The following is a 72,089-nucleotide window of genomic DNA, read 5'->3' as shown; positions in this document are numbered from 1 at the left end:
ATATATACCTATGATAAAAGATTAAGTCAAAATGTAAAATAGAGGGCATCTGGGTGGCTCAGTCAGTTGAGCATCTAACTCTTGGTCTTGGCTTAGGTCATGATCTCAGAGTCACGAAATGGTGCCCTACATTGGACTCCACATTCAGCGGGGAGTTTACCTGAGATTCTATCCCTCTCTCTCTCCACCCCATATTCTCTCTCTCTCTCTCTCAATAAATAAATAAGTAGGGATCCCTGGATGGCGCAGCGGTTTAGCGCCTGCCTTTGGCCCAGGGCGCGATCCTGGAGACCCGGGATCAAGTCCCACATCGGGCTCCCGGTGCATGGAGCCTGCTTCTCCCTCTGCCTATGTCTCTGCCTCTCTCTCTCTCTGTGTGTGACTATCATAAATAAATAAGAAATAAAAATTTAAAAATAAATAAATAAAATCTTTATTTTTTTTTAAAGAAACATAAACTAGACCAGCTAAACCCCAGAGTAAAACAGGGGAAGTTTTCTTTAGGAAATTAGGATGTTTAAAATCAACCAAGTGTATGGGAAAATTTAGAAAGCCACATGCATGCCCATGATAAGACATATACTCAGAAAAGGCCAGAGAAGATACTAAATTTTCACACTGATCTCTATGCTCAGTGCAAACCTGGATAAGTGTTGTAAGAGTGCTGCAGCAGGGGCGCCTGAGTGGCTCAGTTGGTTAAGCATCTGATTCTTGGTTTCAGCTCAGGTCATGATCTGGGGATCATGGGATTGAGCCCCAAGTTAGGCTCCACATTCATCATGGAATCTGCCTGTCCCTCTCCCTCTGCTCCTCCCTACCCCCTCCCACTCTCTCTCTCAAATAAATAAGTAAAATCTTTTTAAAAAGAAAGAATACTGCAGCACGGATCCAATCTATGAAGACTGAGAGAGCTGTGTTATTTCTTTGTCTGTGTCACTCCTAGAATTTAAGGAATTCTGTAACAGTACTACCTGAACAAAATAAAGAACAAAGATTTCGATGACCACACACCATAAAAATTACAGTCTGCAAATACATTCTAGGAAAGTCACTAAACAGACTACTACCACCTTGAACAATTTTTAAAATAGTAAATGGTATAATTTCCTAATTTTTTATGGTATATATGCACACATACACCATAACTTCTTAATCCATTTGTCCATCACTGGACACACATGGATGGACCTTGAAGGCACTGTGCTAACTGAAATAAGTCAAAGAAAGACAAATGCTGTATGATCTCACTTATATGTAGAATCTAAAAAACAAAACACCAAACTCACAGAAAAAGAAAACAGATTGATGGTTAAGACAGATGAGAGGTGGGGTAAGGGGAATTAAAGGGAGGACATCTAAAGTATAAATTTCTGGTTATAAGTTAAATAAGTTTTAGGGATATATCAACATGATGACTACAGCTAACACTGCTGTATGATATATAGGAAAGTTATTAGAGTAGATCCTTAGAATTCTCATCACAAGGAGAAAATATTTTTTATTTTCTTTTGATTGTGCCTATATGAGATGATGGATATTAACTAAACCTATTGTGATCATCATCTCACAATATGTGTAGAATAGACCATCATGCTGTTTACCTTAAACTTATATAGTGATATATCTCAATTACTTCTCAATAAAACTGTGTAAAAGAGCAAATGTGGGGGAGATTCTGATACTCAGAGATATTACATTACAATACTGATTCTGAGAACCAGAAGGAAAAAAAGAATGAAGGAAAGTGAGCAGACCCTAAGGGACCTATGGGACACCATCAAGTGAAAAAAGATATATATATGCATTATGGGAGTCCCAGAAAAAGAGAAAGAGAAAATAGTATTTGAAGATAAAATGAATGAAATTCCCCCAAACATGATGCTATACATGAACCTACAAATCTGGGAAACCCTGTGAACTCCAAGGAGAATAACTCAAAGATACTAACACTAAGACTCATCATCCTCAAACTGGCGAAGCCAAAGGGAAAGAATTTTGAAAGGAGCTTATCACATACAAGAACTTAAGAGAAAATTAACTCCACACATACAAGATGTCCTCAATAAGACTAACAACCAATTTCTCATCAGAACCATGAAGGTGAGAGGATAGTAGGATGACATATATAAAGTCCTGAAAGAATATTGGCAAACAAGGATTTTATATTTGATAAAATTTTCCTTCCAAACCTGAGGAAGAAACAAAATATTCCACTGAATAGAAACAAATAAAGAAGAAAGAAACAAATAAAGCTGAAGGAGTTCATTACTACTAAGCCTACTCTATGAAAATATCTAACAGATTCTTTCAAGCTAAAATGAAAAGATACAAAACAGTAATCAGTTCTTCATGGAAAAAAATAAAGATTTCGGAAAAAGATAAATGCATAGGCAAATTAAAAAACAGCATTGTGTTTTTGGTTTATAACTTCACTTTTTATTTCCTACTGGTTTTAAAAACAAATGTAAAAATGTTAAAGTTGTGTTATTGGCAACAATATAAAAATTTAATTTGTGACAGTAACAACATAAAGAAGGACAGAGCAATAGAAGATCAGAGGTTGTGCATGCTATTGAAATAAAAATGGTATAAATTCAAACTAGATTGTTTTAAATTTAGCATGTTAAACATAATGCCCGTGGTAACCTTAAAGACAGTTACCTGGATATATTCCAAAAGAACAAAATCTGGGATCCCTGGGTGGTGCAGCGGTTTAGCGCCTGCCTTTGGCCCAGGGCGCGATCCTGGAGATCCAGGATCGAATCCCACATCGGGCTCCTGGTGCATGGAGCCTACTTCTCTCTCTGCCTGAGTCTCTGCCTCTCTCTCTCTCACTGTGTGCCTATCATAAGTAAATAAAAATTTTTAAAAAAACAAAAAAACAAAAAGAACAAAATCCAAAATGTTCACTACAAAAAATCAACGGGGCCGAAAGGAGGGCAGTGACAGAACATGAGAGACTCCTAACTCTGGGAAACGATCTAGGGGTGGTGGAAGGGGAGGTGGGCGGGGGGGGGGGGGGTGACTGGGTGACGGGCACTGAGGGGGGCACTTGATGGGATGAGCACTGGGTGTTATTCTATATGTTGGCAAATAGAACACCAATAAAAAAATAAATGTATAAAAAAATAAACTGGAAGAAAAAAAGAAAATAAATTTAAAAAATAGCAATGAAACTCTAGGAGGTTCAAATGTTAACTAACTTTAAAAAAATTCAGAATTGGACAAAAGAAGAAGGCTACTCAATCAGGAACCTCAGACATCATCTGGAAGTAGTCAGTCATTCGGAAAGGGCATTGACCCAAGACTTTCAGAACAGGCAAATGATGATAGGTAGTTGGCAGCTTCCACCCAAGATAATGTGCCAAGATACTCATCTAAATCTTTCTTCCGTGGGATCCCTGGGTGGCTCGGTGGTTTAGCACCTGCCTTTGGCCCAGGGCGCGACCCTGGATCCTGGAATCGAGTCTTGCGTCAGGCTCCCGGCGTGGAGCCTCCTTCTCCCTCCTCCTGTGTCTCTGTCTCTGTCTCTGTCTCTCTCTCAGAAATACATAGATAAATAAATAAATAAATAAATAAATAAATAAATAAATAAATCTTAAAAAAAAAAAAAGAAATGGGTAGGAAATATCAGAAAGGGAGACAGAACATGGAAGACTCCTAACTCTGGGAAACGAACTAGGGGTGGTGGAAGGGGAGGAGGGCGGGGGGGCGAGGGGGGGGGGGTGACTAGGTGGCGGGCACTGAGGGGGGCACTTGACGGGATGAGCACTGGGTGTTATTCTGTATGTTGGCAAATTGAACACCAATAAAAAATTAATTTATTAAAAAAAAGAAAGAATAACAAAAATAAAGACATAAATAAATAAAATTTTCAATGGAAGAATTAAGAATCTCCTCATCAGTAAGTACTTTAAAGGTAAATAGATTAAACTGTCCAATCAAAAGGTAGAGATTGGAAGACAAGTAAAGGAAACACCACAGGAATATAGGTTTTTATGAGAGACTTACTATGGATCCACAAACAAACAGCTTTTTAAATGAAAAAATTAAAAATACAGTCCAATCAAATAGTTACCGAAAGAGAGCTAACGTCAGGAGGAAAAAGTAGACTTTAAACCAAAACTGTTGAAATAGACAAAGCAAGCAAGATGGAATATAGGTAAATAGGTACACAGAAATACAGATTTAAAGGTCAATAATCAAGACAGTGTGACAATTACAAACATACAAACACCAAACAACAGAGCCTCAAAATGAGTGAAGCACACATGATAGAAGTGACGTAAGAAATACATGTTTCAAAAAAAAAAAAAAAGAAATACATGTTTCCACAATATTACAAGAGACTTCAATACATCACTTTCAACAATGCTTAGTGCCCCTGGATAGATAAAAAAGAAAGAATGAACTTGGAAAACATAATAAACAAACAAAACCTAACAGTTATCTGTGAACACTCCATCCAACAATGGTAGAAAATGTGCAAAGTAAATTTTAAATTTTAAAATAAATTTAAAAAAAAAATAAAATAAAATAAATTTAAATTTTAAAATATTGAAATCGTGCAAAGTATCTTTTCTGATCACCATGGTGTGAAGATAGAAATCAGTAGCTGAAGGACAAATGGAAAATATACAAATATGTGGAAATTAAACAGCACGTTCCTGAAAAAACAATGGTATCTTACTCATGAGTTTCCTCAAGGCTCCTTTCATGTCCCTGTTCCTCAGGCTGTAGATGAAGGGGTTCATCATTTGGGGGACAATAGTGTACATCACTGAAACCACTGCAGTGTTTCTGGAAGAGCTAGTAAGAGCAGAACTAATGTACACCCCCAAACCAGTCCCATAGAACAAGGACACAACAGAGAGGTGAGACCCACAGGTGGAAAAAACTTTATACTTTCCACCTGCTGATGGCATTCTCAAAACAGAAGACACTATCTGAGTATAGGAGAAAATGATTCCACACACAGGGATACCACCAAATACGCTAGTTGCAAAATATATCAGGATGTTATTGATGAGGGTGTCAGAACATGCAATCTTGATCACCTGAACAACTTCACAGAAGAAGAGAGGGATTTCAAGGTCTGTGCAGAAGGACAGTTGCAACACCATCAGACTGTGCATCAGGGCATCCACAATGTTAATGCACAAAGAGAGTAGAATCAAGAGGCCACAAAGGTGGGAGTTCATGATGACCGTGTACCTCAGTGGATGACAGATGGCCACATAGCGGTCATAGGCCATTAGTGCAAGAAGGAAACTTTCCAAACTAGCAAAAACCAGGATAAAGTAGATCTGTGTGAGGCAGCCTGTGTAAGTGATGCTCTGATCCTCTGCTTGGATGTTCACCAGCATCTTTGGGATGGTGGTTGTGCTTAAACAGATGTCAGTAAAGGACAAGTTGGACAGGAAGAAGTACATGGGGGTGTGGAGGTGGGAGTCACAGATGACAGCCAGGATGATGAGCAGGTTTCCCAGGATGGTGACCAGGTATATGGACAGGAACAGAACAAAGAGGAGGGGCTTCAGTTCTGGATCCTCTGTCACTTCCATTAGAAGGAATTCTGAAACCCCTGTGTTGTTTCTGAGTCCCATGTTGTTGATGGATCTGATGGAGAAGGTGAAGTGACAACACAGTCAAATGTGTGTTTTCTAGGCCAGCAGAAGGAGCATCATCAGAGACAAACACTGTCTTAGGATGGGACAGAGACTAATAGAGAAGGATAAGAAATGAATGCCTTCTGAAGGCATATTATCCTGTTCCATTACCAAAAAACTGAAGCTGATATAGCAGAGCGTCATCCCTTATTAATTTCCACAAGGGTTGCCAGGTGGCCATTTCTTAATACTGTACTATCTATAGTGTTCTGATTATTTGAAACATTTGGTAATTTTATAAAGAAACAGATTGGGGAGGCAGCTGAAGATGCTGTCTGGATGCCCAGAGACCTCAGTGGCTGGCAAGCAACTGAGGTAATACGTAAGTATGTCAGGAGCCAGGAATGGGAAGATAAAGTGAACTTTGCCAAATTTTTTCTGCCCTCTCACCTCCACAAAATTGTAAGTAAATGTCAGAGACTTGTCTAACAGTCATCCTATTTTTTTTTTATTACAGATCTTCTATTTTTAAAGGCTTCAAAATTCCAGAGAGCAAAGAACCCTGTGAGGCGAGCTACAGATCACAAGGTCTCTTCCCCAGTGGAAGAAAGAACAGTTGGAAAAGCTTCCAGCAGTTGCCTGGTTGGAGCAACAGGGTACATACGTGAGGTACCTCAAACATGCATCTGGACGTCTGCTGAGGTCAGGGACGGGGGTCGAGGTAGCTCAGAGCTGGGCCTGAACCTCTTAAACGTTGGAGTGGGGTCTCCTGAAGAAGCCCCGGTCCACTCAGGAAGGGAAAGCCTGCCGGAGGGAACAGGGCCTGCCTCAAGTCTGCAGGTGTGGAGGCTTCTCCAGCTTCCAGGCTGGAGTCAGAGGCCCTGGGAGTCATCCAGGGCTGAGCGCGTGGACCAGAGCAGACCACAGGGAGGCTGAGGCTCCGTTTTTCTTCCTTTGCTTTCAGCCTGTTTGTCTGTATCCAGACTCCATTTCCTCCGCATAGTATGCCTTTGGCCCTTTTATCTAGTCTGATCTGTGTTTTGTCCTGGAACGGTTCATCTGCTGACATCGGCTCTATGGTCAGGCCTAAGTTTGCCACCTTGTCTCCTCATTCATTAATTCACTTTTCTTCCACTTCCAATCTGTTGTGGAGCCCATTCAGTAAATGTCCATCCTATTTTTTTAAAGCAGATTTCTATTCATTAAGAAATGGTCCTGACTAACCTAGAGAGTGGGTACACTACTAAATGGAGGTACTTGAGATTGGTACAAAGTACAAGGATGTGAAGGGGATGACAGACAGGCAGGAGAACCCTGGATGACTTCCTTCTAGTCATCAGTACATGTACTCTCTTCCTGACTTCCCCTCGATGAACCTGGAGTAAAACACCTGCCCTCGTTTCCAAATATCGATGTAGGTTACCTGGCTGGCATCACAGTGGAATGAGGATTGACATTTCCCCCGAATGCACCACCTGGGAAATTTGTACTCAGAAAGGGGCAGAGGAACTGAATGAGATGTAGGCTCCTGAGCAAGCAGGATCATCTATGGGAGGAGGCTCAATTATGCTATACTTTTCATGGGAAGAATTGCTCAAATAAGTGGTCACAGGCAGATTGCAGTCTCTGTATCCCTAGAGGTTCAATTTCCAAAGCTCCTCATTAGTCAAACATTCTCATTGTCACTGAGATCCCAGGCAAATGCAAATCCTTCAAGACCAAGAATCTGGAAGGAAGGAATTCCCTGATCCTGTGAGACCGAGTGTACATCGGGTACTTTTCTCCACCTGTGTCTGCTCATCTTCATTCCAAATTCTTTATTTAAATTCAATTTGCCAACATATAGTACATCATTAGTTTCAGATGTAATTTTCAATAATCCACCAGTTGCATATAACGCCCAAGTGCTCATCACATCCTGTGCCCTCCTTAATGCCCGTCATCCAGTTGCCCCATCCCCCCACATACCTCCCCTCCAGCAACCCTGTTTTCTTTTCCAGAGTTAAGAGTCTCTCATGGTTTGTCTTCCTTTCTGATTTTTTTCCATTCTGTTTTCCTTCCTTCCCTTATGGTCTTCTGCACTATTTCTTATATTCCTACATATGAGTTAAACCATATAATTGTCTTTCTCCAATTGACTTATTTCACTTAGCATAATGCCCTCCAGTTTCACCCATATCGATGTAAAGGGTAGGTATCCATCCATTTCAAATTATTGGTAATTGTGGACACACCATCCTTCTCTAACTTGGTAAGAGTCTTCTTTTCTGGGGCACCTGGGTGGTTCAGTGGTTGAGCGTCTGCCTCTTGCTCAGGTGGTGATCCCAGGGTCCTGGGATCCAGTCAGGCTCCCCAGAAGGAGCCTGCTTCTCCCTCTGCCTATGTCTCTGCCCCTCTCTCTGTGTCTCTCATGAATAAATAAAATCTTTTAAAAATAAAAAATTTAAGTCTTTTTTTCTTAGTTATGGACAAAGATATTGCCATCTAATCAATGTTATAAGGAATTCTGATACCTATTTGGGGTGTGATAATACAGTGTGCATGTTTATATACATGATGTATATTTTAATATATCTTAATATGCTATATTATATGTAATATAAATATTTAAAAATATAACTATGTTATTATAAAAATGCAAACACCCAAAGGTTTATCTCTGAGTCTTTAAATGTTTCCCGAACATTGATCTTCACTGTGTATACACAGAGCATATACAAGATGTTTTATACAATATATTCTAATCTATTCTCTGCAATAATTCTCTGATTAATTCAAACAGAACTGCTACTCCCACCTTAGGTTTTCACAGTCACATTTTCATTTTTTCAAGTTTTTATTCAAATTCCAGTTAGTTAACATACAGTGCAATATTAGTTTCAGGAGTAGAATTCAGTGGTTCATCACTTACATACAACAACTGATGCTCATCATAACAGTACCATCCTTAATACCCATCACCCATCTAGCCAATCCCCCACCCACATCCCTTCATCAACCCCCAGTTTGTTCTCTGTAGTTGAGTCTCATATGGTTTGTTTCCCTCTATTGCTCTTTTTCCCCCTCCCCTATATTCATCTGTTTTGTTTCTTAAATTCCACACATGAGTGAAATCATATGGTATTTGTCTTTCTCTAGCTGACTTATTTTACTTAGCAAAATACCCTCTAGCTCCATCTATGTTGTTGCAAATGGCAAGATTTCATTTTCTTTTTCTGGCTAGGCAGTATTCTATTGTATAGATATAGCACATCTTCTTTATCCATATATTAGTCGATGGACACTTGGGCTCTGTCCATATTTTGACTAATGTTGAAAATGCTGCTATAAACATCAGGTTGTGTGTGGCCCTAGAAATCAGTATCTTTGTATTCTTTGGGTAAATATTGTTTCCTATGTTGTTTATTTTAGCCATTCTGACTGCTATGCAATATTTTGTCACAAGTTAAGGTACAGTGTTCATTACTTAGGGGACTGTGGATTGAAACATTAACATGAACATAAAATTTGCCATCTTAATCATTTTCTTCATCTTTTTTTATAACAAAGATTTTCAAGTTAATTATTTTTTTATTTAAATTCAACTTGCCAACATATAGTATAACACCCAGTGCTCATCCCATCAAGTGCCCTCCTCAGTGCCTGTCACCCAGTTACCCCATCCCCGCACCCACCTCCCCTTCCACAACCCTTTGTTTGTTTCCCAAGAGTTAGGAAGTCTCTCATGGTTTGTCTCCCTCTAATTTTTTTCTACTCAGTTCCTCTCCTCCCCCTTATAATCCCTTTCACTATTTATTATATTCCACATATGAGTGAAACCGTATAATGACTGTCCTTCTCCAAGTGACTGCTTTCACTCAGCATAATACCCTCCAGTTCCAATCACATCAAAGCAAATGGTGGGTATTCACCTTTTCTGATGGCTGAGTAATATTCCATTGTGTGTGTGTATATATATATATATATATATATATATATATATATATATATATACCATCCTCTTTTTTTTTCCATTGGAGTTCAATTTGCCAACATATATATATATATATATATATATAGCATAACACCCAGTGCTCCTCTTTTTTTTATTTTTTTTAATTTGTATTTATTTATGATAGTCACAGAGAGAGAGAGAGAGAGGCAGAGACATAGGCAGAGGGAGAAGCAGGCTCCATGCAGGGAGCCGACGTTGGACTGGATCCCGGGTCTCCAGGATCGCGCCCTGGGCCAAAGGCAGGCGCTAAACCGCTGCGCCACCCAGGGATCCTCCCAGTGCTCCTCTTTATCCATTCATCTGTCAAAGGACATCGTGGGTCCTTCCAGTTTGGCTGTTGTGGACATTGCTGCTATGAACATTAGGGTGCAGGTGTCCTGGCATTTCACTACATCTTTGGGGTAAATACCCAGTAGTGCAATTGCTGGATCATAGGGTACTAGAAGTCCTAGCCTTGGCAATCAGACAACAAAAAGAAATAAAAGGCATTCAAATTGGCAAAGAAGTCAAACTCTCCCTCTTCACAGATGACATGGTACTGTATGTAGAAAACCCAAAAGATTCCACCCCAAGATTGCTAAAACTCCCACAGCAATTCAGCCATGTGGCAGGATACAAAATCAATGCACAGAAATCAGTGGCATTTCTGTACACTAACAATGAGTGATCTTAACCATTTTTAAGTGTGTAGTTCATTAATGTTAAGTATTTCTCATTGTTATGCAACCAATCTCCAGAAGTCTTCATCTGGTAAAAAAAAAAAATTAAAAAAATTAAAAACATAAAATTCTATGTCATTTTGATAAGGCCAGGTCTCCTGCTTCCCTAGCCCCTAGTAACCACCATTCCGTTTTTGGCTTTATAATTTTGACTTCTCTAGGTGCCTCATAAATAGATTCATACAATTTTTGTCCTTTTGTGACTGGCTCATTTACTTAGCTTTATGTCCTCAAGGTTCATCCATGTATTGTAGGTCAGGATTTCCTTCCTTTTTAAGGAACAATATTCCATTGTGTATATATACCATATTTTGTTTATCAAGTGTTCACCATTGCAGACCCCAGAGGCCTGCTCCACAGATGACTCCAGCAGCTTTCATCACTGAGGAAACCAACAGCCAGCTCAGCTACTATAGTCTCCCTGCAGTTTTCATCACCAAGAGTTCTGCAGATTTTCACATGCAAAGACCAACAGCTTGAGTCCCACTCCATTCCCACCACCACAGGTGTCTTCATCCTAGAAGTCACCATGGCCCCTGAACACATACTCACAGCTGGTCCTGGCCCCCATAGCTACACATGTGCATGCAGCCAGCCCCATTCCCTATCCCTGGTCCCCAAATCCATGCATATTCATGGCTATCTCTGTCATGATACAAATGCATACCACCAGCCCCAGAAACCACAGCTGTGCATACTCAGGCAGAGAACCCCAACTTTTATCATTGGCTTCTACCACCATGCACACACCCATGGCTGACCCCTGACATTGTCCTGACCCTCACCACCATGCAAGTATTTACAGTCAGCTGTGCTACCATGCAGAAAACTACAGCTAGCACCCATAGCAGAGTGCATGCATTCTGCTAACCCTGACCATTACAACTCCCTGTCCTGGATCTTCATCACTGATTCTGGAGGTTCTGCAAAGGAAAAAAGACTCATAAAATACAAGGGAGGGGAGGGGCAAGATGGCGGAAGAGTAGGGTCCCCAGGTCACCTGTCTCCACCAAATTACCTAGAAAACCTTCAAATTATCCTGAAAATCTATGAATTCGGCCTGAGAATTAAAGAGAGAACACCTGGAATGCTACAGTGAGAAGAGTTTGCGCTTCTATCAAGGTAGGAAGACGGGAAAAAAGAAATAAAGAAACAAAGGCCTCCAAGGGGGAGGGGCCCCGCGAGGAGCCGGGCTGAGGCCGGGGCGAGTGTCCCCAGGACAGGAGAGCCCCGTCCCGGAGAAGCAGGAGCTGCACCAACCTTCCCGGGCGGAAAGGGGCTCCCAGGGAGTTGGAGCAGGACCCAGGAGGGCGGGGATGCCCTCGGGCTCCCTGGGACAGTAACAGACACCTGCGCGCCCAGGAGAGTGCGCCGAGCTCCCTAAGGGCTGCAGCGCGCACAGCGGGACCCGGAGCAGCTCGGAGGGCTCGGGCGGCGGCTCCGCGGAGGGGGCTGCGGGGCGGGAGCAGCTCGGAGGGGCTCGGGCAGAGGAAGAGGCTCCGTGCGGAGGGGGCTGCGCGGTTCCAGGAGCAGCTGGGAGGGGCTCGGGCGGCGGCTCCGCGGAGGGGGCTGCGTGGCCGGGAGCGCGAATCCAACAGCGCAGACCCCGGAGCACAGGGCGCCGGGACACAGCCCACGATCCGGCCTCCCCCCGGGACAGGCAGAGGCCGGGAGGGCCCAGCACAGCAAGGACGCTCCTGGCCCGAGCTGAGCAGATCAGCGGCCCCGCCCCGGAGCCTCCAGGCCCTGCAGACGGAGAGCTCCGGAGTTCCTGCCGGAGCTGAATCCAGGTTTCCAGAGCTGGCCCCACCACTAGGGCTGTTGCTCCTGGGGCCTCACGGGGTAAACATCCCCCACTGAGCCCTGCACCAGGCAGCGGGCAGAGCAGCTCCCCCAACTAACACCTGAAAATCAGCACAACAGGCCCCTCCCCCAGAAGACCAGCTAGACGGACGTTCCAGGGGAAGCCAAGGGACTTAAAGTACACAGAATCAGAAGATACTCCCCCTTGGTTCTTTTTTTTTTTTTTTTTTTTTTGTTCTGTTTTGTTTTGTTTTGTTTTGCTTTTTGATTTGTTTCCTTCCCCTACCCCCCTTTTTCTCCTTTCTTTCTTTTTCTTTCTCTTTTTCTTTTTCTTTTTTTTCGTTTTTTTCTTCCTTTTTTTCTCTTTCTCTTTTCTTTCCTTCTTTCTCTCCTCTCTTTTTCTCCTTTTCCCAATACAACTTGCTTTTGGCCACTCTGCACTGAGCAAAATGACTAGAAGGAAAACCTCACCTCAAAAGAAAGAATCAGAAACAGTCCTCTCTCCCACAGAGTTACAAAATCTGGATTACAATTCAATGTCAGAAAGCCAATTCAGAAGCACTATTATACAGCTACTGGTGACTCTAGAAAAAAGCACAAAGGACTCAAGAGACTTCATGACTGCAGAATTTAGAGCTAATCAGGCAGAAATTAAAAATCAATTGAATGAGATGTAATCCAAACTAGAAGTCCTAACGACGAGGGTTAACGAGGTGGAAGAACGAGTGAGTGACATAGAAGACAAGTTGATAGCAAAGAGGGAAACTGAGGAAAAAAGAGACAAACAATTAAAAGACCATGAAGATAGATTAAGGGAAATAAACGGCAGCCTGAGGAAGAAAAACTTACGTTTAATTGGTGTTCCCGAGGGCACCGAAAGGGACAGAGGGCCAGAATATGTATTTGAACAAATTCTAGCTGAAAACTTTCCTAATCTGGGAAGGGAAACAGGCATTCAGATCCAGGAAATAGAGAGATCCCCCCCTAAAATCAATAAAAACCGTTCAACACCTCGACATTTAATAGTGAAGCTTGCAAATTCCAAAGATAAAGAGAAGATCCTTAAAGCAGCAAGAGACAAGAAATCCCTGACTTTTATGGGGAGGAGTATTAGGGTAACAGCAGACCTCTCCACAGAGACCTGGCAGGCCAGAAAGGGCTGGCAGGATATATTCAGGGTCCTAAATGAGAAGAACATGCAACCAAGAATACTTTATCCAGCAAGGCTCTCATTCAAAATGGAAGGAGAGATAAAGAGCTTCCAAGACAGGCAGCAACTAAAAGAATATGTGACTTCCAAACCAGCTCTGCAAGAAATTTTAAGGGGGACTCTTAAAATTCCCCTTTAAGAAGAAGTTCAGTGGAACATTCCACAAAAACAAGGACTGAATAGATATCATGATGACACTAAACTCATATCTCTCAATAGTAACTCTGAATGTGAATGGGCTTAATGACCCCATCAAAAGGCGCAGGGTTTCAGACTGAATAAAAAAGCAGGACCCATCTATTTGCTCTCTACAAGAGACTCATTTTAGACAGAAGGACACCTACAGCCTGAAAATAAAAGGTTGGAGAACCATTTACCATTCGAATGGTCCTCAAAAGAAAGCAGGGGTAGCCATCCTTATATCAGATAAACTAAAATTTACCCCGAAGACTGTAGTGAGAGATGAAGAGGGACACTATATCATACTTAAAGGATCTATTCAACAAGAGGACTTAACAATCCTCAATATATATGCCCTGAATGTGGGAGCTGCCAAATATATCAATCAATTATTAACCAAAGTGAAGAAATACTTAGATAATAATACACTTATACTTGGTGACTTCAATCTAGCTCTTTCTATACTCTATAGGTCTTCTAAGCACAACATCTCCAAAGAAACGAGAGCTTTAAATGATACACTGGACCAGATGGATTTCACAGATATCTACAGAACTTTACATCCAAACTCAACTGAATACACATTCGTCTCAAGTGCACATGGAACTTTCTCCAGAATAGACCAATATTGGGTCACAAATCAGGTCTGAACCGATACCAAAAGATTGGGATCGTCCCCTGCATATTCTCAGACCATAATGCCTTGAAATTAGAACTAAATCACAACAAGAAGTTTGGAAGGACCTCAAACACGTGGAGGTTAAGAACCATCCTGCTAAAAGATGAAAGGGTCAACCAGGAAATTAAGGAAGAATTAAAAAGATTCATGGAAACTAATGAGAATGAAGATACAACTGTTCAAAATCTTTGGGATGCAGCAAAAGCAGTCCTAAGGGGGAAATACATCGCAATACAAGCATCCATTCAAAAACTGGAAAGAACTCAAATACAAAAGCTAACCTTACACATAAAGGAGCTAGAGAAAAAACAGCAAATAGATCCTACACCCAGGAGAAGAAGAGAGTTAATAAAGATTCGAGCAGAACTCAACGAAATCGAGACCAGAAGAACTGTGGAACAGATCAACAGAACCAGGAGTTGGTTCTTTGAAAGAATTAATAAGATAGATAAACCATTAGCCAGCCTTATTGAAAAGAAGAGAGAGAAGACTCAAATTAATAAAATCATGAATGAGAAAGGAGAGATCACTACCAACACCAAGGAAATACAAACGATTTTAAAAACATATTATGAACAGCTATACGCCAATAAATTAGGCAATCTAGAAGAAATGGATGCATTCCTGGAAAGCCACAAACTACCAAAACTGGAACAGGAAGAAATAGAAAACCCGAAGAGGCCAATAACCAGGGAGGAAATTGAAGCAGTCATCAAAAACCTCCCAAAAACACAAGAGCCCAGGGCCAGATGGCTTCCCAGGGGAATTTTATCAAACGTTTAAAGAAGAAACCATACCTATTCTCCTAAAGCTGTTTGGAAAGATAGAAAGAGATGGAGTACTTCCAAATTCATTCTATGAGGCCAGCATCACCTTAATTCCAAAACCAGACAAAGACCCCACCAAAAAGGAGAATTACAGACCAATATCCCTGATGAACATGGATGCAAAAATTCTCAACAAGATACTGGCCAATAGGATCCAACAATACATTAAGAAAATTATTCACCATGACCAAGTAGGATTTATCCCCGGGACACAAGGCTGGTTCAACACCCGTAAAACAATCAATGTGATTCATCATATCAGCAAGAGAAAAACCAAGAACCATATGATCCTCTCATTAGATGCAGAGAAAGCATTTGACGAAATACAGCATCCATTTCTGATCAAAACTCTTCAGAGTATAGGGATAGAGGCAACATTCCTTAACATCTTAAAAGCCATCTATGAAAAGCCCACAGCAAATATCACTCTCAATGGGGAAGCACTGGGAGCCTTTCCCCTAAGATCAGGAACAAGACAGGGATGTCCACTCTCACCACTGCTGTTCAACATAGTACTGGAAGTCCTAGCCTCAGCAATCAGACAACAGAAAGACATTAAAGGCATTCAAATTGGCAAAGAAGAAGTCAAACTCTCCCTCTTCGCCGATGACATGATACTCTACATAGAAAACCCAAAAGCCTCCACCCCAAGATTGCTAGAACTCATACAGCAATTTGGCAGTGTGGCAGGATACAAAATCAATGCCCAGAAGTCAGTGGCATTTCTATACACTAACAATGAGACTGAAGAAAGAGAAATTAAGGAGTCAATCCCATTTACAATTGCACCCAAAAGCATACGATACCTAGGAATAAACCTAACCAAAGATGTAAAGGATCTATACCCTAAAAACTGCAGAACACTTCTGAAAGAAATTGAGGAAGACACAAAGAGATGGAAAAATATTCCATGCTCATGGATTGGCAGAATTAATATTGTGAAAATGTCAATGTTACCCAGGGCAATATACACGTTTAATGCAATCCCTCTCAAAATACCATGGACTTTCTTCAGAGAGTTAGAACAAATTATTTTAAGATTTGTGTGGAATCAGAAAAGACCCCGAATAGCCAGGGGAATTTTAAAAAAGAAAACCATATCTGGGGGCATCACAATGCCAGATTTCAGGTTGTACTACAAAACTGTGGTAATCAAGACAGTGTGGTACTGGCACAAAAACAGACACATAGATCAATGGAACAGAATAGAGAACCCAGAAGTGGACCCTGAACTTTATGGTCAACTAATATTCGATAAAGGAGGGAAGACTATCCATTGGAAGAAAGACAGTCTCTTCAATACATGATGCTGGGAAAATTGGACATCCACATGCAGAAGAATGAAACTAGACCACTCTCTTTCACCATACACAAAGATAAACTCAAAATGGATGAAAGATCTAAATGTGAGACAAGATTCCATCAAAATCCTAGAGGAGAACACAGGCAACACCCTTTTTGAACTCGGCCACAGTAACTTCTTGCAAGATACATCCACGAAGGCAAAAGAAACAAAAGCAAAAATGAACTATTGAGACTTCATCAAGATAAGAAGCTTTTGCACAGCAAAGGATACAGTCAACAAAACTAAAAGACAACCTACAGAATGGGAGAAGGTATTTGCAAATGACATATCAGATAAAGGGCTAGTTTCCAAGATCTATAAAGAACTTCTTAAACTCAACACCGAAGAAAAAAACAATCCAATCATGAAATGGGCAAAAGACATGAAGAGAAATCTCACAGAGGAAGACATAGACATGGCCAACATGCATATGAGAAAATGCTCTGCATCACTTGCCATCAGGGAAATACAAATCAAAACCACAAGGAGATACCACCTCACACCAGTGAGAATGGGGAAAATTAACAAGGCAGGAAACAACAAATGTTGGAGAGGATGTGGAGAAAAGGGAACCCTCTTACACTGTTGGTGGGAATGTGAACTGGTGCAGCCACTCTGGACAACTGTGTGGAGGTTCCTCAAAGAGTTAAAAATAGACCTGCCCTACGACCCAGCAATTGCACTGTTGGGGATTTACCCCAAAGATACAAATGCAATGAAACGCCGGGACACCTGCACCCTGATGTTTATAGCAGCAATAGCCACAATAGCCAAACTGTGGAAGGAGCCTCGGTGTCCAACGAAAGATGAGTGGATAAAGAACATGTGGTTTATGTATACAATGGAATATTACTCAGCTATTAGAAATGACAAATACCCACCATTTGTTTCAACGTGGATGGAACTGGAGGGTATTATGCTGAGTGAAGTAAGTCAATTGGAGAAGGACAAACATTATATGTTCTCATTCATTTGGGCAATATAAATAATAGTGAAAGGGAACATAAGGGAAGGGAGAAAAAATGTGTGGGAAATATCAGAAAGGGAGACAGAACGTAAAGACTGCTAACTCTGGGAAACGAACTAGGGGTGGTAGAAGGGGAGGAGGGCGGGGGGTGGGAGTGAATGGGTGACGGGCACTGGGGGTTATTCTGTATGTTAGTAAATTGAACTCCAATAAAAAATAAATTAAAAAAATACAAGGGAAACCCCATAAGACAATCAGCAGATTTCTCAGCAAAAATCTTGAAAGCCAGGAGAGAGTGAGATGCTTTATGCAAAATATTGAAAGAAAAAACCTACCAAGAATACATTACCAAAAAAAGAAATCATTACACAGCAAAGCTGTCCTTCAGAACTGAAGGAGAGATAAAGATGAAGAACTGAAGGAGTTCATCACCACTAGACCAGTCTTAAAAGAAATTCTAAGTGGTTCTTCAAGCTAAAATAAATGTCAATTAATAACATGAAAACATATTGAAATATAAAACTCAGTGACAGAGGTAAAAACATAGTCAAATATAGAAAAATATAACATTTTAAGGGTGCTGTGTAAATCACTTGTAACTCTAGGGTAATGGTAAAAAACAAAATTATTAAATATAACTATACTGCAATAATTGAACAAACATACAATATAAAAAGATAAATTGACACACCAAAAATATGAAATGAAGGAAGTAAAAGGGTGGAGCTTTTGTATGTAATCAAAATTAAGTTGTTGGCTTAACACAGGCTGTTACAACTAAAATGTTTAATGTAAGCCCCATATTAACCACACATCAAAACCCTATACAAAAAAAATAGGAATCAACAAATCACAGAAAATCAACAAATCTCAAAGGAAGACAGTAATATAGGAAGAAAGGAGCAAAAGGATCTACAATACACCAAGAAAACAGTTAACAAAATGACAATAGTAAGAACTCACCTATCAATAATCACTTAAATGTAAAATTCTCTGATCAAAACACATAAAATGATGAATAGACTTTTTTTCTAATCCCTATCATGAGATTTAATCTAATCTAGCTATATCATGCTTACAAAAGATTCACTTCATCAATTAAGCACACCATAAACTGAAAGTGGAGATGTGGAGAAAGGTATTCCATGCAAATGGAAACCAAAAGAGAGCAGGGGTGTCTATACTTACATCAGATAAAATAGACTTTATGTAAAAAACTATAACAAGAAGCAGGAGCACCTAGGTGGCTCCATCAGTTAAGCATCTGACTCTCGATGTCGGCTCAGGTCACCATCTCAGAGTCCTGGGATCCCTGCTCAGTGGGAAGTCTGCTTGTCTCCCTCTTCCTTTGCCCCTCTCCCTGCTGCACTCTTTCTTACAAAAATAAATCTTTAGGGCAGCCTCGGTGGTGCAGCGGTTTAGCGCCGCCTGCAACCCACTGCATGATCCTGGAGACCTGGGATCGAGTCCCACGTCGGGCTCCCTGCGTGGAGCCTGCTTCTCCCTCTGCCTGTGTCTCTGCCTCTCTCTCTCGCTCTGTATCTCTCATGAGTAAATAAAATAAAAGGTCTTAAAAAAAAACAAAAATAAATCTTTAAAAAATTATAAAAAGAGGCAAAGAAGATGGATATATAATCAAGGTGCAATTCAGGGCTACCTGGATGGCTCAGTAGGTTAAGCCTGCCTTCGACTCAGGTCATGAACACAGAGTCCTGGGATCGAGCCCTGGGTGAGCCCCATGTGAGTCCACTGTCAAAAGGCTCCCTACTCGGTGGAGATTCTGCTTCTCCCCTTCCCTTCTGCCTCTCTCCTCAGCTCATGCTTGCTCTGTCTCCCTCTCAAACAAATAGAATTTTTAAAAAATTAGACACGTATTCAACAAACAAAAACAACTCTTAGAGAGCTCTGGAGTACACTTAAGAAATTTTACCAACACAGTGGTAAAACCTGAGAACAATCACACGAAAAGGAAACCAGTTTCATTTTGCCTTCATTACCCTATTCCCCAAGTTGACATTTGTGAGCACCAAGAGGGACCTCAGATGGAAAGAGTCCCCGTACCAGAAAAGAACGAGTGGTTGAGCCATCAGTTTCCCAGTGTTTCAGGGCATCGCACATGCCTTAAGTTCCACCCCACCCAGACTAGCAAAGCTGAGACATAATCAGAAGGCAAGGATCAATAAAAAATTAAAAAATTAAAAAAAGCAGGGGATACGAATAGCAGAACTGATCTCAGTTCACTGGGACCTGAAGTGCATAAAAACCTAGCATATTTTGTCACAGAAAAAAACAAAGTCCACTCCTTGCATTCCCTTTCACCCCAGTTATTCATGTTCAGTAACACCATCCACCTGAGTCCCTCACATTCCTCCCCCTGTACTCTGAGCCCTTAACCCACACCAGCAGCCAGCTCAAGCCTCTGAAGCTGTGTGAATGCAAAGCACTACCCCAGACCCTCTTGCTGGCCCCTAGCACCATGTGCTGCTCACTTGGAGATAGTCCCTCCAGCTGTGCATTGTAAGCCACCAGCCTGATACTCATCACCAACCTCCATGGCAGTGTGCATGCCTGGGAGAGATCGTGCAGCAAAAGAACTCACCAAAAGGGCAGCCTGGGTGGCTCAGCGGTTTAGCGCCCTTCAGCCCAAGGTGTGATACCGGAGATCCGGGATTGAGTCCCATTTCGGACTCCCTGCATGGAGCCTGCTTCTCCCTCTGCCTATGTCTCTGCCTCTCTGTCTCTCTCTGTGTCTCTCATAAATAAATAAACAAAATCTTAAAAAAAAAAAAAAAGAACTCACCAAAAGCTGGGGCCCCCACAGTTGCTTGTGGACATGCATCAGACCTTGCCTTCTGTCACTGGTTTATACCACTGAGCTCATCTGTAACCAACCCCTCCAACTATGCTCCTACATGCTCCCAGACCAACCCCCATTACTGGGTCCCACTGCCAAAATATAAAAACCATAAATATATATGCACCCAACATCAGAGCACCTAAATATTAAGCAAATACCAACAGACCAAAGGGAGAAATAAACAATACAATAATAGTAGGGGACTTCAATGCCCCATTTTCAACAATGAAGAAATCATCCAGACAGAAAATCAACAAGGAAACATTAGACTTGAACCATACATCAGGCCAAATGGACCTATCAGACATACAGAATATTCAACTGACAACCTCAGAATACATATTTTTCCCAAGTGCTCATAGGACTTTCTCCAGGATAGATCATATGATAGGTTCCCAAAGAGTCTTGGCAGTTTTATAAAGATTACTTGACAGGATGAGCACTGGGTGTTATTCTGTGTGTTGGCAAATTGAACACCAAAAAAAAAATAATAATAAATTTATTATTAAAAAAACAAAAAAATAAAAATAAAATCTTAACAAGTATTCTTTCCAACCAAAATGCTATGAAACAAGAAATCAATAACATGAGGAAAGCTGGAAAACACACAAATATGTGGAAATTAAACAATACAGTCCTGGACAACCAATAAGTCTAAGAAGAAATCAAAAGGGAAATAAAAACACCTTGAAACAAAAACATGAAAGCACGATATATTAAAAACGATGGGATGCTCCAAAAACAGTTCTAAGGGAGATATTTAGAGTGATACATGTCTACACTTGAAAAAGAAAAAAAGATCTCAAGTAGGAAAGCAAGCTGAGGTCAAACTTAGAAGGAAGTAAACACAAAGAGCAGAAATAAATGAAATAGAGACCAGAAAACTACATAAAGATTTATTTTATTTATTTATTTATTTATTTATTTATTTATTTATTTATTTATTTATTTGAGAGAGACAGAGAGAGAGAACAAGTTGGAGGAGGGGCAGAGGGAGAGAATCTTTGAGCAGACTCCCTGCTGAGTGCAGAGCCCTGACTCAGGGCTCCATCTCACCACCTGTGAAATCATAACCTGAGCCAAAACCAAGAGTCAGATGCTTAACTGACTGAGCTACCCAGGCGCCCATGAAAACTATATAAAAGACCAACAAAACAAAGAGTTGGTTTTCCAAATGATATACAAAATTGAGAAAATTTAGCTAGACTAAGAAAAAAGAGAAGATTCTAATAAAATCTGAAATTAGGGATCCCTGGGTGGCGCAGTGGTTTAGCGCCTGCCTTCGGCCCAGGGCGCGATCCTAGAGACCCGGGATTGAATCCCACATCAGGTTCCCGGTGCATGGAGCCTGCTTCTCCCTCTGTCTGTGTCTCTGCCTCTCTCTCTCTCTGACTATCATTAAAAAAAAAAATCTGAAATTAGAGAGGAAACATTACAACTGATACCACAGAGGGGCACCTGAGTGGCTCAATGGTTGAGCGTCTGCCTCTGGCTCAGGTCATGATCCTGGGGTCCTGAGATCGAGTCCTGCATCGGGCTCCCCGCATGGAGCTTGCTTCTCCCTCTGCCTGTGTCTCTTCCTCTCTCTGTGTGTCTCTCATGAATAAGTAAAATCTTTAAAAAAATAAAATACTGGGATGCCTGGATGGCTCAGCGGTTGAGCGTCTGCCTTTGGCTCAGAGCATGATCCTGGAGTACCGGAATCAAGTCCCACATGGGGCTCTCTGCATGGAGCCTGCTTCTCCTCCCTCTTCCTGTGTCTCTGCCTCTTTCTCTGTGTCTTTCATCAATCAATAAATAAAATCTTTTTTAAAAATTAAATTAAAATTTAAAAATAAAATATTTTTTAAAAACTGAAACACAAAAGATCATAAGAGAATACTATGAGCAATTATATGCCAACAATCTGGATAACCTAGAAGAAATGAAGAGACTCCTAGAAACGTAAACAAAGCCAAGACTGAATCATGAAAAAAGAAAATCTGAACAGATAAATAATGAGGAAGGAGATTGAATCTCTAATCAAAAACCGCCCAACACAAAAAACCTCCTGATGACAGGGTTTCACTGGTTAATTCTACCAAACATTTAAAGAAGAATTTATACCAATATTTCTCATATTCTTCCAAAAAATTTTAAGAGATGGAGACATTTTCTAAATCATCTCATGAACCCAGCATTACCCTGACACCAAGCCCATATAAAGACATCACAGTAAAATTACAAAAGAATATCCCTGATAAATACAGATACAAAAATCCTCAACAAAATATTAACAAATTGAATCCAACACCAAATTAAAAGGATAATTTACCATAACCAAATAATATTTATCCAAGAACTCAAGATGATTTAACATAAGAAAGTAGATCAAGGAAATGCATCACATTAATAAACAAAAGTATGAAAAACTGTATCTCAATTGATGAAGAAAAGGAATTTCATGAAATCCAAAGCCCATTCATGATAATAATTTATTTTTTAATTTATTTTTTATTGGTGTTCAATTTGCCAACATATAGAATAACACCCAGTGCTCATCCCATCAAGTGCCCACCTCAGTGCCCATCACCCAGTCACCCTCACCCCCCTCCCACTTCCCCTTCCCCCACCCCTAGTTCGTTTCCCAGAGTTAGGAGTCTCTCATGTTCTGTCTCCCTTTCTGATATTTCCCACTTTTTTTTTTCTCCTTTCCCCTTTATTCCCTTTCACTATTTTTTATATTCCCCAAATGAATAAGACCATATAATGTTTGTCCTTTTCCGATTGGCTTCTTTCACTCAGCATTATACCCTCCAGTTCCATCTATGTCGAAGCAAATGGTGGGTATTTGTCGTTTCTAATGGCTGAGTAATATTCCATTGTATACATAGACCACATCTTCTTTATCCATTCATCTTTCGATGGACACCGAGGATCCTTCCAGTTTGGCTATTATGGACATTGCTACTAGAAACATCAGGGTGCAGGTGTCTCGGCACTTCATTGCATCTGTATCATAATAATTTAAAACTCAGAAAACTAGGGATAATACAATAATTCCTCTAGATGTTAAATGGTTTTAATGGAAAACCCACAGCTAACACCATACTTGAAAGACTGAAAGCTTTCTCCCTAACATCAGGGATAAGGCAAGGAAGCCTGCCTTACCACTGCTGGTCACCATGGAACTGGAAGTTCAAGCCAGAGCTCTTAGTCAGGAAAACCAAATAAAAGTCATCCAGATTGGAGGGGTAGCCCTGGTGGCGCAGCGGTTTAGCGCCGCCTGCAGCCCGGGGTGTGATCCTGGAGACCCAGGATCGAGTCCCACATCGGGCTCCCTGCATGGAGCCTGCTTCTCCCTCTGCCTGTGTCTCTGCCTCTCTCGTCGCTCTCTCTGAATGAATAAATAAATAAATCTTTAAAAAAAAAAAAAGTCATCCAGATTGGAGAGGAGGAAGTAAAACTATCTCTATTCACAGGGACCTGATCTTATATATAAAAAACCCTAAAGAGTCCACAGGAAAGGCACTGAGCAAAGAACTGGACAAAGCTGGGCAGCCCGGGTGGCTCAGTGGTTTAGCACCGCATTTGGCCCAGGGTGTAATCCTGGAGACCCGGGATCAAGTCCCACATCGGGCTCCCTGCATGGAACCTGCTCCTCCCTCTGCCTGTGTCTCTGCCTCTCTCTCTCCCTCTCTGTCTCTCCTGAATGAATAAATAAAATCTTTAAAAAAAAAAAAAAGAACTGGGCAAAGTTGCAGGATAGGTGATCAACACACCAATATCAGTTGTGTTCTTACACATCTGAAAGAAGCAACTGAATAGAAGAAAGTTATTCTGTTTAAAATAGCATCTAAAACAATGAAACACCTAGAGATAAATTTAACCAAGGAGATAAGAGACTTGTACACTGAAAACAAAACGCATGGCTGAAATAAACTGGAGGAAATCTAAATAAATGGAACTGTGCCTGGTGCTAACAGGTAGAAAGACATCATTAAGATGTCAGTCTATACAAAGAAATACAGAGATTCAATGACCATATATGAGATCCCTTTCAATACTATTTTTGTGCAAAAAGCGGTAATGCCTTTATCAAGATATAGAAAAACTGATCCTCAGACTCAGATGGAATTTCAGGAAGCCCCAATGAGCCTAAACAATTTTACACAGAACAAAATCAGAGGACATAAACTTTCTGAATTCGGAATTGAATGCAGTTTGGGAATTCCTCAAAAGCTAAACAAAGAGGGCAGCCCAGGTGGCTCAGCGGTTTAGCGCTGCCTTCAGCCTAGGGCCTGATCCTGGAGACCAGGGATCCAGCCCCATGTCAGGCTTCCTGCATGAGCCCTGCTTCTCCCTCTACTTGTGTCTCTGCCTCTCTTCTCTCTCTGTGTATCTCATGAATAAATAAATAAAATCTTTAAAAAAAAAAAAAAAGCTAAACAAAGACTTACTATGCAACCCAGCAATTTCACTGCCAGGTATATAGTCAAAGAATCCAAATCAGGAAGACAAACAGGTACTTATACAACAATGTTCATAGCAGTATTACTGACAAGACCCAAAATGTAGACACACACACACACACACACACACACACACACACACATACTGGATTATTTTTCAGCCATAAAAAGGAATGTAGTTCTGAAATATGCTAAAACATGGACAAACCATGAAAACATTATGCTAAGTAAAATAAGCCAGATGCAAAAGAACTTTTATTTTATGACTTCTCTTTGATGAAATATCTAGAGTAAGAAAAATCATAGAGATAGAAAGTAGACTAGAAGTTGTCAAGGGCAGGTCCTGTGACATTACATTAGATCAAGTTATTCATAAATGGCTACAGATTTTCCCTTTGATTCATGAAAGCTATAGAAACAGATGCAATGGGATCCCTGGGTGGCGCAGCGGTTTGGCGCCTGCCTTTGGCCCAGGGCGCGATCTTGGAGACCCGGGATCGAATCCCACATCGGGCTCCCAGTGCATGGAGCCTGCTTCTCCCTCTGCCTGTGTCTCTGCCTCTCTCTCTCTCTGTAACTATCATAAATAAATTAAAAAATTTAAAAAAAAAAGAAACAGATGCAATGTTTGGTAAATACCGTGAGTGTAATTTTGCCACCATATTGTACACTTAAAAACATGAAAGTTGCATAGGCTGTAAGAAAGTGGTCCAGTTTCATTCTTTTCATGTGGCTGTCCAGTTTTCCCAATACCATTTTTTGAAGAGACTGGCTCTTTCCCATTTTTTTAAAAAGTTTTTATTTCAATTCCAGTTAAATAACATAGTGTATTATAAGTCTCAAGTGTACAATAGTGATTCAACAATTCCATACATCCCCTGGTGCTCCTCCCAACAAGTGTGCTCCTTAATCCCCATCACCTATTTCACCCATCCCCACACCCATCTCCCCTCTTGTAACCATCAGTTTGTTCTCTGTAGTTAAGAGTCTGTTTCTTGGTTTGCCTCTCTCTTTTTTAATACTTTGCTCATTTGTTTTGCTGCTTAAATTCCACATATGAGTGAAGTCATGTGGCAATATCTTTCTTGGACTAATTTTGCATAGATTGTACTCTCTAGCTCCAATCATATCATTGCAAATGGCAAGATTCCATTCTTTTGATGGTTGAGTAATATTCCATTGTATAATGTATAGTTGAGTAATATTCCAGTGTGTGTGTGTGTGTGTGTGTGTGTGTGTGTGTATCCCATGTGTCCAGTCCATATCCCACTGAATCAGTCAGTGGACACATGGGCTATTTCCATAATTTGGCTTTTGTAGAGAATGCTGCTATAAATACTGGTGTGCATGTATCCGTTTGAATTAGTGTCTTTGTATTTTTTGGTCAATTACATAGTAGTACAATTGCTGGATCATAGAGTGGTTCTATTTTTAAATTTTTGAGAATCTCCATACTATTTTCCACAGTGGCTGCACCAGTTTGCATTCCCACCAATAGTGTAAGAAGGTTCCCCTTTGTCCATATCCTTGTCAACACCTGTAGTTTCTTTTTTTTTAAGATTTTATTTATTTATTCATGAGAGACACACAGAGAGAGGCAGACACAGGCAGAGGGAGAAGCAGGCTCCGTATGGGGAGCCCTATTCAGGACTCGATCCCGGGACCCTGGGACCACCCCTGAGCTGAAAGCAGAGGCTCAACCGCTGAGTCACCCAGGTGTTCCAACACCTGTTGCTTCTTGTGTTGTTGTTGATGTTGTTGTCGTTGTTGATTTTAGCCATTCTGACTGGTGTGAGATGATATCTCATTGTACTTTTGATTTGTATCACTGATGATCAGTGATATTGAGCATCATTTCGTGTGTCTTTGGCCATCTGTATGTCTTCTTTGAGAAAATCTCTATTAATGTCTTCTTCTCTTTTTAACTGGTTTTTTATGGTTTCACATCTCACATTTAGATCTTTAATCCATTTTGAGTTTATTTTTGTGTATGTTAGAAGTCCTAGCTGCAGCAATCAGAAAACAAAAAGAAATAAAAGGCATCCAAATCTGCAAAGAAAAAAGTAAAACTTTCACTACTTACAGATGACACAATACTCTATATAGAAAACCCAAAAGGCTCCATCAAAAAACTGCTAGAACTGATAAATTCAGTAAAGTAGCAAGATACAAAATCAATGTACAGAAATAAGTCACATCTCTATACACCAATAATGAAGCAGCAGAAAGAGAAATGAAGGAATCAATCCCATTTACAACTGTACCAAAAATAATAAGATATCTAGGAACAAACCACAAACCTAACATAAGAGGTTAAAGACCTGTACTCTGAAAACTATTAAACACTAGTGAAAGAAATTGATGATAACACAAAGAAATCGAAAGACATTCTATGCTGGGGATCCCTGGGTGGCTCAGCGGTTCAGTGCCTGCCTTCAGCCCAGGGCGTGATCCTGGAGACCCAGGATTGAGTCCCACGTCGGGCTCCCTGCATGGAGCCTGCTTCTCCCTCTGCCTGTGTCTCTGCCTCTCTCTCTCTCTATGTCTATCATGAATAAATAAATAAAATCTTTAAAAAAAAGACATTCTATGCTGATAGACTGGAAGAACAAATATTGTTAAAATGTCTATACTACCCAAAGCAATCTGCACATTCAATGCAATCCTTATCAAAATGTCAACAGCATTTTTCACAGAGCTGGAACAAAAATTCCTAAAATCTGTATGAAACCACAAAAGTCCCAAATAGCCAAAGCAACCTTGAAAAAAAAAAGCAAAGATGGAGGCATCACAATTCCAAGCTTCAAGTTATATTACAAAGCTGTAGTCATCAAGACAGTATGGTGGCACAAAAACAGACACACAAATCAATGGAACACAATAAAGAACCCAGAAATAAAACCTCAACTATATGAACAATTAATCTTTGATAAAGCAGGTAAGAATATCCAATGGATAAAACAGTCTCAACAAATGGGGTTGGGAAACTGAACAGCAACATGCAGAAGAATGAAACTGGACCATTCTCTTACACCAAACACAAAATGAATTCAAAATTATTAAAGACCTAAATGTGGGACCTGAAACCATAAAAATCCTAGAGGAAAACACTGGCAGTCCCCTCCTTGACATAAGCTGTAGCAATTTCTTTCTAGATGTGCCTCCTGAGGCAAGAGAAACAAAAGCAAAAATAAACTATTGAGACTTAATCAAAATAAAAGGCCTCTGTACAATTAAGGAAACAATCAATAAAACTAAAAGGCAAAAAATGGAATAGGAGAAGATATTTGCAAATGACATATCTGATAAACGGTGCATATCCAAAATCCATAAAGGACTTATACAATTCAACAACCAAAAAATGAATAATTCAATTTAAAAACTGGGCAGAAGGCATGAGTAGACACTTTCCCAAAGAAGACATACAGATGACCAACAGATAAATGAAAAGCTCCCCACCATCACCGATCAGGAAAATACAAATATATTGTTTTCACATTATACAATCAGGATTACATTCTCTTAGAAGATACGATGGTTTCCTCACTAATAAGGATCAAAGGTCTAACGCTCATCTCAAACCACTGAGATAATCCCATTATGGCAGTTTTATAGATGATAAAATTGAGGATCTATACTGTTAATGCTGGTGTTGCCCTTCATCAAAAATACCGAGCTTAGGAATTGGAACTCAATATTGAAGTGTCACAGAGCTATTCAAAGAAGAATCAAGAGCTATTTGAAATGTCACAGAGCTATTCAAAGAAGAATCAAGTTTCAACCCAAAGTTAAAATGAACTTACCCATTATGTTCTCTAGTCATTCTAAAACGACTGCTGCTTCATTATTGGTGTATAGAGATGTGACTTATTTCTGTACATTGATTTTGTATCTTGCTACTTTACTGAATTTATCAGTTCTAGCAGTTTTTTGATGGAGCCTTTTGGGTTTTCTATATAGAGTATTGTGTCATCTGTAAGTAGTGAAAGTTTTACTTTTTTCTTTGCAGATTTGGATGCCTTTTATTTCTTTTTGTTTTCTGATTGCTGCAGCTAGGACTTCTAACATACACAAAAATAAACTCAAAATGGATTAAAGATCTAAATGTGAGATGTGAAACCATAAAAAACCAGTTAAAAAGAGAAAACTGACACAGTTTACCCATGACTGATCCCAAGAATTACTGGAGTATGAAAGAAAAGCTCCCCCTATGTTTCACATTTGGCTCTCCCCTGGAGTGCGATTCACATGGCACTAACCATAAAATAAGGCAAAATCAAGTCTCTGCTATAACCACAGACTTATTAGATCCTCTCTCTGACTTATCCAACTTCTCCTACTTCTCTTCTCATATTTCAGGATCAGTGTAACCCTTGTCTTGGGATGGCTTGTGAGGACTTCATCAAAAATACCGAGCTTAGGAATTGGAACTCAATTTTGAAATGTCACAGAGCTATTCAAAGAAGAATCAAGTTTCAACCCAAAGTTAAAATGAACTTACCCATTATGTTCTCTAGTCATTCTACAAGAGCTTGGTGATGCAAGAACCAGATATTCTGGCTCACTCAATATTTCTCTCACTTTGACTCATTCTAGAAACCCCAGTCCATGCAGATGACAGAGTCACAGAAGAGAAGGCATTCTACTTATGAGTTTCCTCAAGGCTCCCTTCATGTCCCTGTTCCTCAGGCTGTAGATGAAGGGGTTCATCATTTGAGGGACAACAGTGTACATCATTGAAACCACTGCAGTGTTTCTGGAAGAACTAGTGAGAGCAGAACTAATGTACACCCCCAAACCGGTCCCATAGAACAAAGACACAACTGACAGGTGAGACCCACAGGTAGAAAAAGCTTTATACTTCGTACCTGCTGATGGCATTCTCAAAACAGAAGACACTATCTTAGTGTAGGAGAAAATGATTCCACACAGAGGAATACCACCAAATACGCTGGTTGCAAAATATATCAGGATGTTATTGATGAGGGTGTCAGAACATGCAATCTTGATAACCTGAACAACTTCACAGAAGAAGAGAGGGATTTCAAGTTCTGTGCAGAAGGACAGATGCAACACCATCAGACTGTGCATCAGGGCATCCACAATGATAATAAACAGAGGCAGTAGAATCAAGAGGCCACAGAGGTGGGAGTTCATGATGACTGTGTACCTCAGTGGATGACAGATGGCCACATAGCGGTCATAAGCCATTACTGCAAGAAGACTACTTTCTAAACTTGCAAAAATCAGGACAAAGCAGATCTGTGCGAGGCAGCCTGTGTAAGCGATGCTTTGATTCTGTGTTTGGATGTTCACCAGCATCTTTGGGATGGTGGTTGTGCTTAAACAGATGTCATTAATAGACAGATTGGAGAGAAAGAAGTACATGGGGGTGTGGAGATGGGAGTCATAGATGACAGCCAGGATGATGAGCAGGTTTCCCAGGATGGTGACCAGGTACATGGACACAAACAGAATGAATAGGGGGAACTGCAGTTCTGGATTCTCTGTCACTCTCATGAGAAGGAAATCTGAAACATGTGTATCATTTCTGGGTTCCATATTGTTGATGAATCTGATGGAAAAGATGGAGTCAATCAAATGTGTGTTTCCTAGACCAGCAGGAAGAGCATCACTGCTGGCAAAAACCATCTTGGGATGGGATGAAGACTAATAGAGAGGAGTAAGAGATGGCTGCCTTCTGTATGTATATTATTCATTTTTTAAAAAAATAATAAAAACCTGAAGCTGATATAGCAGAGCATCAACAATTGTTAAGTCTGGAAAGGGTTAACGGGTAGTCATTTTTAAAAATTATACTGTTTATGATGCTGTTTCCTCATAACATTTGGTAATTATAGGGACACCTGGGTGGCTCAGTCAGTTAAGCATCTGACTTTAGCTTAGGTCATGATCTCAGAGTACTAGGATTGAGCCCCATGTTGGGCTCCCCACTCAGTGGGGAGTCTTCTTTTCTCTCTCCCTCTCCCTCTGGCCCCCCGTTTCATGCTCTCTCTTTAAAATGAATAAATAAAATCTTTTTTAAAAAAGTAAAACATTTGACGTTTGATAATTTTATAAAAATAAAAAGACTGGGGCACTTAGGTGGCTCAGTGGTTGAGTGTCTGCCTTTGGCTCATGTTGTGATCCTGGGGTCCTGGAATTGAGACCCGCATCAGACTCCCAGCAGGGAGCCTGATTTTCCCTCTGCCTATGTCTCTGCCTCTCTCTCTCTCTCTGTCTGTCTGTCTCTCTCTCTCCATCTCTCATGAATAAATAAATAAAATCTAAAAAAAAAGAAACAGACTAGAAAGGCAGCTGAAGATTCTGTCTGGAGGGCACCTGGGTGGTGCAGTCAGTTAAGCATCCAATTTTTGGTTTTGGCTAAGGTCATGATCTCAGAGTACTAGGATTGAGCCAGGGTCCTGAGATCATACCCTGCTTTGGGCTCCACACTCGGCGGGGAGTCTGCTCAAGATTCTCTCTCCTTCTCCCTTCCCACTGCACTCACACACTCTTGCTCTTTCTCTGTAAAACAAACAAACAAACAATCTATCTGAATCTCCAGAGACCTCAGAGGCAGACAACTGAGATAATGCATAGATGTCAAGAACCAAGAATAAGATAAACTTATCTAAATTTCCTGCCCTCTTACCACACGATTGTAAGTAAATGTCAGAAAATTTTGTAACAGTCACCATATTTTTTAAAAGGCAAATTCCCCCCCCCAAAAAAAATAAATAAAAATCTAAAATAAATTAAAAAAAAAAACAAACGGGCACCTGGGTTGTCAGTTAAATGCCTACCTTTGGCTCAGGTTATGATCCTGGAGTCCCAGGATCAAGTCAAGCTTCCTGCTCAGCAGGGAGTCCTCTTCTCCCTCTGCCTCTCACCCCACTCCTGTGCTCGCTCTCTATCTCTTTCTCTGTCTCTCAGATAAATAAACAAAATCCTTAAAAAAAAAAAAAAGGGCAAATTTCTACTTGGGGAAAAAATGGTTCCTGGCCATACAAGTGAATGAAAAGATATTAGTAAATGGAGTGACAGTAAAAAGCACAAGGAAACATGTGAAAAAGACAAGGCATGTGGGAAGACCAGGGTTAATTTGCTTTTAATCATTTGGTGTAGGTACTCTCTTCACAGCTTCCCCAGATGAACCTATATTAAAACATTTGCCCCCATTGCCGAACACTGAGTAGGGAGTGTTACGTTACCTGCTTGGCATTATAGTGGACTGATGATTGACATTTCCGATGTACCTTATGGAAGACATGCTCTCAGGAAAGGCAGAAGGATTAAGTGAGATTCAGGTTCTTGAGCAAGAAAGATCATCTATGGGAGGAGGCTGAGCTGTACTACTTTTAAGGTTAGATGAGGTGGTCATAGGCAGATTATAGTCTCTATATCCCTAGAGGTTCAATTTCCAAAGCTCCTCATTAACCAAGCAATTTTATTGTCACAGACATCCCAGGGCAGTGTAAATCCTTAAAGACCAAGACTCTAGAACAGTGAAATTCAAGATGGTATTTTCTTGATCCCAGGAGACCAAGTGTACATCATGTCCATCTGGGTCTGTTCATCTCCATTTCAAATGTTTTGCAAATATTAGCACACTATCCTTCTTTAATGGAATTTCAGTCTTATTTTTAGGTATTAATGAAGGATGTCATTACCCAGTGAATGACATCAGTAAGCCTGATACTAATTTTAGTTGTGAAAATATACTTTGTATATATTGATATAAATAACAAATTTTAAAATATAGCTGAATTGTAGAAATGGGGAACTCTCAAAGGTTTTTCTTCTAAGAGTCGTTAATGTTTCCTGAAGCTTAATCTTCATTGTGTATATTCATACAATAATTCTAATTTATTTTTAGACATTTTTGTCTCTAGTCAATGCAGAGAAATCTGTCACTTTTTTATGTCTGTAACTATTTTTCTAATTTTTTCACAATATTTTCAATGTATATATTTGTCCACTCTAGGGGACTGTGGGTTAAAATTATCTACAGAACTCATGTGAATTAATAAGAAAAACATAAACAACTCAGTAGAAATAATATATATACTTAAAAGAAAGGGAAGTTGATGCCTGAAACCATAAAAATCCTAGAAGAAAGCATAGGCAGTAATTTCTCTGACTTCAGCCATAGCAACATTTTTTCTAAACATGTGTCCCAAGGCAATGGAAACAAAAGCGAAATTAAGCTATTGGGACTACACCAAAATGAAAAGCTTCTGCACAGCGAAGGAAAAAACCAACAAAACAAAAAGATAACCCACTGAATGGGAGAAGACATATCTGATAAGGGGTTAGTACCCAAAACATGCAAAGAACACAACTCAACAACAGAAACATCAACTAATCCAATTTTTAAATGGGCAGAAGAATAGACATTTCTACAAGGAAGACATATAGATGGCCAACAGACACATGAGAAGATGCTCAACATCATTAATCATCAGGAAAATGCAAATCAAAGCCACAATGCTATGTCACTTCACACATGTCAGAATTACTAAATTAAAAAATACAAGAAACAACAGGTGTTGGCAAGGACGTGGAGAAAAAGGGACATATATGAGAATATTCCAACAGGTTTATTCACAATAACAGAAAACTAGTTACAAACAAAATTCCATCAATATTGGACAGGATACATACTTTGAAAAGTTGCCATATATCATGTAAAAACAGAGAATTATAAATAAATTATTTACTTATGTGCCCAATAACATGATTAAATATTAAAGTACAATGATGAGAAAAACCATTAAGATGAAAACTAATATATTAAACTTATACAAGTTTGGAAGAGGCAAATTTATAAATTGAACAGGAATATATATTTAGGTGATAAGACAATGGCATTTAATTCTATTGCTAGTTTTATAAGGCAAATATGATAAAATATTGGAAATTTCATGGAATTCAACCCAAAAGAACTTCAAAGAAAATAAGCACACAAGTCAGAAGTGTCTGCACCTGGAATGGGGAGAGGGTGATGTGAGTAGCAGATCACATAGGCAGTTCCTAGGGTGATGGCATTGTTCTTTTTAACCCCTAGATATGTATAAATGTTCTTATTGTGTGATTTTTTAGTATATACAACATTAAAAAGCAAAACTGAAGAAAAATCTGCCATTTTCCTAACTCTAAACACATTCTCCCATATGCTTTTATTTTTTTTAAATTTTTATCCCATATGCTTTTAATATTGAAGTAATGCATCTCAGACTTCAGAGGTCAATAGAATTTTACAGCGTTTATTAAAAATGCTCATCCAATATAAAGATTTTTTAATTCTTCACATTTTTTAATAAAAATGGGTTATGTTTCTAAAAAAAATCTCAAATATAGTTCTAAGTATAAAAATGCATGCACATTCCTCAAATGTCTCCCCAGAGGTTCAGAGTCGGTGGTTCTTGCTGGAGTCAGGCAACCTCAGCATGAACAAAGGTCTCAGGTGATTTACCTCCTTAGCTGTGCTGTGGGCTTCAACGAAGGAACCTTCTCCATAGAGAGGCTGAGAGCCAGGCAGGAGCTGTTTCTCAGATGTGGTGCTGAAAATAAAACCTTCATCCAACCTCCCATAACAATAGAACTTCTCCAGCAATTCCTTTGATTCTCCTGAGAACTCCACTATTTAATCCTTTCCCCACAGAGGTGATTCTAACCCATGGACCTTCTTTTCTGTGTTTATGGGGAAAGTACTGTGCCTAATCTTGACAATTTCCCTTTTCTCCACTCTTACACTCAATATCTCCTTGTTAAAAAAAAAAAAATTTCTCCATAGAATATCTATACTAATAAAGACATATTTGAAATATTTTTGGGGGGAGTGGTGTCTGGGTTCAGTCAGTTAAGCGTCTGTCTTCTGCTCAGGTCATGATCCTACTAGAGTCCTGGGATCAAGCCCCAGGTGGAGATTCCTGCTCAGCGAAAAGGCTGCTTCTTTCTCTCTTTCCCTTTGCCCCTCCCCCCTCTCATGTACACATGCTTTCTCTCAAATAAACAAATAATAAAATATTTGTTAGGGCACTTGGGTGGCTTAGTCACTTGAATCTGCCTTCAGCTCCGGTCATGATCCCAGAGTCCTGGGATCCAGTCCTGCAGGCAGCTCCCTGCTCAGCAGGGAGTCTGCTTCTCCCTCTGCCCTTCACCCCTGCTTGTGACCTCTCTTTCTCTCTCTCTCTCTCTCTCTCTCTATCTCTCTATCTCTCTTTCTCTCATTAAGTAAAATCTTAAAAAGAAAACATATAGGCTATAAAAGACATATAAAAAGGGTGCCTGGGTGGCTCAGTCAGTTAACACTCAATTTTTGGTTTCTACTTAGGAGGTTACCTCAGGGTCATGAGAACAAGCCCCACATCATGTTCTCTGCTCAGCAGGAAATCTGTTTGACAATCTCTCTCTGTCCCTCGATCTGTTCTCAAGCATTCACTCACATGGTCTCTCACACTCTCTCTCTCTCAAATAAATCTTTTTTAAAAAAGACCTATAAGAGGGGCACCTGGGTGGCTCAGTCAGTTAAGCATCTGCCTTTGGCTCAGGTCATGATTTCAGGGTCCTGTGATCAAGCCCTACATTGGGTTCCCACCTCAGTGGGGAGTCTGCTTCTCCCTCTCCCTCTGCCTCTCTCCTACTTGTGCTCTCTCTCACTCAAATGAATAAATAAAAATTCTTTTAAAATACCAAAATACCTATAAGATATGGAACACAATGACAGCAATTAAATCTTGTGGAGTACTTGCTAGTTGTCGAACATTGTCCTAAGTGTTTGTAATGCTTATGAGGGTGGATTTCTCAGTAGGAGTTACATTCCATGTGATCAGGAATCATTTTCCCACAGTAAGAATTTCCCATTAGCAAGAATTAGATTAAGTAGATGGCATAGGATCCTATTCTCAGGGAATAAATTAAAGGGGATTATTCCAGATGACTCAATGCAATGCCAAGTAACAACAGAGCCAGAGTTAAAGAGTCAGATTTCTGTCTCCCAGCATGGTTTCTGGATAAGGCCTGAATCTGTTGCAGTCATCTGTGTCCATGAGGGGAACTAGTCCAAGATAAAACCATTACATGGAAAAATACATAAATTTACCTCTACATTCCCTACCTCTGAAGTAGTTGCCAAGAATATAACATTCCTTGGCTAAATCAACGACACAAGAAATAATAGGTGTTGGCAAGGATGTGGAGAAAAAGAACCCCTCATGCACTATTGGTGGCAATGCAAACTGATACAGCTGCTGTGGAAAACAGTATGGAGGGTCCTCAAAAAGTTAAAATAGAACTACTTTATGATCCAGTAATTGCACTACTGGCATTTACCCAAAATATATAAAAACACTAATTGAAAGGTATAAATGCACCCGATGTTTATTGCAGCATTACTTACAATAGCCAAACTATGAAAACTACTCAAATGTCCACTGATAGATGAATGGATACAGATGATGTCATATATGTATATATACATAATATTCTATTGTATACATACAATATTCATCACACATCTATATAAAATATAGAGAGATAAAATGGAATATTATTCATTCATAAAGAGAAATGAAATTTTGACATTTGTAACAACATGGCTGGAGCTAAAAGGTATCATGCTAAGTGAAAGATGTCAGATGGAGAAAGACAAATGCCATGATTTAACTTATATGTAGAATTTAAGAGACAAAACAAATGAGCAAAGGAGGAGAGAGAGAGGCAAACCAAGAAACAGACTCTTAACTATAGAGAATAAACTGATGGTTACAAGGGGGAGGTGGAAGGGGGTATGGTGAGATAGATGATAGGGATTAAGAGGTGCACTTGTTAGGAGAACTGGGTGTTCTGTGGAAGTGTTGAATCACTGTATTGTATACCTAAAGCTAAAATAACACTATATGTCACCTAACTTGAATTAAAATAAAAACTTTTTAAAAAAAGAATATAACATTCTTTATTGTTTGTGTCTCTTAGAATCAGAGTTACCTTCTTTTGGCAGAAACAGAGATTTTTTTCCACTAATTAAGATTAACTGTATCACCATTATCTCAAACTACTGAGATAATAATATTATACAATTTTATAGATGATGAAACTGAGTGTGGTAGATGTTGATAGTGCCTTTGCACAGATACAGTTTGCCAGTGACCACTCTGGGAAATTACAAAATTAGGTATAAAAGATCAATTCCTCCTATGTTTCATAGTAGGCTAATTTTCGAGGTGCAATTCAAATGGTGCAATCTATGCAATTGGTAGAATTATGACTCTATGACCACAGACTTATTTGGATCCACTCCATGATTTATTCAACTTCTTAACTTTTCTTCTTCCTTGAATATCCAAACAAAACTCACTGTGTGCCCTGCCTCAGGTTCAGCTCTATGGACCTGATCAAAGAAACTGAGTTTGATAATGTAATTCATTTTTGAAACATCACAGAGGTATTCAAAGAACAAATCAAGTTTCAACCCAAAGTTAAAATGAATTTACCCATTATGTTCTCTAGTCATTCTACAAGAACTTGGTGATGCAAGAACCAGATATTCTGGCTCACTCAATATTTCTCTCACTTTGACTCATTCAGAAACCCCAGTCCATGCAGATGACAGAGTCACAGAAGAGAAGGCATTCTACTTATGAGTTTCCTCAAGGCTCCCTTCATGTCCCTGTTCCTCAGGCTGTAGATGAAGGGGTTCATCATTTGAGGGACAACAGTGTACATCATTGAAACCACTGCAGTGTTTCTGGAAGAACTAGTGAGAGCAGAACTAATGTACACCCCAAAAGCTGTCCCATAGAACAAAGACACAACTGACAGGTGAGACCCACAGGTAGAAAAAGCTTTATACTTCGTACCTGCTGATGGCATTCTCAAAACTGAAGACACTACCTGAGTGTAAGAGAAAATGATTCCACACAGAGGAATACCACCAAATATGCTGGTTGCAAAATATATCAGGATGTTATTGATGAGGGTGTCAGAACATGCGATCTTGATAACCTGAATAACTTCACAGAAGAAGAGAGGGATTTCGAGTTCTGTGCAGAAGGACAGATGCAACACCATCAGATTGTGTATCAAGGCATCCACAATGCTAATAAACAGGGAGAGAAGAATCAAGAGGCCACAGAGGTGGGAGTTCATGATGACTGTGTACCTCAGTGGATGACAGATGGCCACATAGCGATCATAGGCCATTACTGAAAGAATACAACTATCCAAACTTGCAAAAACCATGACAAAGCAGATCTGTGTGAGGCAGCCTGCATAAGTGATGCTCTGGTTCTGTGTATGGATATTCACCAGTATCTTTGGGATTGTGGTTGTACTTAAACAGATGTCAGTAAATGACAGAATAAAAAGAAAGAAGTACATGGGGATATGAAGATGGGAGTCAGAGATGACAGCCAGGATGATGAGCAGGTTTCCCAGGACAGTGACCAGGTACATGAATAGGAACAGGATGAAGATGAGGGACTGCAGTTCTGGATTCTCTGTCACTTCCATGAGAAGAAATTCTATAATGACTGTTTCATTTCTAGGTTCCATGTTGTTGATGAATCTGATGGAAATTATATGGTAACAAGACAATGAAATGTTGGCTCCTGGGCAAGTAGCAAGAATATCACCAAGCACAAGCACCATGTTGGGAAAAGAAGAAGTCAAATGGAGAGATGCTTTCTCTTCACCTATTATATTGTTATTTTTTTCAAAAAATATTTGGAGTGCCTTGGTGGCTTAGTGGTTGAGCATCTGCCTTTGGCTCAGATCGTGATCCCGGGGTCCTGGGATTGAGTCCCGCATCAGGCTCCCACAGAAAGTCTGCTTCTCCCTCTGTCTCTGTCTCTGCCTCTCTGTGTGTGTCTCTCATGAATAAATAAAAATTTTTTTTAAAAAAAAGCTTCTACAATTATTTAAAAAAAGAAAAGGAAAAATAAAGTTAATAAAGCTATGAGTCAGCATTTATTAATCCTGGAAAGGGTTGAAGAATCATCATTTTTTAAATTAGGCTATTTTTTAATTTGGTGACTTCATTAGAAGAAACAGGTAGTGAGACTGATAAGTCTATCTACATCTCAACCCCCTTACACAGAGACCTCACAGCCTGGCAACAGAGATAACACAACAGTATATCATAAAACCCAGAATTGGGAGATAAAGGGAAACTGCCCAAGTCATCTTTCCGAAACCAGTAGAAGGATTAAGCAAATGTTATAACAATCACCAATTTGCAAATAAGCATGTTCCTGCTGAGAATGAAATTAGTCTTTTTCCTTATAGAAAGAGTAGGAAACCGGCAGAATGATAACTCTTTAGGGATTGGAGGAAAGATACAGGGAACATGTCAAGAAAATAGAAGACAGACAAGAGGCAAATAGATGTCTTGATTCTAATCATCTTATGCATGTACTCTTCATAGTTTCGGCTGGATAAACTTGTAGTAACATATATGCCCTTATTTCCAAACACTAACTAGAGGACATCAGGTTACCTAGGTGACATCACTGTGGAATGGTACGGAACATCCCTGCTAGATGTTGGATGATGGAGACTGGTACTGTATTGGTAGGAAGAGGAGAGGGATGGAGTGAAGCATCAAGCTCCTGGGAGAGAGAGATCACCATCAGGGCAAGGCACAGGTATGCTGTTTCTTTCCTGGGGCAGGACTGTTGAGCGAGGTTTGTAGTCTCTGTACCTCTGGGGGATCAATATCCAAAGCTCTTCATTAGCCAAACAATTATATCATCATTCTGATCCTGGAGCAGTCTGGGGATTGAGTCTGGCATCAGGCTCCCCGCATGGAGCCCACGTCTCCCTCTGCCTATGTCTCTACCTCTCTCTGTGTGTCTCTCATGAGTAAAACCTTTATAAAAAAAAAATTCACAATGTTGCATGACCATCACCACTATCCATTTCCTGAACGTTTTTATCATCCCAAACAGAAACTCTGTACCTGTTAAATGATAACATTTTCTCCAACCAGCTATCAGAAGGAACCTAACACTTTGCAATATAGATGATTTCAGACTTCTGACCTTCAGACTACAGCAGAATACACTCATGCTGTTTAAAGCTCTAAATTTGTAACATGTTACAATGACAATAAGCAACTAATACATGACATTTCTCAACTCGGGATGATGATAAAAACAACTTCTTCTGGATGTCTCCTTGGAAAGATTATGTTTGTGTTGCAAAGAAACCCAAGGAGAGGCCATCAGTCTTTGTTTCTGGGTCTGAAAAGCCTCTGCACTGCTGCAGGCATCAGTGACCACCAGAACAGCCATAAGAGGCAAATAGTAACACATGGCAGAGTGAAATGCAGCTCTGTGGTTCTGTGCCTGGACCTACCCAATCCCTGAAGTTTTTTTTTTTTTGTTAGGAAAGATCATTGATTTTATCATTTGACCCCACTGGAGCTGAGAATTCTACCGCAATACCACTGGAGGCATGCATCCTCACTAATTGAGGTGAAGTATCTCAAATCTTCCCAAAATATAAGCTAATATTTTTTTAAAATTTTTTTTAAATTATTTATTTATTTATTTATTTATGATAGTCACAGAGAGAGAGAGAGAGAGGCAGAGACACAGGCAGAGGGAGAAGCAGGCCCCATGCACCGGGAGCCCGACGTGGGATTCGATCCCGGGTCTCCAGGATCGCGCCCTGGGCCAAAGGCAGGCGCCAAACCGCTGCGCCACCCAGGGATCCCCCAAAATATAAGCTAATATAATTATGCCAATTTTGTAGATGAGGAAACTGAGTTTAGAGAGTTGAGATAAATTGTCAAAGGCCACAAAGCCATGTTTTAGTGGAGGTAGGATTCAAACCCAGCTGGTCTGATTTCAAAATTCTTACCCTTAAAAAAATTATTTCATCTCTAGTTTCATATATTCAAAGTTGGTCAGGCTGTCTGGATCACACATTATTTCTCCATCAAACCCCAGAAGTGTAAGCCCAAAGCAACTGACACATTAATGGAAATATGATATTCTAGAAATCAGTTTCCTCAAAGCCCCCATCATATCCTTGTTTCTCAGACTATAGATAAAGGGATTCATCATGGGGGTGACCACAGTGTACATCACTGATACTATTGCGCTCTTCCTGGAGGAGTGTGTAGCTGCGGAACTAAGGTACACCCCAAAACCTGTCCCATAGAACAAAGAAACAACTATTAAGTGTGACCCACAGATGGAAAATGCCTTATACTTTCCACCAGCTGATGGGATTTTCAGGACAGAGGAAACAATTTGAGTGTAAGAGATAATTATCCCAGAGAGAGGAATAACACCCAACAAGCTGGTCACTAAATACACAAGAATATTATTGATGAGGATATCGGAACAGGCAAGCTTGAGAATATGAGCTAATTCACAGAAAAAGTGGGGAATTTCCAGGTCTGTGCAGAAGGACAGCCGCAACGCCATCAAAGTGTGGAGAAGGGCATCCAAAACACTAATAAGGAAGGACAGTAGAACCAGCAGCCTACAGAGTTTGGGATTCATGATGACATTGTACCTCAATGGGTGACAGATGGCCACAAATCGATCAAAGGCCATCATTACCAGTATTCCATTTTCTAATCCAGCAAAAGTCAGGACAAAGCAGATTTGTGTGAGGCAGCCTGTGTAAGTGATGGATTTGCTGTGTGTCCGGATGTTTACAAGCATCTTTGGGATTGTTGTGGTGGTGAAACAGATGTCAACAAAAGACAAATTGGAGAGGAAGAAGTACATGGGAGTGTGGAGGTGGAAGTCATACAGAATGGCCAGGATGATGAGCAGGTTCCCAAGCACTGACACCAGGTACATAGACAGGAACAGGAAAAATAGAAGGGGCTGCAGTTCTGGATCCTCTGACAGTCCCAGGAGGAGGAATTCTGTAGGATCTGAGAGGTTTCCTGATGTCATGTTGCTGAGGGTCTGATAGAAAAGATAGAGGTGACAAGAAAACAAAACAAGAGAAACTTTCTTAAACATGCCTGTCTTTTCTGCTTCCCTCTCTCCCCACTTGACCTCTCCTTTTCTTGCTCTGTTCCCGTCAACACTTCCCTCTGCACTATCCTGTCCTAAGTTTTTATTTCCTATCAATTCTTTGTCAAGTAGGGCACTTAAGAAAAGAGGAATGAAACATTATCCTGTTAAGATGCCTGCAAGAAAATTCTAGAATGAAATTATTAAAGCTGTATTATAGAATACAGTTTGAGAAAATACAGCCTATGGGCAAGATCCAGTAAATAAGGTTTATTAGAATGTAGCCATTCATTTGTATATCATCATTGGCAGATTGCACGCTACGCTACATCTCAGTTTGAGCTGAGTAGTTGTGAAAGGCCATATGGCCCACAAAATATAAACTATTTGCCATCTGGCTCCTTACTGAAAACATCTACCTACCTCTAGTCTAGAAGCCTGATTAAATTCAGGTTCTTTTGGTGGTGGAGGGGCATTTACTTTAAAATATTCTCATGAGGAAACATATTGTCTTGTTTCTTGTAATAACTATCGTCTTGATCCATTCATTCATTGGGAGTTAGGGATGCCTGAGTGCCTCAGCAGTTAAGCACAGGCTCAAGGCGGGATCCTGGAGTACCGGGATCGAGTCCCACATGGGGCTCCCTGCATGAAGCCTGCTTCTCCCTCTGCCTGTGTCTCTGCCTCTCTCTTTCAGTGTCTCTCATAAATAAATAAAATATTTTTTAAAAAATTCATTGAGTTACAAAATCTTGACGTTCTAGTTCTTTCATGTATCAGCTAAAATACTTTCATAAAGAGGAACTTTTCCTAATTATATAAGTGGACACCTTAGGGTTATTCTTAGAAGGCAGGATACATCTTGATTCCTGTATTCATCATTTGTTAAAATAATGAAATGATTTTCAGCATGATACACAATGTTCATCTTCACATAATTTGCCATCTTTGGCCAATCAAAACTACTCAGCCCTTCTGAAACAAACCACAGTGTCAGTTCTCTTTTCACTCTGGCATGAAAGTTGGGGTGCCTGGGTGAGTGGCTTAGAGGGTTAAGTGTCTACTTCTGGCTCAGGTCATGATCTCCGGGTCGTGGGATCCTGCCCCACATTGGGCTCCTTGCTCAGCGGGAGTTTTTTTTTTTTTTAACAAGATTTTATTATTTATTCATGAGAGACACATGAGAGAGAGGCAGAGACATAGGCAGAGGGAGAAGCAGGCTCCATGCAGGAAGCCCAATGTTGGACTCGATCCCAGGACCCCAGGACCAGCCCTGAGCCAAAGGCAGACATTCAACCGTTGAGCCACTCAGGCATCCCTCAGTGGGGAGTCTGCTTCTCTTTATTTCTCTGCCTCTCCTCCTGCTCATTCTTTCTTTGTGTCTGTCTCAAATGAATAAATAATAAAATCTTTAAAAAACACAAAACTTTGGCATAAAAGTTGCTCTATACTCATCAATGCCTTGGTCTTCAGACTCCCATACCTGTGACCTCCCACACAGAATGCATTGGCCAACATCAAAACAGAGCACATCTGTAGGACCTGAAGTTTAGAAAATGCTGCCGGCTCAAAGAGAGGCTTGTATGAATCTGTCAGGAGTTACACATGTGTGCATATAAGCATATTGCATATGTTCATATAATTAAGACACTGGGCACAGGGGTTCTGCTCCAGAGCTGCTCAGGGACCCAAGCTGATGGGGACCCCACAGTCACTTGTAGTTATATTATTTGGAACATGTGGCCTTGCTAGTCATGATTGTGGTGGATTTATGATTTTTTTGATTCTTTGATTTATGGATTCTTTTCACTTATGGAAAGAGAAAGATAAATAGGCTGGGAAAATATGTTGCTATAATCTCTCTCCAGTAGTTGAAGGTTAAATGTCCCTCTCTAAAGCTAGAATGAAGCACTTTTTTTCTTTAACAGAATAGTGGGAGAGAATGATATATATATTCTGAAATGAATAAAATTTTTAAGTGTGTTATCCTCATAATCTTAGAGAGGAAGTATCTCTCAGCTAAACCTGATATCGAGGCCACCAAACACTTGAGCCCCCAGATAGACTGGTAGGTAGAAAGAAGGAAATAGAAGCAAATATACCGGGATGATTATACTTTTGGGTAGCATGGGGACTTATAGTAATAAATGCAAAATGTTTGACATGGCACACGTAAATAGTAACACATCAGTGGGTTTTATCTAATTATCTCTACATTTGGAAGATATAAATGACATTCAATTTTAGAGGTTCCTTACCTCTTTCTCACTGGTATTTTCCAAAATAAACACACATCTTTTCTGCTTAATGCTCTTTGACCACATAATGGAGGGGAAAAAAAGAAAAAATAAAAGAATGCAAGGAAACAGAGAGGAGGGATAATTAATTCCAAAAAAATATTCAAATGTTAATGGAAGTCATTAGAGTCAAGTTCTGTGCTTAGATTAATAGTCTGGATAGATATACCCTTTTATAAACTTAATACATACCCCATAATGTCTTGTCTCTCCCATCATTCTTTTCCTACAGTTCCTGGAAGTGAAATTTAACCTCTCTTTATCCAGTAGCATAGATTCCTCCTCTTTGTCTTAAGCCATGTCTATCAATTATCATAGATAACATAGAATTTTATCTTAAAAGTTCTCATCACAAGAAGCAAATATGTGACCATATGACGGATGTTATAGAAAATTATTCTGGGGGATCCCTGGGTGGCGCAGCGGTTTGGAGCCTGCCTTTGGCCCAGGGCGCGATCCTGGAGACCTGGGATCGAATCCCACGTCAGGCTCCCTGCATGGAGCCTGCTTCTCCCTCTGCCTGTGTCTCTGCCTCTCTCTCTCTCTCTCTCTCTCTCTGTGACTATCATGAATAAATAAATATTTTTTTAAAAAAAGAAAATTATTCTGGTAATCATTTTGCAACATTTACAAATATCAAGCCATTACATTGTACACCTAAAACTATTACAATGTTCTATCTCAAAGAAAAATGGGCATTAACGAGGGCACATGATGAGGTGAGCACTGGGTGTTGGTAAATTTAATTTAAATAAAAATTTTAAAATTGTATTTAAAATAAAGAAAATGTTAAGAGTAAGCCATAGATCAGACTCTCCTTCCTGTTACTCCTGGTTTGGCCACCTCAGCCCCTGGTTGAAGGGGAGAAGTCCCATGTGGACCAACTCAGGACTGACTCTAGACCTCTCCTATCTCATCTGGCTTACCCAGATTCCTAAGAAATTGATCATGATGCCCCCAAAAGATGCAATAAGGGATTAATATGAGCTGGCAGTGTCTAAGCATCTGCCTACCATTCTCATGAATTAAAGGAATTTCTGTAATGATACCTCAAATATGATAGAATCACAAGATGCATACAGTGAGCACACCTAATGAGTCCTTTGCTTCACAAATTGAGACCCTGAACAGAGCAGACTTTTTTCCTGAGATAGACAAAGGATCATAAAAACCACCTACGGAGAAGACTTAAAACACAGATACTCCTTGGTTTAATCATGAACTCCCCCCTCCTCCAATTATAACATGGATCTGCGATATAGGAAGTTCCCTGAAACTGAACAGATTCGATTTTCACATTTTTATAATGGGAACTACTATAAAAGATATACAAAGGTATTGCAGAAAGCACCAAGCACAATGGGGCCTTGCAATGACTTTTCCTATCACTTTTGGTTTTAGCTCTCAACAAGTCCTAATGTCTAGAAGGGAAACAGAGTAAAAAAGGCAGAGGGAGGACACCCCAAGAATATAATCTCAGGGCTGAAAGAGGGCTGTATTCAAATCCTCAGTGGGAGCCCTCACTATAATGAAAGAGAAAGGAAATAATCTAACAAACATCAGTATGGGAATACATACATAAGTTATGGCACAGTCATGGTACTCTGTGTTATTTTAATATTTTATACTATAATATCATCCTTAAGTTTTTAAATGTTCATTATGTTTTAATTATGCAAATCTAAATATTTACATTAGTCCTAGCTGTAAAAAATCAATTTCTTGGCTTTACACTGTCCTTTCTATGTTTATCAAGACTGGCACAATGGGACACCTGGGTAGCTCAGTGGTTAAGCGTCTACCTTTGGCTCAGTGTGTGATCCTGGAGTCACAGGATGGAGTCCCGCCTGCTGCATCAGGCTCCCTGCATGGAGCCTGCTTCTCCCTCTGCCTATGTTTCTACCTCTCTCATGAATAAACAAAATCTTAAAAAAAAAAGACTGGCACAAGAACTGGTTTATTAATTTTAACATACATTCTCACATCAATAGGCATTTGGGTTAATTACAATTTTTTTCTATAGTAGAGAAGTATTTGTCAGACATGTTCACAACTCATAGTTTTAAACTACCCATGGCAAATATCCACCAATTCCAGAGTGGTAACCTCTGGGAGGGGAGAAGAGGAATAATAACAGAGGATTTGTCCATGATGATACATAGCTATCCCTGTCTGAAGGCAAAGAAAGGTCTATGTGGAATCTGATACTCAACTTTAATGTGTATGTATAATACTTTAGTATTTTTTAAAAAGTGTCTGAAGCTAATATGGCCAAAATGTCAGCATTAATTTTGGAAAAGCAGTTACATGGCTATTTATTTTACTGCTCGCTGCGCTACTTTGATGGTTTGAAATATTCTTTATTTTCCTTAAAAGTTTTCAAAGAAAGACTGGAAAGGTAGATTAATGTTTCAACCTCCTCTCTCAAGGTCCTCACAGATAAGAAGTAGGGATAAGACTTGAGTTCTCTAAGGATAATAGCTGGAATCAGATATGGGAAAACTGAGAAGCCAAACTCACCCATCCTAGTCCCATTCGCAGCCAAAAAATAAAAATGAGGGAAACCAGGGAATTGTAGAATAATCTGTCCAATTTCTGAAGGGGCTAATTCATGTTCAGGTAGGGAAAGAGCCCCTGGAATTTAAAAGGCAGAGTAAAAGGCAGAAACATAACTGACTGCAAATTCAATATTAACTTAATACTACCAAACTTTCTCTAACCTCTTGGATGTCTTCCAGATAGGTAGATTTTTTAAAAATTGCTCAATTTCTCACAGCATTTGTTAGAGCACATCAGATTACCTTGAAGTCACCAATGAGTAGTTTACTTTTCCTCTAAATATTGAAGGATAGCGGGAAAGTGTCCCCAGGAAGGGCAGAGGGATCATGTAAGGCAGTTGGGCTCTTGGGCAAGAGAGACCATCTCTGGAGATTCAGATGTATTTTCTGACATGAGCAGGTCTTTAAGGGGAGTGGTCACGGGTAGACTGTAATCTCTGTGGCCTGGGAGCTCAATTTCCAAAGCTCCTCATTAGCCCAAAATGTACTGTCATTTCTTCCCCAAAGTATTTCAAATCCTTAAGGAGAACAGTTCATAGAAAGAACTCCTGAATGACCAGATTTCCTGACCCTCAGGACAGGTATGCCTCATTCTCTTCCCACATGTTTCCTCTCACCTCCAGGCAAGGAATTTTATTCTTGGATTTCTTGGATCTGACCTTAAGAGAACTGATGAGCTTTTCATTAGACCAATTCCCAGCTTTCTCTGAGTCAGATTATCACTGGAAGAGTAGCAAAGCGGTCTTTAAGTCCCCATAGGGAAAGACTGGGGAAGCAGAGCATGTATCATGGGATCATTTCCCACAAAGTCACTGTAAAAAAAATTTTTTAACTCAAGTCCCTTCATGAGTGAGGTTAGTACTATAATAGGAAAGAGTGCAAAGAAACCAATTTACTAGTTACTTGGGCAAGGTTTTGCAGGTTGCCTAGAAAGTAGACATCAAAACCACCAATCTTAGAGATCACAACAAAAAAGCACCATCCAGAAGGAAGCAGGTTATAAATTAATTGTATTAACATTGGGAAACTGAGAGCTATACAGAACTCTCTGTACAAGGTTCTAGTAAGTGCAAAACTAGTTCAAAATTTAAAGTTTTTAAAATTTAAAAAATAAAAATATGGTCCTACGTGCTCGCTTCGGCAGCACATATACTAAAATTAGAACGATACAGAGAAGATTAGCATGGCCTCTGCGCAAGGATGATACGCAAAAATATGGTCCTACAACATATACACCAAAATTACCAAAATAAAAAACAATGTAAAATATTACCAAGATAGCAGTCATGCATTTTGGAACAACCACTTTCTAAAACTGGTTGTGTTGAATTAATGTGATCATATGTATTCCCTGACTCAGAAATTGCACTCCTACAATAGACTCAATAAAAATATGTACACCTGTGAACTAAAACATGCAGAAGAATGTTCATGGCAGAACCGCTTGTAAAATACTAATTATAGGGCTCCTGGGTGACTCAGTCAGTTAAGCATCTGCGTTTGGCTCGGTCATAATCTCAGAGTCCTGGGATTGAGCCCTACATTAGGCTCACTGCTCATCAGGAGGTCTGCTTCTCCCTCTGTGCATACTCTTTCCCGTGCTCTCACTCTCTCAAATAAATAAAATTTTATGCAAACTGGGATAGCCACTCTGGAAAACAGTGTGGAGGCTACTCAAGAGGTTAAAAATAGAGCTACCCTATGACCCAGCAATTGCATGACTGGGTATTTACCCCAAAGATACTGATATAGTGAAACACGAAGACACCTGCGCCTGGAAGGAGCCTCGGTGTCCATCGAAAGATGAATGGATAAAAAAGATGTGGTTTATGTATCCAATGGAATATTACTCACCCATTAGAAATGACAAATACCCACCATTTGCTTCAATGTAGATGGAACTGGAGGGTATTATGCTGAGTGAAATAAGTCAATCGGAGAAGGACAAATGTTATATGGTCTCATTCATTTGGGGAATATAAATAACAGTGAAAGGGAATAGAAGGGAAAGGAGAAGAAATGGGTAGGAAATATCAGAAAGAGAGACAGAACATGAAGACTCCTAACTCTGGGAAACGAACTAGGGGTGGTGGAAGGGGAGGAGGGCGGGGGTGGTGTTAAATGGGTGTCGGGCACTGAAGGGGGCACTTGACGGGATGAGCACTGGGTGTTATTCTGTATGTTGGCAAATTGAACACCAATAAAAAATAAATTTATTATTAATAAATAAGCAAAAAACAAAAAAACAAAAACAGCACCAGTTGTGAAACCAATGACTAAAAATAATTAAAAAGCCACATGAAAAAAAATAAATTTTAAAAATTGAAAAAAATAAAATCTTTAAAAAATGATACTCCAAAAAAAATGATACTCCAAAATAATATTCCCAATTATAAACAACCCAAATGTCCAGAACAGGTACAGGGATTGTGCATATTCATAAAATGGAAAGCTATGTGTCAGTGAGAATAAAACTACTAAAGAAAAAACAAAAACCAAAACAAGGGATCCCTGGGTGGCGCAGCGGTTTGGCGCCTGCCTTTGGCCCAGGGCGTGATCCTGGAGACCTGGGATCGAGTCCCATGTCGGGCTCCCGGTGCATGGAGCCTGCTTCTCCCTCTGCCTGTGTCTCTGCCTCTCTCTCTGTCTCTGTGTCTCTCATGAATAAATAAACAAAATCTTTAAAAAAAAAAAAAAAAAAAAAAAAAAAAAAAAAAAAAAACAGACGCCTGGGTGGCTCAGTGGTTGAGAGTCTCCCTTTGGCTCAGGGCATTATCCTAGGGTTCCAGGATGGAGTCGCACATCGGGCTCCCAGCAGGGAGCCCGCTTCTCCCTCTGCCTATGTCTCTGCCTCTCTCTATGTGTCTCTCATGAATAAATAAATAAAATCTTAAAAAAAAAAGAAAATAGATGAATCTCACAAATACAATGCTGGTCAGAATCCAGTTGCAAATGACAATATATCAGGCATAATGTCAAAAACCAGTGACTCATACTTTGGCATGCAAAGTATCTCAATAAAACTGTTAAAAATGCATGATTCTGGGGCACACGGCCAGTTCAGTTAGTGGAACATGCAACTCTCGATGAGTTTGACCCCTGCATTGGGTGCAGAGATGACTTAAAAATAAAATCTCTTAAAAATGCATAGAGTACACATGTTCTGGTGGCAGGAATTAGGGTGATTAGTGAGCGAAAAGGAAGCACTGAAGGAAGATTCTCAGTGCTGACAATGTTCTACTTCTTGGCCAGTGTGTGTAGTAGTTAATAGTTATATCTACCCTGTCAGAAAGTCTTGGGGTTGTACATTACTTAACAATATCTTAAATGTAGATGATGTGCTGTGAAAAGTACAGAATTTCAAGGAAGATTTACCACTCTCAATTTTGGTGGGAAGGTTCATTATAGACCCTGGTGTCAGGAAATGGTAGGTTAAGAGACATGATTTGGATGATTTGTAAACACAAAGTCTTTATCTAAAAGGTAAATATTAAACGCACCTCCATCCTGGTACTCCAGTAGCAATTTAATTTTTTAATTATATATAAAAATTTATAACAACCTGACATGGGTTATATCAGTAAATGATAGCATTTGTGAATAAAATTTCCCTCCCAACTCGCGTGCATGCACAGGTGCACGCACACACACAAACACTGTGCACATGGCAACTTAAAACATTGTGTTAATTCTTCTCAAGTAACAAGTCTTGAAGACACTACAAAAGTTTTTACTCTCAGCATTGAGAGTGGTCACATATTTAAGGGATAAAGGATTTATTACAGTCATTGCATAACTTAGAGTTCACCCACAGATCTTTTATTCAGAGGCATTTTCCATTCTTTAGATCCAGTTTCTCTGCAGTCAGCATTTGCTCGTATACCTTAAAGATTGAGAGTTCACAGAATACTATTGCACATGGACATTACTAAGACTTTTGTCCCCCATGAGTGCGCTCATGATGCCGCCGAAGGGTTAATAGCTTACTGAAAGCACGCCCACAGACATTGCATTGATAGGGCTTTTCACCAGTATGGACTCTCTTGTGCACAGTAAGATTACACATTACACTGAAGGTTTTCCCACATTGATCACACTCATAGGGTTTCTCTCCAGTGTGAGTTCTTATGTGTATTGTAAGGGATACATGCCTCGCAAAAGCTTTTCCACAATCACTACATTTGAAGGGTTTCTTTTCCCTGGTATGCTTTTTCATATGTCTCCTATAAGATAAGAGACCACTGAAGGCTTTTCCACATTCCTTACACTGATATGGTTTCGATCTCGTGTGAATTTTCTTGTGCAAATTGAGTAAAGATTTCACTCTAAAGGCTTTCCCACACTGATTACATTCAAAGGGTTTCTCTCCAGTGTGAATTCTCATGTGTTCTTTAAGGCATGAGCGATCCCTGAAGGCTTTTCCACAGTCATTGCACATACATGGTTTCTTTCCAGCATGCATTTTCTTGTGCACATTAAGATTACAGCTCATTCTAAAAGTCCTCCCACACTGATCACATTTGTAAGGTTTCTCTCCAGTATGTATCCGCAGGTGTGCCTTCAGGGATGACAGACTACTTAATGCTTTTCCACAGTGGCTACACTCAATGGACTTCTCTCTCGAGTGAATTCTCTTATGTCTTGTAAGGTATGAAAGAATACCGAAGGTTTTCCCACAATCATCACAGACATAGGGCTTCTCTCTGGTATGTATTACCTTATGCGTGGTAAGCCTAGAGTTTCTACTGAAGGTCTTGCTGCACTGATTACATTTGTAGGGTTTGTTCTTTGAATGGGTTCCTTCATGTTGTTTGAGAAGTGAACTATCTCTGAAGGTTTTTCCACAATCATGGCATTCATAGGGCTTCTCCCCAGTGTGAATTCTTTTGTGCCGTGTAAGGTAAGAACTTGAACTGTAGGCTTTCCCACATTGGTTACATTTGAAAGGTTTTTCTCCACTGTGGGTTCTCATGTGCAATGCAATGGATGAGCGGTTCTGTAATACTTTACCACACTGGCTACATTGAAAAGATTTCTCTCTGATCCAAGTTTTTTCATGCTTAAGGTATAATATTGAATTTGAGACTCTCTTAGAGTCAGCGCATTCATAGGATCTCTCTTTTGTGTGTTGTCTCTTACGAATAACTAAGGAAGAATCCCTGATGAAGGTATTTTTATCTTTTTTACAGTCATTTTCTCTGGAAAGAATGCTCTCATGTGGGTTAAGTTGTGAACAATCTCCGAGGACTTTGCCAGGATGAAGAGATTGATGGGGTGTCTCTCCAGGATGAATTCTTTGATTCTGAGTAATGCTAGATTTCACGCTCAAGGGAATTTTATTCTGTTCAATGGATCTGCTTCCATGAGTTTGTTCCTATTAGTTAAAATGAGTTATGATCACAATATTTATTACATTCACTGTATTGAGAATCTTCCCCCCCTCCCCTCAAATTCTGATGTGTTTAAACAAGTACTTTATTAGAATTAGAGCTTACCTAACATTTCCTTAATGAACATACACAGTTCTTGAATAAGATGAAATGTTATGCCAGGTGGCTCCCATCAGGGTCTCTTTAGAGTTTAACATAATTGCTTTGGAGTGAATGTTTTCAATATTTAATATCTAACTTCCATTATGAAAATATTTATATTGGGGATTTTCTGCAACCATTTTTGGAGCTAGGGTGTGAGTTTCCTTCAAGTTCATAATATTTTAGAGATTTCCTGTTTTTTTTGTTTTTTTTTTTTTGATTTCCTGTTTTCTATGGGTAAAATTAGTATTTCAAATTGCCCCTTATGTGGCAATGTGTTCCTTTTCTACTACATGGAAGTCTAGACTTCTAACACAGAGCAAGAAATTCTCATGTGACTCTTACCTTCTTATCACTGAGTGCTTCTTTCTCCAAAATATCTTGTTTATCTTGTGATTGTTTGGTTTTAAGGAGAACCATCACATCTGAACAAATTGAGGGGAAAGTAAGTTGGGGAAAGACATGGTGACAAAATACTGACAAAAGCAGGGAAAGCCCAAGCCCAATCTGAAACAGGAAACAACTACGAGTGTGAAATGGTGTGATGAAGACAAAACTGAGACACATGTAGATTTCTCTTCAAATAGACGCTACTAAAAAAAAAAAAACCCAATAGACGCTACTGGGCAGCCCGGGTGGCTCAGCAGTTTACCACCACCTTCAGCCCAGGGCCTGATCCTGGTGCCCCAGGATTGAGTCCCACATCGGGCTCCCTGCATGGAGCCTGCTTCTCCCTCTGCCTGTGTCTCTGCCTCTCTCTCTCTCTCTCTCATGAATAAATAAATAAATAAAATCTTAAAAAATAGACCGTACTATTTACGAATACAGTGTACAAAAAAAATGCATTCTTAATCAAAAGAATTGATATTTACATATTTTAGTATTTTACATAATTTACTAAGTAATGGTTCTATCATGATAGAAAATTATGTTAACAGGCAAAGGTTATAGCTATATATGCAAAATGGGAAGAATTAGACAATGATTCTAAATGTAAATATTAAAGCATAAGAGAGATCTTTCTTTCAGAGTATAAGAAAGCATGAAATGATCGGTTAAAAGCCGAGAACTAGGGAATTCTCAAAGTACATGAATAAGCTCACACCAAATGGTCTCTGGTATCTCCTCAAATTTAAAGCATATCTGTTCCCTGTTTGACTTCATAATGTACCTCTTCCTCACCCCCACCAGATGTGGTAAAAAAAAAAAAAATCATATACGCCCACTGCTCACATGAACAGGTAACTTGGTGATTTCTTGTCTCTGTTTTCGTTTCATCTTCCTGTTCCATCTGGGCAATCAGAGTAGGTTTACTGAGCTGCTTTTCTATAATGAGGAACAATGTTATGTGAGAGAAACATGCAGTGTATAACAAAAAAAAAATCTTAAAACTGGCAACAACTTTGTCTCTGAGGTTCTGAAGACAGGCAAGTGTGGCCTCAGGAGCAGCAAAATGATTGGGAAATTTCTAACAAAGCAAAAGTAAAGCACTTGAGAGATCAGCTTTCAGAATAATAGAACAAGGACCCTGTTTAACTCATCTCTCCCACTAAAACAACAAATGATGGTCAAAACAAAAAGATCAATTGATTCAGAACTCTAGAAATTAGCCAAAGCCATAGAACAAATGGAAAATTATCCAAGAAAAATCACTGAACCTTGGTAAAGGGTCTTTGATATTTTAACTTTAGATTATTTCTATTTTTGCTCTCTCCTCAGCTCTATGGCATGGTAATCAAAAGCCAGTAGCTGGGATCCCTGGGTGGCGCAGCGGTTTGGCGCCTGCCTTTGGCCCGGGGCACGATCCTGGAGACCCGGGATCGAATCCCACGTCGGGCTTCCGGTGCGTGGAGCCTGCTTCTCCCTCTGCCTGTGTCTCTGCCTCTCTGTCTCTCTCTGTGTGACTATCATGAATAAATAAATAAAATCTTTAAAAAAAAAAAAAAAAAAGCCAGTAGCCTTGCAGCCAACAGAGACCTGAGCACTGTTAAAAGAACCAGCCCCAGAACAATTAACATTTTTCTTAAAAACCTTTATTTTTAAAAAGCTAGTGAGAAGAGTGATATCGTTTTTTCACATTTTGTACACCTCATTAATGCATGACTTAAAGACTACTGGATTGTCATATCCACTTCTGCATTCAATCTGTTTTCTATGTTGTTTTGTTTGAATGTATGAAGAAAATCCAGTCTTGCATAGATAAGTAGTTGGAAAGGGGAGAAATATATTAATAGTCTTTAAAAATCAGTGTGGAGGGGCGGCTGGGTGGCTTAGTGGTTGAGCATCTGCTTTGGCTCAGGTCATGATCCTGGAGTCCTGGGATAGAGTCCCATATCATGCTTCCCATGGGAAGCCTTCTTCTCCCTCTGCCTAGGTCTCTGCCTCTCTATGTGTGTCTCTTATAAATAAATAAAATGTTTTTTTGTTTTTTTAATCAGTGTGGAGGGAACCCTGGGTGGCTCAGTGGTTTAATGCCTGCCTTTGGCCCAGGGCATGATCCTGGGGTCCTGGAATCGATTTCCACATCGGGCTCCCTGTGTGGAGCCTGCTTCTCCCTCTGCCTGTGTCTCTGCCTCTGTGTGTGTGTGTGTCTCCCATGAATAAATAAATTTTTAAAAATCTTTTAAAAAAAGAAAGTAAGATTTTATTTATTTATATGAAAGAGAGTGAGCAAGAGAGAGAGAGCAGAGGGAGAGGGAAAAGCAAATTCCCCATTGAGCAGAGAGCCCAATGCAGGGCTCAATTGCAGGGCTTGGGGATCATGACCCGAGCCAAAGGCAGACACAATTGACTGAGCCACACAGGGACCTCAGTGAGTCCTTTGTACTCTGTTACATTAAAATTCATTGTCTATCATGAAAAATAAATATTATTTTTCTAAGCTTGCAGCTCCCTAGAAAATCTATATCCTCAGGGTGATGTGGCTATTGGATTTTACTCAGAGCTCAGCTTAGCAGAAAAAAAGGCTGCTAGCTCCAAGCCTTTACCTTGGGGACTTTGAAAACCTCAAATCAGTTCCTGGGGTTCAGAATTCTGTGCATGAGCAAAGCTATGCACATGCCCAAGAAAGAGGGTAAATCCCAAATTACTTAGCTTCGATTGACTCTTAGATCCAGCCCAAACCAAAAGTGAAAAATGACCTTATCTTATGAGTTGCTTGAAGCTTAAAGACATGACTTCTTACATAGATCTACTTGGCAAGAGATGAGGAGACAAAGGCAAGGCATTTAAGAAAATGCTACTAATCATTTTTGGACTACAAACTTATAATGACCAGGAAACCATGCTTAAAAGTTAAAATAAGCATTTTTAAATTTTTAAATTTTTAAATTTTCTTTTTTTTAATAGGCTGTATGCCCAGTGTGGAGCCCAACAAGGCCTTGAACTTACAACCCTAAGACTAAAACCTAAATTGAGATCAAGAGTAGAATGCTTAGGGGATCCCTGGGTAGCTCTGCAGTTTACCGCCTGCCCTTGGCCCAGGGCGTGATCCTGGAGTCCCAGGATCGAATCCCATGTGGGCTCCCTACATGAGCCTGCTTCTCCCTCTGCCTGTGTCTCTCTGCCTCTCTGTGTGTGTCTCTCATGAATAAATAAATAAAATCTTAAAAAAAAAATAGGATGCTTAACTGACTGACCCACCCAAGTGCACCCAAATAAGCACTTTCTTCTAAGAGTTTGGAGAAAATTCTGTGGCCAAACATTGCAGGGAATACAGAATCTGTGGGACTAGCTAGGGAGGTGACTAAACAAATAAGCACCAGCAAGATAACAGCAACAATAAACCTTGATGGCAAAGGCATCTGATACTAGATAGCTAAAATATATTTCTAAAATGTAATTTTCAAGAATAAATTGAGACATGCAAAAAAACAGGAAAGTATACCACACATGGGGTGGGGGAGTTGAGGAGGGGTAAGAAAAGCAGCCACACAGGATACAAAATCAATGCCCAGAAATCAGTGGCATTTCTATACACTAACAATGAGACTGAAGAAAGAGAAATTAAGGAGTCAATCCCATTTACAATTGCACCCAAAAGCATAAGATACCTAGGAATAAAACTAACCAAAGAGGTAAAGGATCTATGCCCTAAAAACTACAGAACGCTTCTGAAAGAAATTGAGGAAGACACAAAGAGATGGAAAAATATTCCATGCTCATGGATTGGCAGAATTAATATTGTGAAAATGTCAATGTTACCCAGGGCAATTTACACATTTAATGCAATCCCTATCAAAATCCCATGGACTTTCTTCAGAGAGTTAGAACTAATTATTTTAAGATTTGTGTGGAATCAGAAAAGACCCCGGGTAGCCAGGGGAATTTTAAAAAAGAAAACCATATCTGGGGGCATCACAATGCCAGATTTCAGGCTGTACTACAAAGCTGTGGTCATCAAGACAGTGTGGTACTGGCACAAAAACAGACACATAGATCAATGGAACAGAATAGAGAACCCAGAAGTGGACCCTGAACTTTATGGTCAACTAATATTCGATAAAGGAGGAAAGACTATCCATTGGAAGAAAGATAGTCTCTTCAATACATGGTGCTGGGAAAATTGGACATCCACATGCAGAAGAATGAAACTAGACCACTCTCTTTCACCATACACAAAGATAAACTCAAAATGGATGAAAGATCTAAATGTGAGACAGGATTCCATCAAAATCCTAGAGGAGAATACAGGCAACACCCTTTTTGAACTCGGCCACAGTAACTTCTTGCAAGATACATCCACGAAGGTAAAAGAAACAAAAGCAAAAATGAACTATTGGGACTTCATCAAGATAAGAAGCTTTTGCACAGCAAAGGATACAGTCAACAAAACTAAAAGACAACCTACAGAATGGGAGAAGATATTTGCAAATGACATATCAGATAAAGGGCTAGTTTCCAAGATCTATAAAGAACTTCTTAAACTCAACACCAAAGAAACAAACAATCCAATCATGAAATGGGCAAAAGACATGAAGAGAAATCTCACAGAGGAAGACATAGACATGGCCAACAAGCACATGAGAAAATGCTCTGCATCACTTGCCATCAGGGAAATACAAATCAAAACCACAATGAGATACCACCTCACACCAGTGAGAATGGGGAAAATTAACAAGGCAGGAAACCACAAATGTTGGAGAGGATGCGGAGAAAAGGGAACCCTCTTACACTGTTGGTGGGAATGTGAACTGGTGCAGCCACTCTGGAAAACTGTGTGGAGGTTCCTCAAAGAGTTAAAAATGGACCTGCCCTATGACCCAGCAATTGCACTGTTGGGGATTTACCCCAAAGATACAGATACAATGAAACGCCAGGACACCTGCACCCCAACGTTTATAGAAGCAATGGCCACAATAGCCAAACTGTGGAAGGAGCCTCGGTGTCCATCGAAAGATGAGTGGATAAAGAAGATGTGGTTTATGTATACAATGGAATATTACTCAGCCATTAGAAATGACAAATACCCACCAATTGCTTCAAAGTGGATGGAACTGGAGGGTATTATGCTGAGTGAGGTAAGTCAATCGGAGGACAAACATTATATGTTCTCATTCATTAGGGGAATATAAATAATAGTGAAAGGGAATATAAGGGAAGGGAGAAGAAATGTATGGGAAATATCAGAAAGGGAGACAGAACATAAAGACTCCTAACTGGGAAATGAACCAGGGGTGGTGGAAGGGGAGGAGGGCGAGGGGTGGGAGTGAATGGGTGACGGGCACTGGGGGTTATTCTGTATGTTGGTAAATTGAACACCAATAAAAAATAAATTAAAAAAAAAAGAAAAGCAGCCACAGAAAATAGCCCTTATAAGGCCATATTTTGGAGTTAGTAGACAAAGATTTAAAATCATCTATTATAAATAGACTTAATGGACAAAGACTGAAAACTGTCCTGTCCCCTAGGATTAGGAACAATGACAACAGATGTCCATTCTGGCCACCTATATTCAACATTACATTGGAATTTTTATCCAGGGCAGCTACACAGGAAAAAAAGGCTATCCAATTTGGAAAGAAGAAAAACCATCTCTACTCACAGATGTCATAAGTTTATAAATAGAAAATCTGAAAGAATAAGGGAAAAGATTACATACAACATAGCATTTGTATTTCTTTATACTAGCAATGAATATAATGAAAACGAAAACAAGAAAACAATTCCATTGACAATATCATCAAAAACTGATTAGGGTTAAAGTTAACATAAGAAGTTTAAGACTTGGGATCCCTGGGTGGCGCAGCGGTTTGGTGCCTGCCTTTGGCCCAGGGAGTGATCCTGGAGACCCGGGATCGAATCCCACATCGGGCTCCCGCTGCATGGAGCCTGCTTTTCCCTCTGCCTGTGTCTCTGCCTCTCTCTCTGTGTGTGTGTGTGTGTGACTATCATAAATAAATAAAAATAAAAAATAAAAAAAAAAGAAGTTTAAGACTTAGGGGTCCTGGGTGGCTCAATCAGTTAAGTGTCTGACTCTTTGTTTTAGCTTAGCTCATGGTCTCAGGGTTATGGGATCAAGCCCTGCATCAGGCTCTGCACTTATTGTGGAGTCTGCTAGGGATTGTCTCCCTCTCCCTCCTCTGCTCCTCCCTCTGCTCATGCTCTCTTTTTCAAATGCATACACTCTTTCTCTCTAATATAAAATCTTTTTAAAGTATTTTTAAAAAGAATTTTAAGACTTAGACACTGTTGGGATGCCTGGGTGGCTCAGCAGTTGGGCGGCTGCCTTTGGCTCAGGTCATGATCCCGGGTTCTGGGATTGAGGCCCACATTGTGCTCCTGTGAAGAGCCCACTTCTCCCTCTGCCTAGGTCTCTGCCTCTCTATCTCTCTGTCTCTTATATAAATAAATACTTTAAAAAAAGACTTAGACACTGTTAACAGAATTGTATGGATAGAAAATATAAAAACGACCCATCAGAGATAAGAAACTCAATAACTGAAATTAAAAATATACTAGAGGGAACAATAGACTAGAGAGAGCAGAATAGATCATGGAGCTGGAAGACAGGGTAGTGGAAAGCAACCAAAATGAATGGCAAAAAGAATATTTAAGTTATAAATAGGGGCACCTGGCTGGCTCAGTGTAGCAAAAGACTCCTGAATTTGGGGTTGAATTTGAACCGTGTTGGGTGTAGAGATTACTTAAAAATAAAATCTTAGGGCAGCCCTGGTGGCGCAGCAGTTTAGCCCCACCTGCAGCCCCGGGTATGATCCTGGAGACCCGGGATCAAGTCCCACATCGGGCTCCCTGCATGGAGCCTGCTTCTCCCTCTGTCTGTGTCTCTGCCTCTCTCTGTGTGTGTCTCTATGAATAAATAAAATCTTTAAAAAAAATTTTTTTAAATAAAATCTTAGAAAAATTGAGGATAGGTTGAGGGAACTCAATGACATCATCAAGCGTAATACTTTCATTATATTTTTTATTTAAGGATTTTATTTTTGTTTATTTGACAGAAAAAGCACAAGCAGAGGGAGTGGGAAGGAGAGAAGCAGACTCCCCACTGAGCAGGGAGCCCAATGTGAGACTCAATCCCAGGACCCTGGGATTATGGCCTGAGCCAAAGGCAGGCACTTAACTGACTGAGCCACCCAGGCATTACATGGGTCTCAGAAGGAGAAGGGAGACTAAGGGGCAGAAATTTTATTATTTAAAGAAATAATAGACGAAAACTTCCCTAATCTGGGGAAGGAAACAAACATCCAGATCCAGAAGTCACCCCCAACAAAATCACCTTAGAGTTCCATACCAAGACACACAGTTATTAAACTGGCAAAAAGCAGCAAAAGTAAAGAAAACAGGGGCAACCCAGGTGGCCCAGTGGTTTAGCGCCACCTTCAGCCCAGGGCCTGATCCTGGAGACTTGGGATCGAGTCCCATGTGGGGCTCCTGGCATGGAGCCTGCTTCTCTCTCTACCTGTGTCTCTGCCTCTCTCTCTCTCTCTCTCTCTCTCTGTCTCTCATGAATGAATAAATAAAATCTTTTTTTTAAAAAGTAAAGAAAACAGTTACATACAAGGGAAACACTATATGACTATCAGAGGATTTTTCTTCAGAAACTTTGCATACCAAGAGGGAGTAGTATGATACATTCAAAGTGCTGGAAGGAAAAAAATCTGCAACCAAGAATACTCTACCCAGCAAGACTGTCATTCAGATTAAGTTAAAGAGTATCCCAGAAAAAGAAAAGTTAATGTAACTTATCACCAGCCTTACAAGAAATGTAAAAGGGAATCCTTTGAGTGGAAAGAAAAGGCCATAATCAGAAGAAAGTTATAAAAGGAAAAAATTTCACAGGTACATTTAAACATAATAAAAGTAGATTAATCACTTATAAAACTAGAATGGAAGTTAAAGTACAAAAGCAGTAAAATTAATTATATCTATAAAAATCCATCAAGGGGGGGCACCTGGGTGGCTCATTCAGTTAAGCATCAGTTCATGATCTCAGGGTCCTGGGATTGAGCCCTGCATCAGGCTTCCTGCTCAGCAAAGAATCTGCTTCTCCCTCTGCCCCTACCCCCATGCCCTCTTTCTTTCTCAAATAAATAAAATCTTAATCAGTCAAGGGATTCACAAACTGAAAGGATGTAAAGTATGACATCATATACATAAAATTGGGGTGGGGTAAAAATTAGTATGTTTAGAATAGGTTAAACTTGAGAGACCAGGGATGCCTAGGTAGCTCAGTGGTTGAGTATGTACTTTTTGCTCAGGGCATGATCCCAGGGTCCCAGGATTGAGACCCACATCAGGCTCACCTCAGGGAGCCTGCTTCTCCCTCTGCCTATGTCTCTACATCTCTCTGTATCTCTCATGAATAAATATAATCTTTTTAAAAATAAACTTAAGGGACCATCAACCTAATATAGACTACTAACACATAGGATATTATGTACAAACCTAAAAGTGGTAATCATAAGCCAAAAACCTGTAAGATACCCCAAAAATAAAAAGAAAGGAATTCAAGCATATCACTAAAAAATGCCACAAAATCACAAAGGAAGAGAGTAAGATCAGAAAGGAACAGAGAATTACAAAAGCAACCAAAAGCAAAAAAAAAAAAAAAAAAGCAACCATAAAACATGTAACAAAATGGCAATGAGTACATACCTATCAATAATTACTATGAATGTAAATGGATTAAATACTCTAAAAGAGTGACTGAATGAATAAAAGTGGGACCCATCTATATGCTATCTACAAGACAGTCATTGCAAACTTAAAGACAAAAGCATATTGAAATTAAAGGGTTGGAAAAACATTTACAGGGCAAATGGAAGTGAAAAGAAAGCTGAAGTAACAATATTTACATGGAACAAAATAGACTTTAAAACAAAGACCATAACAAGACAAGGACACTACATCATCATAAAGGGAACAATACAACAAGAAGACATAACAATCAGGGTGCCAGGGTGGCCCGATCAGTTAAGTGTCTGCCTTTGGCTTAGGTTGTGATTCCAGGGTCCTGGGATTGAGCCCCACATCGGGCTCCCTGCTCATAAAGGGGTGCTCCTTCTCCCTTTGCCCCATCCCCTGCTTGTGCTTTCACTCTCTCAAATAAATAAAATCTTTAAAAAATAATTGTAAATATTTATGCATTTCAGCTTGGGAGTACCCAAATACATAAAACTTTTTTAAAAAAGCAAGAAGTCTATAGTAATACAATATTAGTAGGGGACAACCCACTTATCTCAATAGATAGATCACCCAGACAGAAAATCACCCAGACAGAAAATCAACAAGAAAATATGGATTTGAGGGATCCCTGGGTGGCGCAGCGGTTTGGTGCCTGCCTTTGGCCCAGGGCGCGATCCTGGAGACCCGGGATCGAATCCCACGTCGGGCTCCCGGTGCATGGAGCCTGCTTCTCCCTCTGCCTGTGTCTCTGCCTCTCTCTCTCTCTCTCTCTCTCTCTCTCTCTCTCTGTGACTATCATGAATAAATAAAATCTTTAAAAAAAAGAAAATATGGATTTGAGTGATGTACTGGAATGCACTTAATGGATACTCAGAACATTCCATCCCAAAACACCAGTATACACATTCTTTTCAAATGCACACAAAACATTATACAGAAGATATCACATGGTAGGTCACAAAACAAGTCTCAAAAAATACAAAAGACTGAAATCATATGATACATCCTTTTCAACCACAAGGTATAGAACTAGAAATAATCCACAGGAAAAAAACTCTGGAAAGAATACAAATACATGGAGGTTAAATAACATAAAAAAAATACTAAACAATGAATGGGTCAACCAGGAAATCAAAGAGGAAGTTTAAAAATACATGGAGACAAATGAAAATGAAAACACAATGGTCCAAAATCTTTAGCATGCAGCAAAAGCTTTTTTAAGAGGGAAGATCATATCAATACAGGTGTACCCCAAGAATCATGAGAAATCTCAAACTAACCTTCCACCTAAAGGATCCACAAAAAGAACAAAGCCCAAAGCCAGTGTAAGGAAGGAAATTATTAGAAACTTAATTGAGACTAAAAAATAATAGAACAGTGAACCAAGATGGCGGCTCCCGTGGATCTGGAGTTGAAGAAGGCCTTCACAGAACTTCAAGCCAAAGTTATTGACACTCAACAGAAGGTGAAGCTTGCAGACATACAGATTGAACAGCTAAACAGAACAAAAAAGCATGCACATCTTACAGATACAGAGATTATGACTTTGGTAGATGAGACTAATATGTATGAAGGTGTAGGAAGAATGTTTATTCTTCAGTCCAAGGAGGTAATTCACAGTCAGCTGTTAGAGAAACAGAAAATAGCAGAAGAAAAAAGTAAAGAACTATAACAGAAAAAATCCTACCTGGAGCGGAGTGTGAAGGAAGCTGAGGACAACATCCGGGAGATGCTGATGGCATGAAGGGCACAGTAGGAAATCTCCAGCCAAAGCTTCCTGCCCCCTCCCATTCCTGGCAAGGGCAGGTGGGGGGCCCATGTGGAGAAACTTTTCTTCTGCCCGGGTGGACTTTTTATTTGGATGATCTCATAACCCTGTGTTTTCTACTTCACCATGATACCCTTTCAGACCCCAGTTCTGTATTTTTTATCCTGGCTCTGTCTGCCACCCCTGTCCAGAACACTTTTCTCCCTGGGGGTGAGTCACAAACTCCCAGGAGAGGGAGATGGGAGCCATACAGATAGGGGAGCTCTGCCCAAGCCTATGAATTGGTTATGCTCCTTAGACCAATAAAAGACATGTTCCCCCAGCCACTCTACGAAGTCTGCCTTTCTTGAGCTGAAGGATGAGAACCAAGAGCCAGAGAGGTAGAGGCTTTCAACCTCAACTCCTCCCTGACCTCTTTATTTAAGCCTTTGCTGCTGCTTTTGTCCCTTTCTGTTCCTTTGAGTAAAATCCCTCACCTCTGAGCCTCCATGCAAATAAGAAGGAAGACCAGGGCGGATAGCTGAATTTAAGTAACCTTGGTGGCATGTTGCAAATGTTCAAGAAAATGCAGTAATAAAGCAGCAGCACATCCAAAAATAATAATAATAATAGAACAGATTAGTGAAACCAGTGTTCTTTGACAAGATCAACCAAACAATATACCTTTAGCCACACTCAAAAGAGAGAAGACTCAAAATCATAAATGAAGAGAAATAGCAACCAACACCACAGAAATACAAAGGATTATAAGCAAATATTATAAAAAGTTATGTGCCAACAAATTGGACAACTTAGAAGAAATAGATATTCCTAGAAGAAATAGAAATTCCTAGAAACATATAACCTCCCAAGACTGAATCAGGAAGAAATAGAGTTTTTGAACAATTACTGACAATGAGATTAAATCAATTAAAAAAAAAAAAGTCCAGAACCAGATGCCTTCACAGGTGAATTATCCCAAACATTTAGAGTTAATACCTATTCATCTCTAACTATTCCCAAAAAGAGGAAGGAAAATTTCCAAATTCATTCTACAAGGCCAGCATTACCCTGTTACCAAAACTAGATAGACAAACACTACCAAAGAAAAATACCCACAGGTCAGTATCTGATAAACATAGATGCAAAAATCCTCAATAAAATATTAACAAATTATACCCAACAACATACATTAAAAAAAATCATTCACCACAATCAAATGGGATTTATTCCATGGATACAAGGGTAGTTTAATATTTTAGCAATGTGATACATCACATAAACAAGAGAAAAGGTAAAAAACATATGATCATTACAATAGATGCAGAAAAAGTATTTGACAAAGTATGACATCCATTCGTGATAAAAAAAAAAAAAAACCTTCAACAAAGTCGGTTAAGAGAACATACCTCAATGTAATAAAAGTCATAAATGAAAAACCCACAACTAACATCATACTCAGTGATGAAAGACTAAGAGTTTTTCCTCTAAGACCGGGAACAAGGATATCCATTCTCACTACGTTTATTCAACATATTACATGATGTCCTAGCCCCGACAATCAGACAAGAAATAAAGGTCATCCAAATTAGGACAAAAGACATAAAATAAAACTGTCACTATTTGCAAATGACATAATCCTATGTATAGAAAACCCACCAAAAAACTTAGAACTGATAAGTGAATTCAGTAATGTTGCAGGTGCAAAAAATATACAGAAATCTGTTGCCTTATTATGCATTAATAGTGAACAGAAGAAAACAATCCCCTTTACATTTACACCAAAAAAAAAAAAAAAAACCTAGTAATAAACTTAACTAAACTGGTCAAAGATCTGTACTCTGAAAACTATAAAACATTGATGAAAGAAATTTAAGACACACAAATGAAAAGATATTCCATGCTTATGGATTGAAAGAACCAATATTGTTAAAATGCCATACCACCCAAAGCAATCTACAGATTTAATGTAATCTCTATCAAAATACTAATTTTTAACAGGTTTAGAATAATCCTGAATTTTTATGGAGCCACAAAAGACCCCAAATACCTAAACAATTTTTTTAAAGATTTTTTTATTTATTTATGGGCTGAAGGCAGTACTAAATCACTGAGTCACCCGGGCTGCCCTAGCTAAAACAATTTTGAAGACCAAGAACAAAGCTAGAGGCATCATAATCCCAGATTTCAAGATATACTACAAAGCTGTGGTAATCAAAATAGTATGGTACTGGCAAAAAATAGACATAGATCATTGGAATAGAGTCCAGAAAATCAACCCATGCTTTTATGATCAATTTACAACAAAGGAGGCAAGAATATACAATGGGAAAAAGAATCTCTTGAATAAACGGTATTGGCAAAACTGGACAGCAACATGCAAAAGGATGAAACTGCATCACTTTCTTATACCATATACAAAAATAAACTCAAAAGGATTAAAGACCTAAATGTGAGGGACGCCTGGGTGGCTCAGTGGATGACTGTCTGCCTTTGGCTCAGGGTGTGATCCTGGAGTCCTGGGATCGAGTCCCACATTGGGACTCCTGCATGGAGCCTGCTTCTCCCTCTGCCTATGTTTCTGCCTCTCTCTGTGTGTCTCTCATGAATAAATAAATAAAATTTTTAAATAAAAAAAGACCTAAATATGAAACCTGAAACCATTAAATTCCTTGAAGAAAACACAGGCAGTAATGATTCCTCAACATTAACCGTAGAAACATTTTTCTAAATACAAGTCCTCTGGCAAGGGAAACAAAAACACTAAACTATTGGTACAGGGCCCCTGGGTGGCTCAGTCCAATTAAATGTCAGCCTTCTGCTCAGGTCATGATCTCGGGGTCCTGGGCTCAAACCCCAAATGGGGCTCCCTGCTCTGCTAGGAGTCTGCTTGTCCCACTCCCTCTGCCCCTCACACCTGCTCATGTGTGCTTGCTCTCTCTGCTCTCTCTCTCTTTCAAATAAATCAATCTTAAAAAATAAACTACTGGTACTACAACAAAATAAAAGGCTTTTGCACAGTAAAGGAAACAATCAACAAAAAGATAACTTACTAAATGGGAGAAGATATTTGCAAATAATGTATCCAGTAAGGGATTAATATCTAAAATATATAAAACTTAATAAAACACCAAAAAAGGATATTCCAAATGAAAAAAATGGGCAGAGGACATGAATAGACATTTTTCCTAAGACAGATATCCAACAGACACACGAAAAGATGCTCAACGTTACTTATCATTAGGGAAATGCAATTCAAAACCACAATGAGCTATTCCCTCATATCTGTCAGGATGGTTAAAATCAGAAACACAGAAATAATAAGTATTGGTAAGCATGTGGAGAAAAAGGAATCCTCTTGCACTGTTGGTGGGAACATAAACTGGTGCAGCCATTGTGGAAAACAATATGGAGGTTCCTCAAAAAATTTAAATTAGGATTACCATATGATCCAGTAATTCCACTACTGGGCATTTACCCAAAGAAAATGAAAACACTACTTCAAAAAGACATCTGCACCTCTGTTGATTGCAGCCTTTTTACAATAGAATAATATGGACACAACCAAGTGTCACACATGAATGTATAAATATAATGTGGTACATATATACTATGGAATTTCACTTAGCCATAAAAAATAATGAAATCTTGGGATGCCTGGGTGGCTCAGTGGTTGAGTGTCTGCCTTTGGCTCAGGGGGTGATCCTGGAGTCCTGGGATTGAGTCCCACATTGGGCTTCTGCATGGAGCCTGCTTCTCCCTCTGCCTGTGTCTCTGCCTCTCTCTCTCTCTCTCTCTCTCTCTCTCTCTGAGCGTCTCTCATGAATAAATAAATAAAATCTTAAAAATGATGAAATCTTGCCATTTGCAAAACATAGATCTAGAGAATATAATGCTAAGTGAAGTAAGAGGAAAAATACTATGATTTCACCCTTATGTGGAATTTAAGAAACAAAAAAAAAGAAAAGACAAACCAAAAAACAAATTCTTAACTATAGAGTACAAACAGATGGTTACCAGAGGGGAAGGGGAAGGGTGAAAAAAGGGAAGGAGAGTAAGTGTACATTTATTTTGATGAGCACTAAATGTATATACTGTTGAATCATTCTATTGTACACCCGAGACTAATAGAATACTGTGCTAATTATACTTTAAAATTTTAATTAGCTAAAAATATATTAACAAAAATAAAGACCTCTATGAATGAAAGGACATCCCATGTTTATATATATTGGAATAATTAATATTGCTAAATTGGCAACACTCCCCAGACTGATCTGCAGATTCAATGTGGCTTTTATCAAAATCCAACCTGGATTCATTGCAGAAATTGACAAGCTTAGCCTAAAATTCATACGAAAATTCAAGAGATCCAAAATAGCCAAAACCATCTTGGAAAAGAGAAAAAGTTAGAAAACTCACACTTAATCAATTCAAATGTTACTACAAAGCTACAATAATCTACAGCATGGTAATGGTATAAGGATGGAAATATAAACCACTGAGGGGCACCTGGGTGGCTCAGTCAGTTAAGCATCTGCTCAGGTCATGATCTCAGGGTCTTGGGATTGAGCCCCTCATCCAGCTGTCCACTCAGTGGGGAGCCTGCTTCTCCTTCTCCATCTCTCTGCTTGTGCAGGCTCACTCTCTCTCGGTCACTCTCTCAAATAAATAATAAATACAATCTTTATTTTTTTTAATATTTTATTTATTTATTCATGAGACACAGAGAGACAGAGAGGCACAGACACAGGCAGAGGGAGAAGAAGGCTCCATGCAGGGAGCCCAACATGGAACTCGATCCTCAGTCTCCAGGATCACACCCTGGGTGGAAGGCAGGCACTAAACCACTGAGCCACCCAGGAATCCCCAATAAATACAATCTTTAATAAAAAAATATAAACCACTGCAATAGAATCGAGAATCCAGAAAATTGATGTTATTTATTAAAATCAAACTTTTATACCACAAATGAAACTACCAATAAAGTGAAAAGGCAACATAAAATGAAAGAAAATATTTGCAAATATTGCAAATTGCAATCTGATAAGGCATCTGTATCCTGAAATTATAAAGAACATTCACAACTCAAAAGAAAAAAATGACAATCCAATTCTTAAATGAACAAAGAATTTTTTTAAAGATTTGTTTTAGAGAGATAGAACATGTATAAGTGGGGAAAGGGGCAGAAGGAGAGGGAAAGAATCTCAAGCAGACTCCCCAGTGAGCAAAAATTCCCTTGAGATAGAGTCCTGAGTCAAAATCAGGGGTTGGATACTTAACCGACTGAGCCATCCAGGCACCCCAAATGAGCAAAGGATATTTCTCCAAAGAAGATATACAAATGCCCAATAAGTACATGAAAAGTTGCTCAATGTCATTAGTAAGGAAATCAAAACCACGATGATACCATTTTACAAACAGAATAGCTATAAAGCAAAAAGATAGTATTAAGTGTTGGGAAGAATGTGGAGATTTGGGAACATTTATACATTGCTGGAGAGAATGTAAAATAATAAAGCCAGTTTGGAAAACTGTTTGGCAGTTTCTCAAAATATTAAGCATAGAGTGACAAAATGGCCCAGCAATTCCACTTTCAGGCATATATACAAGATAAATGAAAACCTATCTCCACATAAAAACTTGTATGAATGCTTGTAGCAGCACTATTCATAGTAACAAGCACCAAAAATCGAAATGTCCATAGCCAATGAAAAAATAAACAAAATGGTATGTCCACACAACAGATTATTCAGCAAATAAATAAGAATTAAGTACTGATAAATGTTACAACATGAATGAACCTAGAAAACATTATGCTAGGTGAAAGAAATCAGTCACAAAAGACCACATGTGGTATGATTCCATTTATATGAATATTCAGAACAGGCAAGTCTATAGAAATGGAAAGTAGCTAAGTTGTTGCCAGGGTCTAGAGACCCAGGAGGAATAAAATGCCCTGCAGGTAGTGCAATGAGAACATTCTGGAATTAAGATAGTGGTGATGGCAGCACAACTCTGAATATACTAGGAAAACAAAAAAACAAAACCAGACACACATACATTACACATTGCTTTGTATTCTCTAAATGCCTAAACTATGGTAGGCAGATTTTATCTTAACACAAGCTATTTTTCATAAATGTAAAAATCTATAAAAACCTACAGGAAACCAACAGGAATATTCATATTAGCCACAAGGTAATTGGGGTTAATTTACCCCAGAAATTCATGCCCAAACTCAATAAATAAAGGGATCGTGTCAGCCTTACCCAGAGATGCGAAGTTTCTATAGTTCTCCAGCATCACATCTCTGTACAGTTTTCTCTGATGTGAATTCAACAACGCCCATTCCTCCAGAGTGAAGTCTATGGCCACGTCCTCAAAGGTCATTGAGTTCTAAAATATCAACACATTCTGTCTCAACCAGCAACCAACCACCAACATTTTTGGGAAAAGTCATGGTGACCTCACTGGGGATGAAAGACTTAGTAATTCCAAGACCCTAGGACTCGGTTCTCTTGCCTCTCACTCCTTAAGGATCTCATTCAGTCAAGAATTTAAAGATATGTTCTCATTCATTTGGGGAATATAAATAGTGAAAGGGAATAGAAGGGAAGGGAGAAGAAGTGGGTAGGAAATATCAGAAAGGGAGACAGAACATAAAGACTCCTAACTCTGGGAAACGAACTAGGGGTGGTGGAAGGGGAGGAGGGCGGGGGGTGGGGGTGAATGGGTGACGGGCACTGAGGGGGGCACTTGACGGGATGAGCACTGGGTGTTATTCTGTATGTTGGCAAATTGAACACCAATAAAAAATAAACTTATTATTAAAAAAAAAGAATTTAAAGAATCTCTAGGGCAGTCCTGGTGGCTCAGCGGTTTAGCGCTGCCTTCAACCCCAGAGTGTGATCCTGGAGACCCAGGATCGAGTCCCACGTTGGGCTCCCTGCATGGAGCCTGCTTCCCTCTGCCTCTCTCTCTCTCTGTCTCTCATGAATAAATAAATAAATAATCTTAAAAAAAAAAGAATCTCTAACAAATGAGATGTATCTCTCCATTTCCAGCCTGATAGTTTTTACAGTCTTACTTTTCCTATCTCTAGGATCTAACATACATCTGAACACTTTTCAAGGAAAGTACTTGCTAAATACATTTTCTCCACAGAATGACCATGTATTTTCCCTAACATCATTAAGTAGAAAAGATGCCTGAAAATATTTGTGAATAGTGGAGTAATTTTGTTGGAAGTCCCTGAACCACCATCAGGTCTCAAGATGAAGGATGGGTTGTAATGCTCCTGTGAAAATTATTTTTTTTATTGGAGTTCAATTTGCTAACATATAGCATAACACCCAGTGCTCATCCCATCAAGTGCCCCCCTCAGTGCCCAAAACCAGTCACCCCCACCCCCCGCCCACCTCCCCTTCCACCACCCCTAGATTGTTTCCCAGGGTTAGGAGTCTCTCATGTTCTGTCTCCCTTTCTGATATTTCTCACTAATTTTTTCTCCTTTCCCCTTTACTCCCTGTCACTATTTTTTATATTCCCCAAATGAATGAGACCATATAATGTTTGTCCTTCTCCGATTGACTTATTTCACTCAGCATAATACCCTCCAGCTCTCAGGGAGTTGGAGAAGGATCCTGTGAAAATTTAAATGAAGGGAAACCTTACTGAAATGGAGCCAGTAGGCCAGCAAGGGGAGCTCTCATCCACTTCCACCAGAGGTCATTACAGATCCAAAAGGAAGAGACAGATTTGCAAATCCTTCCTACTTTTAGCTACTACTTTACAAAGGGTTTTCTCCTCCTTAGGCAACAGCCCAGGGAATGGGAGACTGCCACAAGCCAGCCAATGGAAAGCCACTATGCATTGAACTCCCAATTTATTCAAAAGATGTTTTATAACAACCTTCCAACTCCCTCCTTTCCTCTATAAAAAAGGTTCCTCTCCTTTATTCTCCAGACTTGCCTATAGTTTCACTGTAGCATGCTTGTCCCAAATTGCAATTCTCTACTATTCCCAAATAAACCCATTTCTGCCAGTAAAATCACTGACAAGTCTTATTTTTTAAGGTTAACGCTCCTGAGTGTTGGCAGGAAACGCATTCACTCCAGGACAGAAATGTATTTTAGGAGACAATTCACCTGTAATGCAGAGTGGATGATTTCCACCTTTGTGATCCTCTCATGGGCGCCAGCAGGGTCTAGAATAGGCAGAGATAGACAAGGTGACTTGAGAGTCCAGGTAAATCCAATATTGTAACAGCCACAAGTCTGTTTCCCCACAAGTCTGTTTCCCCACAACAATTGAATCAGCCATATATATATATGCACAAAGCATATTACCCAGATCAACATGCCCTACCCTCCTCCCCAGAGCCAGAAAATACAGTGCCTTAATACCCATGAGGAATGGATTTAGTCTCCATTTTCTTAGGTAAGGAAATTAAAACTCAGAAAGGTTTTATCTTTTTTTATCTTTTCCAACTTTATAAAACAAATGGATAGGATAATGAAATGCCACCCCTAAATATTCTTTCCTTTCTCCACCATGCATATATGCCTTTCCTCCAAAATCCTAAAGGTTAATGAATCATATGTGAACAGATTCTAGGGCTCCAAGGGTTTGTAGAGGTCCATACCATCTCCCCTCATCTTGGCCTCCTTTCCAGTCCTCCTCAGTGGTTACTTGGCTCTCTTCTTTGGTGCCCACTCTAAGGTGGAAAGGCCATTTAATTCTAGTAAAGTGCATCTACCCTAGGAACTTACCAAATATAAATAAAGATTTTATTTATTTATTCATGAGAGTCACAGGGGTGGGGGTGGGGCAGAGACACAGGCAGAGGGAGAAGCAGGCTCCATGCAGGGAGCCTGATGTGGGACTCAATCCTGGGTCTCCAGGATCACACCCTGGGCCAAAGGCAGGCGCTAAACCACTGAGCCACCCAGGGATTCCTGGAACTTACCAAATATAGCAGAGGGATGTTTGCCTGCCATTTTGCAAGTCTCTGAGTAATGAGCCCAGGATGCTCTTCTTGCTTCTACGGTCCACTACAGGCAGGGTTCTGAAACAAACATTAACAGGAGAATTTTCAAGCTTTCTGTTTCCCCTTCGCACTGAGGACAATTCCACCATAGCCCATCCTGGGTCTTTGTTTTTCTCGCCATGAACAACCTCAAA

General features: G+C 39.7%; 5 protein-coding genes, 1 non-coding gene and 1 pseudogene across 6 annotated transcripts; 2 read left to right on the top strand and 5 right to left on the bottom strand.

The window, feature by feature from the left end:
* Window positions 1-4,652: 4,652 nt before the first annotated feature.
* On the bottom strand, window positions 4,653-5,606 carry OR7G14 (olfactory receptor family 7 subfamily G member 14). Its single transcript, NM_001389145.1, is given in 1 exon segment — window positions 4,653-5,606. A coding segment is annotated over 1 exon segment (954 nt).
* A 23,658-nt stretch (window positions 5,607-29,264) lies between these two features.
* Window positions 29,265-30,224, bottom strand: OR7G9 (olfactory receptor family 7 subfamily G member 9). Its single transcript, XM_038565330.1, has one exon. The coding sequence runs from the start codon at window positions 30,201-30,203 to the stop codon at window positions 29,265-29,267; it is 939 nt and encodes a 312-aa protein (XP_038421258.1). The 5' UTR covers window positions 30,204-30,224.
* Window positions 30,225-37,259: 7,035 nt separating this feature from the next.
* On the bottom strand, window positions 37,260-38,234 carry OR7G5 (olfactory receptor family 7 subfamily G member 5). Its single transcript, XM_038565329.1, has one exon. It carries the CDS (start codon window positions 38,196-38,198, stop codon window positions 37,260-37,262), a length of 939 nt encoding a protein of 312 aa, XP_038421257.1. The 5' UTR covers window positions 38,199-38,234.
* Window positions 38,235-40,624: 2,390 nt separating this feature from the next.
* Window positions 40,625-41,563, bottom strand: OR7G3 (olfactory receptor family 7 subfamily G member 3). The gene has a single exon (XM_038565328.1). It carries the CDS (start codon window positions 41,561-41,563, stop codon window positions 40,625-40,627), a length of 939 nt encoding a protein of 312 aa, XP_038421256.1.
* A 6,046-nt stretch (window positions 41,564-47,609) lies between these two features.
* Window positions 47,610-47,715, top strand: LOC119864820. Its single transcript, XR_005375304.1, has one exon. It is a non-coding gene; the product is annotated as a U6 spliceosomal RNA (small nuclear RNA).
* Window positions 47,716-50,173: 2,458 nt separating this feature from the next.
* Window positions 50,174-51,453, bottom strand: LOC484978 (zinc finger protein 2 homolog). Its single transcript, XM_038565384.1, has one exon. It carries the CDS (start codon window positions 51,451-51,453, stop codon window positions 50,410-50,412), a length of 1,044 nt encoding a protein of 347 aa, XP_038421312.1. The 3' UTR covers window positions 50,174-50,409.
* Window positions 51,454-62,534: 11,081 nt separating this feature from the next.
* LOC100686062 lies at window positions 62,535-63,231 on the top strand (annotated as a pseudogene).
* The last annotated feature ends 8,858 nt before the right edge of the window (window positions 63,232-72,089 follow it).

Source organism: Canis lupus, chromosome 20 (assembly GCF_011100685.1).
Source record: "Canis lupus familiaris isolate Mischka breed German Shepherd chromosome 20, alternate assembly UU_Cfam_GSD_1.0, whole genome shotgun sequence".
Lineage (NCBI taxonomy): Eukaryota > Metazoa > Chordata > Mammalia > Carnivora > Canidae > Canis > Canis lupus.
This window is presented reverse-complemented; position numbering and strand designations above follow the sequence as displayed.

Bases quoted from the DNA above. Each gene is read 5' to 3' on its own strand.
- LOC484978 (XM_038565384.1), bottom strand. From the start codon at position 51,453: ATGAGAACCCACAGTGGAGAAAAACCTTTCAAATGTAACCAATGTGGG.
- OR7G9 (XM_038565330.1), bottom strand. From the start codon at position 30,203: ATGGAACCCAGAAATGATACACATGTTTCAGATTTCCTTCTCATGAGA.
- OR7G3 (XM_038565328.1), bottom strand. From the start codon at position 41,563: ATGACATCAGGAAACCTCTCAGATCCTACAGAATTCCTCCTCCTGGGA.
- OR7G5 (XM_038565329.1), bottom strand. From the start codon at position 38,198: ATGGAACCTAGAAATGAAACAGTCATTATAGAATTTCTTCTCATGGAA.